This window comes from Tasmannia lanceolata, unplaced genomic scaffold, assembly GCF_043159265.1.
Source record: "Tasmannia lanceolata isolate RefF3 unplaced genomic scaffold, GAP_Taslan_0.1 ptg000023l, whole genome shotgun sequence".
Lineage (NCBI taxonomy): Eukaryota > Viridiplantae > Streptophyta > Magnoliopsida > Canellales > Winteraceae > Tasmannia > Tasmannia lanceolata.
This window is the reverse complement of record NW_027518700.1, coordinates 16,511,143-16,583,231: the sequence shown is the minus strand read 5'-3', so window position 1 is coordinate 16,583,231 and position 72,089 is coordinate 16,511,143. Positions and strand designations below refer to the sequence as shown.

At 38.9% G+C, this 72,089-nt stretch overlaps 3 protein-coding genes across 3 annotated transcripts; 1 reads left to right on the top strand and 2 right to left on the bottom strand.

Annotated features, from left to right (window-relative positions):
• Window positions 1-35,510: 35,510 nt before the first annotated feature.
• Window positions 35,511-36,146, bottom strand: LOC143855879 (agamous-like MADS-box protein AGL29). The gene has a single exon (XM_077365934.1). It carries the CDS (start codon window positions 36,144-36,146, stop codon window positions 35,511-35,513), a length of 636 nt encoding a protein of 211 aa, XP_077222049.1.
• Window positions 36,147-41,312: 5,166 nt separating this feature from the next.
• LOC143855878 (uncharacterized) lies at window positions 41,313-41,999 on the top strand. Its single transcript, XM_077365933.1, has one exon. The coding sequence runs from the start codon at window positions 41,313-41,315 to the stop codon at window positions 41,997-41,999; it is 687 nt and encodes a 228-aa protein (XP_077222048.1).
• A 15,601-nt stretch (window positions 42,000-57,600) lies between these two features.
• Window positions 57,601-58,218, bottom strand: LOC143855876 (agamous-like MADS-box protein AGL62). The gene has a single exon (XM_077365931.1). It carries the CDS (start codon window positions 58,216-58,218, stop codon window positions 57,601-57,603), a length of 618 nt encoding a protein of 205 aa, XP_077222046.1.
• Window positions 58,219-72,089: the final 13,871 nt, after the last annotated feature.

Below are 72,089 nucleotides of genomic sequence, written 5' to 3'. Positions count from 1 at the left end.
GTGGGGTGTATTAGTGGAATAGAGTCAATATGGAGGAATTGGGAGAACTACCCATTGAAGATAGGGGCGCAAGCCTCCATCGGGTCCTTAGGTGCAACGGCCTTCACCTAGAGGTCTTGCTGTCAGGTCCTTAAGCAGAAATCTCTCACTGACAGGTTTAAGTTTTTGTAAATGTACAAGTGCTAAGCAAGTCTTGGGCGGACATTGTGTTAACAGCCGGGGGGACCAATGAGGGGGCAGGTTATTACTTGTTGGGGAGGGACATTTGAGGGGACTCCTTTTAGGCAACTGGTGCAAGTTTGAATTCAATTTTAAGGGGATTGCTTTGTTGGTATCTGATGTTTGCTGAAAGGTGGATGCCGTTTGCTAATGGGCTAAGAGCTTCCCGAAAAGGAAGGTTTAGAGTTTGTCAGCGTGCTGATGAACTTGAAGGTTTTGCCAAAAGGTGGACGCTGTTTAGAGTTTGTCTAGTGCTGACGGACTTAAAGATTTTGCTAAAAAGGTGGGCGCCATTAGGATTTTTCCGTGTGCTGACGTACTTAAACATTTTGCGAAAAGCCGAGCGCCGTGTCCAAACAGGCTTGGAGTTTGCCTTGTGCTGACGGTCTTAAAAGATTTGCCAAAAAGCAGGTGCTGTGTTTAGAGGAGCTCAGAGTTTGCCGTGTGCCGACGGTCTTAAAAGATTTTCCAAAAGGCAGGTGCCGTGTTTTGACGGGCTTAGAGTTTGTCGTGTGCTGATGGTCTTAAAAGATTTGCCGAAAGGCAGGTGCCGTGTTCTGACAAGCTTAGAGCTTGCCAAAAAGGCAGGTATAGCGTTTGTCGTGTGCTGACGGTCTTAAGAGACTTGCCAAAAGGCAGGTGCCGTGTTCTGACGGGCTTTAGAGGTTGCCATGTTCTGACGGGCTTTAGAGTTTCCCAAAAGGAAGGTGTAATGTTTTGACCATGGTTTAAAATTTCGGTTTTGGTAACTGTTTCGGACCCCACCGAAAACCGAAATTTCGGCGAAATCCGAAATTTTGTAATTTGGTTCGAAATTCGTGACCGAAATTCTGAAATTTCGGCCAAAATTTTGTAACACCTTTTTTTTAATAAATAATGGCATTTAATTGAAATTTCGGACTTCATTCGAAATTTAAAACCATGGTTTTGACGGCCTCGGAGTTGATGACTTGGGTGATCATTCAGAGGTTGGCTTGAGTGACCGATGTATTTAAAAGTTTGATTTTGATTGGGGTTTGATTAAAATTGGCTAATGCATTTGGAAGATTGAATTGATCGAGAATGCCTCGACCAGAATTGACTGATTCGGAGAATTGCTCGGTTTGGATGCCAAATGAGGCAATTGGAGATGCCACTAAAGGAAATTAGAGATGCCATTAAATGATAATTGTAAAAGACCACTTGTGTTTTTAAAATTTGTAAACAACCACTCCCTACTTCCCTAGATTTTAGAATACACAACTTGCCATCAATTTCTATTGGGAAACGGTGATGTGAGTTTTATATGACTCTTGAACGGATGAACATAGCCCTTAGTATTGAAGGGACAAAAAATATTGCTATTAAAAGCTTATGTTAATTTATAGGGATTTGCTAGGCAATAGCAGAAAGCCATTTCTGGGCTCACTTTTGTGGGAGAGAAAATAAGAGTGTTCTAAGAGTTTTTCCAAATACTTTTTTAATTATTTTTTTATTTTTTCTACTTTTTCTCTTATTTGTTATGGATATAAACAAACTTATTGTGGATATACAAAATTTACGTAAGGGTATTTTTGTCATTTTCCATGAGATATGAGTTTTTAGTCATTTTTCTGAAGTCAGCAGTATTTTTGTCCTTTTAACAGGAAAGAAATATTTTCATTATTTTCTATGAAATAGAGGTATTTTGGTCATTTTTATGGTATAAAAATATTTGTCATTTTCTAAGAGAAAGGGATATTTAGGTCATTTCTTGTAAAATAGGGATGTTGTGGGATTTTTAAAAAATTTCTGCTTTATCATTTTTTTCTCAAAACATAATGTGCACACACAAGTAAGTGTTCTAAAAGATGAGATTTTATATGGTGTGTGCCTCTATAGCTATTACCATCGCTATACATTTCTCTCAGGATCATAGATCTAATAACTCATGTAGCTTATCTTTGTTGGTTCCATGGGTGGTCTCTTCCCTTCCTATCACCTACATTGGTTTTACTTTTAATTTAATCACTAGCCTTTGAGAAACATTAATGTGTCTCAATTTACTTTTAAATTTTGTTATTGGTTTATTTTTACACTTTTCATCGGATGTTTATTTAATCCCTAGTATAGAAAGAGGGATTTCACGACACTGAGAAATCCTCTTCTCAAATAGTTAAACCAAAGTTTACACTAGCCCAAGATAAACAACCAAAGTAGAAGAAGAACAATGCCCAAAAGGGATGTGCTTCAATATATGAAAGAAGAACACAACATACAAGACAAGAACAAAAAGAGAGAAGAAAGCTTCAACAAGAAAGCTTCAAAACATAGAGAAAATATGGGCAAGTTGGCCTTTTCTTCAAATCTTAAGCTTGCACACATGAGAGCTTCAATGGAGGCCTAGGTAGATAGTGGAGAATTTCTGTAAAAATGAGTAAAATGAGAACAGGCTTAGTCAAAGGAAAGTAGAGAGTGAATGGCTTAGGTAAGTGGTAGTGGGTATGGGAAAGTGGGGACTTTAATGCTTAGGGAAGTGTTTGTGGGTTTAGAGTTTCAAGCAGGGTTTGAATTTGAAATAGGATGTAGTTGGAAAAGATGGAGCAAACAAATGTGGCTCACACTTGTGGAAGTTTGGCAAAATGACCAACATGCCCATGGACACATAAGTACAATTTTGCTCTCACTACCACTCTCAAAATAAAAATAAAATAAAAGCTATCCAAAAAATACACTTTAAAATTTAACATTTTCTCTTAAAGTGACTTTTTGGAAACTACTCCAAGCTTACCCCTAAGTAGCTTAAACGGTCATTTGGAAAGTGACTTGGTAAAGATGTCGGCAATGTTCTCTTTGCTTCTCACTTCTACTACACCAATTGTACCATCCACCACCTTTTTACGAATGAAATGATGCTCGATCTCAATATGTTTGTTCTTGCATGAGAAACTAGATTTGTGGTAAGTTTGAGTGCACTTTAGTTGTCACCAAGAATAGTGGTTGCCTTGTGAATTGGTAAATGAAAATCTTTAATCAACCACCGCAACCGAACACATTCTTGAGAAGCAAGAGCGGCGGCCCTATATTCCGCTTCCGTTGTTGAAAGAGACACCAAGTCTTGTTTCTTACTACACCAAGAACCACCCGTCAATCCACACAAAAACACATAATCAGAAGTAGATCTTCGATCATCCAAGTCCCCTCCATAATCGGCATCGGTAAATCCATTCAACTCAAAATCAAGTCCTCTCCTGTAAAGCAACCCAAAGTCAAGGATAGAATTCACATACTTCAAAATTCTCTTTGCCACTTCCAAGTGTGGTTTCTGTGGCGCTTCCATATAGAGACTAACAAGCCCAACGGAAAAAGAAATGTTCGATCTTGTGATAGTCAAGTAGATAAGACTAACCACAAGAGCACGATATAGTCGCGAATTCGGAAGAAGCTTGCCTTCTTCGCACCTTATCTTTATGTTGGGATCAAGAGGAGTAGATCTTTTACTTTGATTCATCCCAAATCTTCCAACTAATTTATCCGCATAAGCTTTTTGAGAAACAAACATACCACCCTTCAGGGTTTCCACCTCCGAGCTAAGAAAGTGACTTAGCTCTCACAAGTTCTTCATCTCAAAACAAATAGATAGCTCCACCCTTAGCTTTGCAACCTCCACCTCATTGTTGCAAGTAACTATCATGTCATCGACATAAAGGAGCACAATGACAAGCAAGCCCTTCTCTTTCTTCACAAATAAACTCGAATCGAAGTTAGAAGCAAAATAACCACAAAATTGTAAATATTCAGCAATCTTACCATACCACGCCCTTGGAGCTTGCTTCAACCCATAAAGAGTTCTTGAGATTGCAAACATAGGTTGGATGATCACTAGAATTGTAACCCGTCGGATCCTCCATGTAGATGTCTTTGTCAATCTCACCATACAAAAATACATTTTAACATCAAAATGAAACAATTTCCAACCATGACAAGCGACCAATGAGATAACGACTCAAACGAAAGTCACTTTGCAATGGGACTAAATGTCTTCTCATAATTCTCTCCATACTTTTGAAATAATTCTCTAGCCACCAACCTTCCTTTGAACATATCCACACTCCCATCCGCTTTCCGCTTCAATTTGTACATTTACATGTAACCGGGTTCACATCATTAGGCTTAGAAAAAAGATCCCAAGTCTCACTTTTCACAAGTGCATTCATCTCTTCATCCATGGCGTCCTTCCATTCTCTTACCCCTTTTGCTTCGTCAAAGTAAGAAGGCCCATTATCATCAAATGGACCGGAAAAGAAATAATAATAAGTGCTCACCATGTTTTCATCCCGATACCGTGCCGGCTTGACAATATTTCTTTTCGATCTTCTAAGATGTGATGTGCTACACTCTCCTTCATTAGTTTCTTCATTTTTTTGAGGCGTACAAGCACAAGTGAGATCCCTTTGTATACCATGATCACGGCAAAATGTAGAAAATTCATCAGAAGTAAACTCCCCACCATTATCGGTTCTCAACCGCTTGATCTTCTTGTGAAGTACACCTTCAACGGTCTTCTTGAACTCTATAAACTTAGAGAATGCATCGGATTTCTCCTTTATAAAATATACTCAAGTGAATCTAGTAAAATCATCAACAGATAACAACATATAGCGGAAGCCGTAAAATGATGATGTCCTACATGGTCCCATTACATCACTATGGATAAGCTCTAATGGGGCCTTTCACCTTGAAAAAGACTTACCAAATGGAAGACAATGTACCTTACCATATTGACAACCTTCACACACCTTTCCACCACCAAAAGAATTTAAATTTGGTAGCCCATTCACTATATTCTTAATCACCATGACCTTCAATTTATCCATGCTAATATGACCCAATCTAGCATGCCAAATTGAAGCGCCATTATTTGTACTCATTTTATCAACATATAAGGTAGAAGTCGATATAAAAAACAAATCTTTAAGTTTCTTACAGGTATAGACAACATCTGCCTTCAAGCTTGAAATATTCCGAAGAAATTTCCCCTCCTTAGGCTTAAACAAGATATAATTTCTCGCATCCACCACATTTGCCACCGAAAAAAGATTATTCTTCATGCCGGGAACATGAAACACACTCTTAAGTGTAATAGGATCCTCATTCGCTCCACCAATAGTAATGACCCCTTCTTTCTCTACTGGATGTATGGTGTTGTCCGTCGTGGTGATCGCATATCATTGCTTCATATTTTTGAAACTTTGAGAACTTGGAATCGTCACCGGTTAGATGATGCCCATGAATCAACAATCCAATCATCCTCAAAATTGATAGATGCCAAAGCACCCACCGTAGTAGTTTCCGCCACGAAACATTTATCCTAATTTTCTTCATTTTTTTGACCATCAACTTTTTCAGCTACAATGCTATCCTTCAATTTCACAAGGCAATTCTTTTGTATATTCTCAAGTTTACTACATCGGTAACACTTGATACCCTTTCGGTTTCCATTACTCGTAACGGAAGATCCTCCTTCATCTCTAACTTTACTTAGAACATTTTTCTTCTCTTTGTATTTGTTGAAAGGCTTCGTGTTACTTGAAAACAATGCTTCTCCTTCACTCCTAGATATTGAACACCGGCCATTTGTCTAGCTAAAGACTCGTGCGAAGCAAGAAGATTCTCAAACTCCACCAAAGATGGTTTCCAATCCCATCCTTGAATCGATGTGACATAAGGAGTATACTCTCTTTTTAACCCACAAATAATATGCCGCTTCATTCGTCCCTCCGAAATAGGCTCTTTCGGATCCAATAGGGAAATCTCCGAACAAAGATTCTTGATCTTAAAAAAGAATTGGGAAATAAAGAGCTTACCTTGTATAGTATTTGCCAAATCATTTTTCAACATTTGTAGAAGGGCTATATTTTCTTGTTAAGCAATCCATCAAGGGTAATCCAAACCTCACTCACCGATTTACACATAATGATATGCTCAAACAAGTAATCTGAAATAGACCTCTTCAAGATAAATAAGGCCTTAGCATTATTCATCCTCCACGCTTTCAATTCATCAGCATTTTCTTATGTATCTTCCAGAGCTACAAAGGCATTACCACAAACAACCTCCCATAAATCTTCCCCCATAAGATAAGATTCCATACATGATCTCCATATCTTGTAATTTGATTGATTTGGCAGCTCAATGCCGAGTCCACTAACCCTTACACTCATATCCATCTTCAAAGCACCGATTGAACTTCTTCACCAAGGAAATATTTACAAACACCAACTATTACCTTTGCAGCTCTAATACCATATAGAGAAAGACGGCTTTCACAACACCGGAAAATCCTCTTCTCAAATAGTGAAACCAAAGTTTACACTAGCCCAAGATCAAGAAACAAAGTAAAGAAGAACAATGCCCAAAAGAGATGTGCTTCAATATATGAAAGAAGAACACAACATACAAGATAAGAACAAAAAGAGAGAAGAAAGCTTCAACAAGAAATCTTCAAAACATAGAGAAAATATGGGCAAGCTGGCCTTTTCTTAAACTCTCAAGCTTGCACACAAGAAAGTTTCAATGGATGTCTAGGTAGATAGTGGAGAATCTCTACCAAAGTGGGAAAAATGAGAATAGGCTTAGTCAAAGGAAAGTAGAGAGTGGATGGCTTAGGTAATTGGTAGTGGGTATGAGAAAGTGGGGACTTTAATGCTTAGGGAAGTGGTGGTGGGTTTAGAGTTTCAAGTAGGGTTTGAATTTGAAACAGGAGGTAGCGGAAAAAGATGGAGCAAACATGTGTGGCTCACACATGTGCAATGTTATGTGAATGCATTTATTGCATTCATTCTTATTATGCCATGACCACGTCACCTATGAATATTCAACAAACTTATCAAATCCATTTCTATTGCATTGAATGCAAATGGACAGAATATTCATCATGCGTGATAGGCCGGTGCAACGTTTTCTTATTTTCTCTTATTTGCGGCGATTTGCTATGTTTCTCTATTAATGACAATTGGACTTTGCTCTTCAACCTTGCTTATAAATTATAGCTGTTGCAGAACGTTTTTGGTAGAGAAAAGACACACACACACACATACACAGATCCCTAGTTCAGAGAGTTTGATAGAAATCTGTATATACTCAATTTTGTGTAAATCATCTGTGAGGATAATTGGGTGTATTTCGCACTTGGGTTTGAGCGGCTACCACTTGCATTCCTATTTTTCCATAGTGAATACTTTTAATCCGTCTTCACCTGTGGAGTAGGCTTTTCGCTGAACCACGTTAAATACTTGTCTTCTTTGTGTGTGCAATTTTCATTTATTTACCTTTACCATAAAATATCTCATGATCATTTAACTCCAATATACGGAAAATGCCGTTTTACAATTAACGGTCCAATTCACAACAATATTTTATGGAAAATACACCATTAGTATGGAGGATGTTAAATCATCGTTAAATTCTCAAGAGTTGAGAAAAAAGGTGTCTGGCAATAATTTTGATGAAAATGGTGAAGGTCTTATTGCGAGGGGGAGGAGTCAGTATAAAGGTTCTGGAAGTAAAGGCCGATCGAGATCAAAGTCTATATCCAGTCAAAATGTTAAATGCTACTATTGTCACAAAAAAGAGCACACCAAGTGAAATTGTCCAAAACTTAAGAAAAAGGATAAATCCACTGAAAATTCTTCTTTTGTTGCTGGAGTTGTGGAGAATAATTCTTCAGATGCTAAAAATGTCCTCTCTATCACCGACGGTGATTCTCACTCAAATAATGAGTGGATTCTTGATTCGGCTTGTTCTTATCATATGTGTCCCAATAAAGACTGGTTTACCACATATCAATCAGTTAATGATGGTACAATCTTGATGGGAAATAATATGGTTTGGGATTGGCACAATCCAAATCACGATGGTATTCTGGGGACTTTGACTAAGGTAAGGCATGTTCCAGATTTGAAGAAGAATTTAATTTCCTTGGGTACTCTTGATTCTAATGGTTGTAAATTTTCCAGTGATGATGGAATTTTTAGAGTTTCAAAAGGTGCTCTAACTGTGATGAAAGGGAAAAAGATGAATGGTCTTTATTTTTTGCAGGGTGAAACGGTGTTTGGCTCTGCATTAGTATCTTGATCAGCTGACTCAGATTCAGAGACTACTCGATTGTGGCATATGCGCTTGGGGCATATGAGTGAGGGGTATGGCAGACTTGAACAAACGAGGTTTGCTTTGTGGACAGAACACATCTAAACTTGACTTAAGTGAGAATTGTGTTTTTGGTAAACAGACTAGAGTTAAGTTTGCTATTGCAGTGCACAGAACCAAAGGTACGGTGGATTATATCCATTCGGATCTTTGAGGATCTTCACAAGTTCCCTCTCTTAGTGGTCAATACTTTAAAAAATTTGTAAACAGACAAGTTCCCTCTCTTAGTATTCTTGGAAGTTTGGATTTATACCTTGAAAAATTAAAGTGATGTGTTCCTTAAATTTAAGTAGTGGAAGGTAATGATTGAAAAGAAGACTAGTAAAAAAGTGAAGCGTTTCTGGACTAATAATGGTTTAGAATTCTGTTCTGGAGAATTTGATGAGTTTTGCAAGAACGAAGGCATCGTAAGACACCGTATGGTTAGAGGTACTCCACAACAAAATGGAGTTGTAGAACGCATGAACAAAACTCTTTTGGAGAGTGCACGTTGTATACTCATTAGTGAAGGTCTGCCTAAGAAATTTTGGGCTGAAGCAGTCATTACCGCTTGCTATCTGGTGAACAGGTCTCCATCAACTGCTATTGAGTGTAAAACTCCTGAGGAGGATGGTCCAATTCTCCTATTGATTATTCTGGTTTAAAAATTTTTTGGATGTCTAGCTTATGCTCGTGTCAACGAAGGAAAATTAGAGCCTAGAGCAAAGAAGTGTATTTTCCTTGGAAATGGACAAGTAGTAAAAGGATACAGGTTGTGGTGTCCTGATCCTAAATCTCCTAAGTTTATAGTCAGCAGAGATGTTAATTCTGTTGACACGGGTGATTCTCAAAGTGATTCACAACAGGTGGAACTGGAATTTGAAGCTTAAAAACGATGTATAAAGCTACTTTGGATCAGCTTAGTGAGGAGGAGGTGCAACACAATGATGCACCGCAACCACAACAGTACAGTATTGCTACAGGGAGACAACACAGGCAAATTAAGCCGCTTGAAAGGTATTCTTATGCATATTTAGTTGCTCATGCTTTGTCTATGGTAGAAATTATTGAAGACGTACAAGAACCTTCAACTTATGATGATGCCATTGCAAGCAAAGAATCTGCTAAATGGACTGTTGTTATGACCGAAGAGATCAAGTCTCTTCACAAGAATTAGACATGGGAGTTGGTGAAACCGCCTAATGGCCAACAGATTGTTAGCTGCAAATGGGTTTTTAAAAAGAAAAGAAGGAATTCCTGGGATCAAAGAGAAGGTATAAACTTCAATGAAGTTTTCTCACTTGTGGTAAAACACAATTCGATTCATGTGCTACTTGCTATGGTTGCTTTGTTTGACTTAGAGCTTGAACAGCTCAATGTCAAAATTGCTTTTCTTCATGGTGAACTTGAAGAATAGATTTGCATGCACCAACCCAAGGGTTTTGTTGTCCAGGGAAAAGAAGATCGTGTTTGCCTGTTAAAGAAATCACTATATGGTTTGAAGCAGTCCCCAAGACAATGGTACAAATGGTTTGACACATTTATGATTGATCATGGTTATTCTAGAAATAACAATGATAATTGTGTATATTTCAGGAAGCTCTCAAATGATTCAGATGAATATTTGTTACTATACGTTGAAGACATGCTTATTGTTGCTAGGCACATGTCAGAAATTCTGAAGCTAAAATCTCAACTCAGTGCTGAGTATGAAATGAAAGATTTGGGTGCAGCTAGGAAAATTTTGGACATGGAAATTCAAAGAGACCGTCAAGAAGGCAAACTACGTTCGTCTCAGAAAAGTTATGTTGAAAAAGTGCTTGAACAATTTGGCATGGAAGATTCCAAGCCGGATAGTACACCACTTGCTGCTCATTTTCGCTTATCTGCAAAATTGACTCCAAAGACTGATGAGGAGAGGAGCACATGTCACGTTTTCCATATGCTAGCGCAGTTGGCAGTCTGATGTATGCTATGGTATGTGCCCATCCTGATATTTCACATGTTGTTAGTGTTGTTAGCGAGAATATAGAAAATCCAGGAAATGAACATTGACAAGCAATGAAATGGATTCTTCGGTATTTGAAGGGTACAACATATGTTAGCTTGATTTATGAAAAGAGCAGTGACACTCATGGGAGTGTTGTTGGTTTTGTTGACTTTGACTATGCAGGTGATTAGGAAAGAAGGAGATCTTCTTTTTTTTTTAAATTAACATTTATTATTCCAAAAAGTGCCAAATAAGGGACACGTTGTCTCCTAAATGGCTACAACAGGATTGCCCCTACATACAGTAGAAGTAGTTTACATATCCATTATATGCTACCCATTCCCCTTTACATTGCCCATGTTGTCCGTTAAGGGACAAGTTGTCCCAACGATACATATCCGTTAAGGGACAAGTTGTCCCCTAATTGGTTTTGTTGACTTTTACAGGATCGCCCCCTACATACAGGACAGAAGGATATCTTTGACGGGTTATATTTTCACTTTCTCAGGTTGTGCAATTAGTTGGAAAGCGACTTTATAGTCTATCGTTGCTCTTTCAACTATTGAAGCAGAATATATGGTAGTGACCGAGGCAGTGAAAGAAGCCATTTAGCTTAGAGGTTTGGTTTCTGATTTGGGCTTACAATAGAATTTAACTGTTGTTTATTGTGATAGCCAAAGTGCGATACATTTGACAAAAAAATCAGATGTATCATGAAAGGACTAAACACATTGATGTCAGGTATTACTTCATTCGGGATATTATATTTGAAAGATCTATCAACATGAAAAAAATTTTGGTACAACAAATAATCCAGCAGATATGATGACAATGCCCGTTCCTACTCTCAAGTTCAAGAATTGCTAGAACTTGGTTGGTGTTAGCAGTAGGTAGTTCCCTTCGGGGTTATTTTGTGGAGAAGATTGGATTAAAGTTTTTCTTTGGTTTCATTTACAGGGGAGTTGGTCTGTAGCTTTATCCCCATACATGATGGAGGGGGAGATTTGTTATGTGAATGCATGTATTGCATTCATTCTTGTTATTGCATGACCACGTCACCTATGAATATTCAACTAACCTATCAAATCCATCGCTATTGCATTGAATGCAAATGGACAAAAGATTCATCATGCATGACAGGCCAGTGCAACTTTTTATTCTTTTCTCTTATTTGCGGCGATTTGCTCCGATTCTCCATTAATGACAATTGGAGTTTTCTCTTCAATCTCGCTTATAAATTAATGCAGTTGCAGAACGTTTTGGGCAGAGAGAGAGAGAGAGATCCCTAGTTCAGAGAATTTGACATAAATTTGTATTTACTCAATTTTGTGTAAATCATCCGTGAGGATAATTGGGTGTATTTCACACTTGGGTTTCAGTGTTTGAGTTGCTACCACTTGTATTCCTATTTTTCCATAGTGAAACTTTTGATCCGTCTTCGCCCATGGAGTAGGCTATACACCGAACCACGTTAAATACGTGTCTCCATTTGTGTGTTTAATTTACATTCATTTACTTTTACCATAAATTATCTTGTGATCATTTAACTCCAATATCCGATCCGGGCGGTACCGTTTTACAATTAAGGATCCTCATTTTTGCTTGACTGCATTGGCATCAGGCTGAACATTGCAAACCCTAATAAGTTCATCCACATCTCTTCACTTTCCCGATGTGGGTTGTGTGGAACCCCCGACAAGGTCCTTTTTGTTTTGGATTTTGAGAACCGATTGTAACAGTTTGGACTCAAAATTAAGGCTCTGTTCGTTTGAGATTGTGACAACCAATTGAGAGCCCCAAACTGATTTTTGAGTCCAATAATTGGTTCGGGGCTCTCAATCAGTTGTCACAATCTAAAACGAACAGGGCCTAAACATAAATTTGAGTCCAGTAGTGAATTTTAGACTCACCATCAGTTTTTCAAATCCAAAACTAACATGACCTTAATTTTAAAATTCAATAATTTGGAATCAAAATCCAAAGCAAGTTCTCCATTTGTAAATTGTTTTTTTTTTTTTTTTAACCCGGAAAGATAACGACCCCGGGGTGGATCAGCAAATTTATATATAAAAAGTTGAGACCATACAAGAGGAGGGAAAACCTCCTAGCCATCAATACAGGAAGCCGTAGCCCTAGAAAGAGAGAAAGGAGGAGGGGAAGCCTCTAACTCGACAAAATAGCAAGCTAAAGCCATAGGAAAAAGACAACAATCAATGCTTATAAGGGAGAGTGCCCTTAGTTGATCTTGCTTCTGATGTTGGGAAGGCCAAGTGCATCACATCTTGCTGCCCCTCTTACCAGGCGAGGCATGGAGGCCCAGGAGGGATAGAACAAATTGGATCTTGATGAGCAGCCGAAGTTTGCAAGGGCATCTGCAACTGAGTTTCCCTCTCTGAATTGGTGTTTGCAAGTGGGAGACAAAATGCAAAGAAGTGGTTGAATCTCCTTCCAGAGATATTGGATTGCCCAAGGGATTTGCCCTTTCCCGTCGATGAGATCGATCAGAACTTTGCCATCTGATTCCACGATTATCTTGCTCATATTAAAGGCCTTGCAACATCGGAGCCCGTCCAAGAGTGCACGAGTTTCCGCAACCATGTTAGAGCCTTTCTCGTAGTAAAGAGAGAAAGCTAAGATAACCGTAGATTTTTCATTTCGAATAACTCCTCCTCCACCTGCTTCTCCAGGGTTCCCCTTCGAAGCTCCATCTATGTTGAGCTTAAGAGTTCCTTTAGGGGGTCTCTTCCATAGAATCCAGCAATCCTTTTGAATCCTTGGACGGCAAGGAGAAATGCCAAGCTGGGACAGAGAAAGAACCTCTAACAAGTTTGGTTCCTTGAGAGGAGAATGGCTACAATCCAGGTTTCTGATATCCTCTGAAATGGTGCTGATGATTCTATTGGTGGAATTAGATTTTCCATCCATTCGTCTGCTACACCACTCTTTCCAAATTTCCCAAGCTATGATGGGAGCTGTGAGGCTGAATAGATGGGCTGCTTGAGTTTTTCTTTTAGTTCCTGCTTTCCACCAACTTATAATTCTAGTCTTGATAGACTGAAATTGGATCAGATTGAAGTTCCAAAGGTTGGCAAACTCTGACCAAATAGATCGAGCTAACTCTCCTTCTATGAATAGGTGGTTCATGGTTTCCTCTTTATGGATCGAGCAACAAACACATTTGGATGGCGCCTGAATGTGCTTGCTTTTTATTCTTTCATCTGTGGCAATGGCATCCTGGAAAACTTTCCAGAGGAAACAGCTGATTTTTGGAGGGATAGATCCCCAGGTTGGTGCGGCCCAGTTCACATTACTATTTCTAGTCCTGTTGACGATCCATGCTGAATTGGTACTAAAGGTGCCTGATGGGGTGGGACACCAAATCAAAATATCTGGAGATTCATTCAATTGGAGCCTGGTGTTGAACAACACCTCAATCCAGACTGTCGAGAGGTGTGGCTCAATGATCTCCATGTTCCAGCCCCCTGATGGAAGGAGCATGTCTTTGATAGTAGCAGTGATGTTTATGTCTTCTCTATTTTCAGCCAAGAAGAATAATGGGGTGCTACCCATCCAGAGATCAGCCCAAAAAGAGATGGATCCATTTCCAACAATCCATCTCGAATTTTGAATCCAAGTAGCTCGAACACATAAGATTTCTTTCCACATTTTTGAGCAACCACGAGTTGGTTGAATTAAATTCAAGTGATGGGGGTAATTAGAAGGTATACTTGTGATAACTAACAAGGGCAGGCTTGTTGCTCATTGTTTTCTTAATTCTCCATTTGTAAATTGTTGATGCGGGTAATTAGAATCGCATACTGAACACATAAAAGCTTGATATGAATCCCTGTTTGGATTGCAAGAAAAACATTTCTGATGGAAAAAAAAAATCTTTTCCATGGGAAATAATGTGATTGTGATTAGTGGGAAATTATCATAAATTAATAAATGTCCCCTCTAAATAAAAATTGAATAGGGTTGGCTCAAGTTATCACTTATCTTTTTCATTAGTTGAAAAAGTACAGAGTTCTAGAAATAGTTTTCCTTTCCAAACTTTTCCAAAAATTCAAGCAATTTAAACGAACGGAGCCTAAAGGAAAATAATATTTGTCCCCTCTTTTACCCGGGCCACCTCCTTGTAGTGCAAAAAGAGTAGTAAAAATTAAACTAGAGTGGGTGGCCCAAGGAAGTAAAGGGGTGAATATCACTTCCTTCAGTAATACGAATTAACGGTTCGCGCGGTCATATTTGATATCGACACGCTTACTAGCTTCGGCGGGACACGGTTTCTCGTTGGGGAGGAGTTACATAGGCACTTGTAAAAGGAAAGTAATTTGAAAAGAAGGGAATTTGGGCAACGGTCTAATTTGTAAAACCCATGTGAAAAAGGAAACAGAGGGCTTAACATAGAAACCCATCTCTCTCCAGAAATCAGATACTGCATTCTGGGTTATTTCCATTACAGGTTTGTATTGTTCTTGGGTTTTTCTTCTTCTTCCCATTTTCTTCTTGGGTTTTTCTTCTACTTCCCATGTTCTTCTTGGGTTTTTCTTCTTCTCCCATTTTCTAGCTGCACTTTTTGCTAAATTTTATCCCCTTGTTTCTAACAAACATTTGCAATACTCAGGTGAAAAAAAATATCCAAATTCTCAAAGGTTTCTGTAAATTGAGCGCAATTGTTCCTTCCGCCGTTCCAGGTTAGTCAATTTTTATCTTGGGTTTTTGTCCTTCTTCCCTTTTTCACCTCTTTCTAAGTAGCTGAATTTTTTCTCCTTCTCTTTCTGACAAATTTTGTATTACCCAGGAGAAAAACAAGATACCCATTTGATTGAATTTCTGCTAAGAAGTCCAAGATTCCGAATCTTCAATTTCTATATTTCCTTTCCACAAATCAGAAACTTCCTTCAGGGTTTTTTCCATTTCAGGTTAGTCTGGTTCTTAATTGTTTTTTTTTTGTTATGGGTTCTTCTTCTTCTTCTTCCAATTTTCAATTTTATCCCATTCCCTCTCTGACAAACATTTACATTACCCAGGACAAAAAAGAGAACAAAGTGGCATCATGGATTCCAAGTCCAAGGAAGAACAGCCCGATTTCAGTCATTTATTAATGTTGATAAATGCCTTTGAAACTGAGCTATCCTCCATCTCTCCTGCTCACTTTCCTCCGCCTATTTCATCTTCTTCCAAGTTTTACCGTCACCCATACAAGAAGCTCCGTTCATCAAATTCACCACCCGACGGATGGCTCGTGTCACACCTACGGATGAGAGGAACTCCACCACTTTATTTTGGACATAAGGTCCTTACTCTGACAGATACAGGACCTAACCATTATCGGTTCTTGCTATCCAAGGACATGGCAGGAAGAATCTTGTCAGAGAGCAACACTGCGATGACTGAAGCAGAGAAGGAGACAGCAAGATCACCCAACGGCGGTTTGAATGTGGTGGTGCTGGACCTGGCAGGTCGTGAATGGGAGCTCGAATTCAAGTATTGGAATAGCAACAAAGCCCAAGTCTTCTCTGGAAGAAAGTGGAGGGAACTGGTTGAGGCAAATGGATTGGTAGAAAAGGTCGACCGTATACATGTATTCGTCTTTCGTGCAGCTGGAATTGGTCCCGGAAATTCTCTGTTACGGTTCGCCTTGATACATGAAACAAAAGAGTGATACAGTCATTGGAACCCAATTGTAGATGCCTAGCAGTTCAATCCCTCTTATGGGTTTTACATTTTCTTTTCGATTTTTTGTTTCTCAATTGTTGTTTTTTTGTCAACAAGTTGGTACAGAAATTCTTTGTTGCGGTTAGCCTTGATACGGGAAAAAAGAGTCATAGAGTCATCAGAAGCCAGTTGTAGATGCCTAGCAGTTCAATACCTATTATGGATTTTACAATTCCTTTTCAATTTTTTGTTTCTCAAATTGTTATTTTTTGTCAACATTGTTGTTACAGAAATTCAATAACAATATGTCCCACTATTACAGGATGAGTGTATTTGAAAATAACCTCTCATAGATATGTTTTAAGCAGCATTCATTACATGTTATTTCAAAAACTGAAAGCACAGTTCAGAATTTTGAACATGATGCAATTTCTCTTATGTTGGAATAACATGTAAGCCTACTTTGCTTCACATCTTGGATTGGAATAATCCATGTTTCACTGCTGGTTTTATATGATGCTCAGAAGTTATATCTAACGGTGGTTACTCGTGAGGCTTGTTGAAAAATCTCCAGATTAAAGACTTGACTATTTTCATAAAATTTCGGCATGGTTAGTGACAGACATTACGATTCCATATATTTTAAGCAATCCATATAAAGCAATCAGTTTTATTTTGGACTCATTTATAAGTTAATGATTTATATTTAGAGCTTACTCTTGAAATTTTCAGCATGGCTATTTAGTGGCTTTATTGAAATAGTAAACTACAGATTATTGGAAGTACTATTACTGAATGACTGATGCTGTTTTGGAGTACAAAACTATCAGAGAGTTGCTAATAAAATTTCTAACATGCATAGCACTTGCTTGAAAGGTTATTGGTTTCATTTATTCCCAGTGGCATTCCCTGATAATTTGTAAATCTATAGTTTGGGACATTGAGTGTTCTTATTTATTCATCCCATTTTAATTGGGTAAGATGTAGTGATGGACCAACAGACAAACCCTGTTATTGTTGTGTGGATTGATCCTGGATCTCAGCTTCAACAATTCGTGGCAAGAAGAGTATCCTAACTGCAGTACCCCTAACATGTGGAAATCAGGCTTTCCATAAAGGTGTATTTTTTGGATTTATGTTTCTGTTGTATTAGGTGTCTGGTTATGGAGAGTTTTCATATTTGAAATGGTGTAAAGTCACATTGTTATATCTTCTAAAAGAAAAAACTCACCTTAATTGGTTAATGCTTTTTGGGGTAGCAGAAACTTTGTAACCATTACAAAACAGAATGCATTAGTCCCTGTGTGCTTCTTTAATTTTTCAATCTTTCCCTTTTCTTTCTACCTATTTCTCTTTTTGGTAGGTAAGCTGGCATCAAACCTCAACCTCAGGGTTGAAGAACATAGTCCTCACTGATTGAGCTAGTGACTCAACCCCATTTTGAAAGTTGCTTCCATCCGACCTCGCATGATGTTAGACAAAGGGAAGTCTTCGGGATTTATTGAAGTGTTCAAGGTAGGAAATCAAGGGGTGGTGTCACATCTTAAATTTGCAGATAACACATTGATCTTTAGCACTCCAGAAGAAGAAAAGGTGGTAAACCTTAATGCTATCCTCGAAATGAGCTGATGGAAAGATCTAGTCTCGAAAACACAACCTATGCGCTTTTGATGAATACGGGTACAATAGATGAATTTCTTTCGGAAGATACTGATGTTGAAGATCTGGAGACAAAGGCCAGAAGCCTTAGGCCAGAAGATGATGGAAAGACTAGGCTCCCTCTGTAGCCCATAAACACCCAGCTCCTTCGAGCTCTTCCTCAGTAGAAGGAACCCATCAAAGCTCCCATCTAGAGCAGGTTTGCTAGAGCGGTGGGACCTTTTTGAGGAAAAAGTAAATGTCTTGTCTGAAAAGGTCAGAGAAGATTCGTCCAGGCGTTCTATGCTAAATGATAAAGACAGTCTTGAATCAATCTCAGACGTAGTCATTGAAGGATCATCTCCTTCACGAATGCATCCCAGAAGCAACAGAGAAAAACAGAAATCTTTGGTAAAAAACCGGTCAGGGAGAATCTCAAAACCAACTGTCCGCCATGATTAAAGGTCAAATATGAAATGCGTGGGGTGGCATAGCTCAAGGAGGACTCCTAAAACCCACCATTGGTTGTTTCTTTCCTCTTAATGCTTTTTGGATTTTCCTCTCTTTTTTTTTGCTTTCGAGGCTATGAGGCCTGTCCTCTGAGTGTATATTCTTTATTATATATAAACGCCTTCCGCCATGATTAAAGGTCAAATATGAAATGCGTGGGGTGGCATAGCTCAAGGACTCCTAAAACCCACCGTTGGTTGTTTCTTTCCTCTTAATGCTTTTTGGATTTTCCTCTTTTTTGGATTTCGAGTAGGCTAGGAGGCCTGTCCTCTCATTGTATATTCTTTATTATATCTAAACATTTTGGAAGTCTGCCCCAGGGCCGCATTCCTTTCTGGGTTAAAAAGAGAGAGAAAAAGAATACGTTAAGGGTATCCTGCGATGCTACGAGATAGCGATAGGGCAAAGGTCAAATTTTTGCAAGTCCAGGATCTTGGGTACTCATATTTCTTTTGAGGAGTTAGATGGGCTAGCGAGTGTATTGGGATGCACGATGGATCATCTTCCTATAACATACCTTGGACTGCCACTTGGTAGGGGGTAGGCTATCTAAGAAGCAATGGAATCAGGTAGTAGAGATGGTGGAAAAGAGGCTTGACACATGGAAGAGAAACTAGGTTTCCTTGGGAGGTAGAATAACCTTAATTAAAGCAGTCCTTGCAAATATGCCGATATATCAATTAGTACTATTTAAATTCCAAATGAGTGTGATCAATAGGATAGAGCAACTGAAAAGAAGATTCCTTTGGGGAGATTGGATGAGAAGCAAATATTTCACCTTGTATGTTGGAATGAAGTCTTGAATGAGGTCTGCAAACTTATCACAGGAGGTTGGAAATTAGGAGGTTAAAGGGGGTTAATAAGGACTTACTTGGGAAGTGGCTACGGAAGTTTATGGAAAAAAGCAGAAATCTATTGGTAAAGGTAATCGAAGAAAATTATTGTGCCCTTCCAAGCAAATGGTTATCAGACTACAGATTTAACGAGGGAGGCATTAGATTTAGAGTGTACTTGGGGAGCGAATCATATTATGGGAGGATGAGTGGTGTGGTGAGACTCCTCTTAAAGAGGCCTTCCCAGACTTGTTTGCGTTGGTGGTTGATAATGAGGCATGGGTTAAGGATTGTTTGGAGCGAGAGGAGGATGAGAGTCATGAAAGATTGCATTTAAGAGGAACCTTTATGATTGAGAGCATGAGAGGGTAGCGAAACTATTAGAAATGTTATGGGCCTACTACTTCAAGAAGTAGGGTGACAACAAAAAGGTTTGGATCCGGTGTCCTTTTGGGACCTTCATCGCCGACTCATTCTACCACAACCATATTGCACTTAAACCTTTAGCTTCGCTAGTGGCTAGAGTGTGGAGCATACCGACCCCTCCTGGAGTTCTCGCTATTGCTTGTACGGCGGTGCTAGACAAAATCCAAATGATGGATCACCTTCGGAATTGGAACATGTGGATTATTGACCATCGTGTGCTATGTGTGGAGGCGGGAGAGTCGTGGACGGCATGTTCATTCATTGCAAGACAACTAGGCATGTATGGAGCAAAATTCTTAGAAGATTTGGGATCTCAGGGTGTACCCATCCAATCTTCTAGATCTTTTGGAAAGTTGGCCATATGCTCCTTGACGGCAAAAAGGTAAAATTCTATGGAATGTAGTTCTGCTCACCATCTCATGGGTCAAGGCTCTTCCCAGCTTTAGGTTTGTCTCAGCGCATGACTTACGGAGCGATTGGTCAGAGATTTGTTTTAGTAGGGAGCACAAGGTAACCGTAGCACATGTTTCGGACCCTCCTAGCTTGGGAGTGTTCAAGTTGAACTTTGATGGTTTGAGCATGGGAAATCCAGAGCCTATGGGAATAGGGGGTCTCATTCATGACCACGAGGGCGTTTCAAGGTGGGTGTTTTCAGGGCCCATTGGAATCACAGAATATGTCGGTCAGATCGTGTAGGTGATTTCTTATCTAAGGACTTTGATCACTTTTGCAGTGAAAAGGGAATTCTACATTAATTTACTACATCCTTCACTCCAATGAGGCGGAGATCAGAGCAGTGCATCAATGAATATGTTGCAAAATATCAATATCCTTGATCGGGTAATTGTGGAAGGTGACACCCTTAATGTTATAATATGGCTAAGCGAAAGTCTTGCTCATTCATGGAGGTTTGCACAGTGGGTTGAGGAGATTTTAGATCAAGTGGTGGGATCATCCATCTCATTTCTCACCATCAGAGAAGGTCGGTAAATAGGGAGGCAGATCAGCTTGCTAGGGAAGGAGTGGCTAGAACAACCTTGTAAACTTTTGACTTTCTCACCCCTTGATAGTTGTTGTTTGGGTTTGGTTTTTTCGTCCTTGTTATAATGTGATACCATGTTGAAATGACTCATTATTAGACTTAAATCTCATATTTAGCATTGAATTCCTTAACATTTAGTCCCTGTTCATTTAAGCTTACAATAACCGATTGTGAGTGCTGAACCAATTATTGGACTAAAATTTAAACATAATTTTGAGTCCAATAATCGGTTTGGGACTCTCAATCGGATTTCATAATCTTAAACGAACATGGCCTTAATCAAATTCTCCTCTCAACCCCATATGAAAGGATCAAAATCTACGTGAAAAACTTAGTTGCAATTTTAGAGACATTATTTACTTCATTGCCAACTGGTTTTGGAGACACCTGTTTCGTCGCCAACTGATCCTGGAGAGGAATATAAAATTGCACATCTGATCCTGTTTCTAGACTCTGCATTTGAAAGGGGTAATTTGTCAATTCTTACCATATCAGTTATTTAGCTTCCATTCCCCCAGTTCCTGATTGCACAGAATATGTTGATATTTGAAGGTTCTATAATTCTATCTAACTTTGGTCTCTTTAATTTCATTGCAAGAAGTCATTTAAAGATTTTTCAGCATAACAACTTTGATTACTGCATTGTCCATTCTTTAATGTGCGAAGACATGATTCTATAGACTTAGAGGTGCAAACCATTTGGTTTCAATTCATGGCAAGAGGAGTATCCTTACTAAAGACCAGGAATACAATCCAGAGACTGAACTAGATTGGCAAATGTCGAGTGATAACCCAGGGTCAACAGAGAAACAAAAGAGCAGTTACAGAGGACCATAATTCAGTTAAGATGGGGATTTTAGGCTCTCTAGAAGGTGTATTTTTAGATTAACGTTTTTGTTGTATTAGGTGTGTTGGGATAAGGATTGGTTTACCTGCAAGCCAAAGAAACACCAACTTAGGTGGTGGGCCCCCCAACAAGCTAAATGGATAAATCCAATTAGTTATCATGAGATATTAGAACTCTCGTTTTGGCTTATCTTGATAAGCAATTAGAGTTGGACTTGGGTGGGATTTCTAGACTCCTATCTTGAGAAGGAGCCCTATAATCCCGGACTACTATTATTATATAAGTACTCGGTATCTCTAGAAAAGATCATAACATGAGACGTCCAATCTCTCCTTCTCTCTCCCAAGTTTCGTTCTCTCTCCCTACTCTCCCTAGAGCCATCATCTGTAGGCTCTCGGATTTGTAATCGTGAAGAACCAAGGAGCGACTCTAGTAGCCTCTCCTATGACAAACAACGAGATCGTTATTGGATCGATTGCGATATCAACGGCCTCGTAACATCAAGCCAAGATCCTCACTTCCGCGTTTGGGTTGTGCAAATAAGGTATGACTCGATAACCCTCTGTGTACAAGATGGTTAGTGATTGCTTATTTTTTATAACATTGGTATCAGAGCAATCGTCACACTTGATGATTCGCCATGATATCGCATGTTTGATAATTAAAATACATCTAAGGTACGTTTTTTTTAAGGGACCGACCCTTGAAGATGTATTTTTCAACAGTAACTGTGATCGTTGTTGGTAATAGCCGAACAACTCATTGTAAATCGGAACTTGTTTTTCCAGTTAAGGATTGATAGGTGAACAAACCGTCGAATCTGCGTGTTGATCCAATGGTTTAACGACTGGAAAAGACAAGCCGAAATAATCATGTTTTACTGTAAACAATCTCTATTTGCAAGACCATACGAACCACTCCCTTTGGGGTTGAATGAGGTCGGACCATCCATTTTTAGCCCTTTTGTTCTTGTTGTGTGCAAGCATGTTAGATTAAAAAAAAAATGGATAGGTGGTTTTTTTGTTCTTTTAATTGGCACTCGAAAAAGAACTCATGTTGTTTGGTGTATGTTCTAAGATGGTTCCACTAGGCATAATGTGAAGCGCGGCATTCCCATGTTGAAGGTTTGTTCCAAAGTTGTAATTTTTTATTTAGGGGTTGTAATTATTATTTGGAAGCCTTGTAAGGGAATGTGTTTCGCGCCAAACATTATGCATGCAGGATCATCTTACCATGAGTTCTAAGACTGCCATTTGGGCTCTACGAACTGAGCCCATGCGCACTTGTTGTATGGCACAATTCTTTTGGATGTATGATTGTATGTTGTTAATTAATAATCAAGGATTGTGGATAGTATTAGGGAGATGTTTGTTCCTCCCAATATATACATTTTGTTCAAAATCAATTGGAAACCCATATTCCTTAACTACACCCATAAGAGATGATTACGAGTTTATTACAAATTTTTGATCTCGTGGTGTAGGGAAAGATAATGTTTTGCAATTGGATTTTTGGAACAAATGAAAAAGATATGTAAATAATGTCATTCCTTGCGTATTCTGAATGTAGTTAATCAATGGCCACCAAGAATGTGGTTGCAGACCTTACTAAGCGTGAAAAACTAGTAGGAACCAATTATGACATTTGGCATAGGAAGATCCAATATTTGCTTAATGAGCAAGATCTTATGGAACACTTGATCATTACCATGGACCCACCTCCTGAAGGAACTACGGCCCAACACCGTCGTGATCTTGAAGCTTACCAGGCTTGGTTCAAGAAAGATCGTAGCGCGCGCTTTACTATGTTAAGTAGCATGCATGATGATCTTATTGGGGAATATGAGAACCACCCTACTGCAAGGGCCATGTGGGACGAGCTGAAATTTGACATTGGTGGTACCTCAACTACTAGGCTTAGAAGCCTCACCCTGAAATTTGAGGGTTACAGTAAGAATCCCAACCACACTATGTCTGAGCACGTTAGAGTGATGTCAGCTATGATAAGTGATCTTAGGAGTGCTGGAAATGTTCTTACTGATGAGCAGCAGGTCCAGGCTGTGATTAGCTCCCTGCCCGACTTGTGGACCCACATGAAGCAAATTATGAACCACAATGACAACATTACGAATTTTGCGGAAATCTCACGACATGTAGAATTAGAAACAGAACGCCAAGAGGCGGCCCGTACGACTGCTTTTGTCGCCCAAGGTGGCAAGCGTCAGGATTCTGGGCCTAAGCGCAAAGGACATAGCAATAAGGGTGGGTAGAACAACACAATGAATCTTGCACCTAAGGCAGGAAAGATAGCCAAGCGCCGTAGAGGCAAGTGTGGGGGAAAGAAAGACAAGTCCAAGATGAACCGCTACAATTGTGGCAAGCTGGGTCACTTCGCTCTCGTGAGTGCACTAAGCCGAAGGAGGTACGATCTTCCCCTAACTCTCTCTCCATTTATGTATGTTCTCATGTTTTAGTTGCTCACACTCTCCCTGAATGGATTGTAGACACAGGAGCAACAAAACATGTAGCTCGAGATCGAGGAGGCTTTGTAGATTATGGGCGTATTTCAGTAGGCACCCAGAAAGTCTACATGGGTAATGGCACTAGTGAAGAAGTAATTGGAGTTGGTACCTATCAGCTCCCATTACGATTTGGACGCATACTACTACACGATGTGCTCTATGCTCCTGGAATTCAGCATAATCTACTTTCAATGATAGCACTTCTTGCTTTAGGATTTTCTTTCTGTTTCGTTGGCGATAGGTTGGACATCTTTTTAGATGACGTAGTTTATGGACATGGTTTGCTTGTGGATGATTTCTTTAAATTAGATTTAACTGATTCAGTTTTCTCTATATCTTGTGTGGTTGATGGTAATAATAAACAAAATGATTCTATTATTTGGCATGCTAGACTAGGACATATAGGACAGGATAGAATGACCCGATTGGCCAGAGAAGGCCTATTAGGCCCACTCGCTAAGGTCACTCTACCTATATGTGAGCCTTGTTTAACTGGTAAAGCATGTAGAAAGCCTTTTGGAAAGGTAAAAATAGCTACTCAACCTTTAGAACTAGTTGATTCAGATATATGCAGACCTATGAATGTAAAGGCACACCATGGCGCCTCTTACTTCCTTACTTTGATAGATGATTACACGCGATATGATTATGTCTATCTGATAGCTCACCGCTATGAAGCTTTGGATTGTTTCAAATGCTCTATAGCAGAGGTTGAGAATCAGAAAGACAAGAGCTTAAAGTCTCTCCGTACTGACCGTGGACACTAAGGCTGCAACTTGAGCCGGGTTTTACCTGACCCGCATCGACCGGACCCGAAAATAGCCTGGGTTGGGTTCAGGTTTCATGGGTTTTGGGGTCGAGCCGGGTTGAGCATCCAAAAGGCCGCATGAATCTCGGGTCGAGTTGGGTTTGAAGGGGCCCGACCCGACCCGACCCGAGTTACATAAGTTATAGTATGTACTTTTTTTCTATTGTTAGTTAAAAGTTAAAAGTGAAAACCCACTCACCCACTGTTGTAGTATGTGAGTGTAATTTCTGCTTCTATGAGTTGAGTCGATTCAAGTGTTTGATTCAGCATTGTTTGATTGTAATTATAACATTGTTTGATTACAGCATTGTTTGATTCAAGTGTAATGTGAGTGTAATTACATCATTGATTGATTTAAGTGTAATGTGAGTGTAATTTCTGCTTTTATGAGTTGAGTTGCCTTGCCAAACAAGAGTTTTCCTTAAAAAATTGCGTCAACGTGAAAAAACCCGACCCGACCCGAGATTTATCATAGGTAGGGCTGGGTTTGGGAATCGTGGGTTTTCCGAAAAAAAACCCGACCCGACCCGAGATATTTCTCGGGTAGGGTTGGGTTCTCCAAAAACCCGACCCGTCCGACCCGAGTTGCAGCCCTAGTGGACGCGAGTATTTATCGGATCCGTTTAAGGAACTATGTGAGGAGAAGAGGATACGCAGACAACTTACTATTCCTCGCACTCCGCAACAAAATGGTGTAGCGTAAAGGAGAAATAGAACCTTATTGGATATGGTGAGGTCCATGATGGCGCAAGCCAACCTCCCAATATCATTTTGGAGGGATGCTATCTTGACTGCTACCTACATACTTAATAGAGTGCCTTCCCAATCAGTTCGTTCCACCCCATATGAACTTTGGAATGGTGAAAAGCCCAATCTTGAGCATTTGTGCCCATGGGGATCGTCAGGCTATGTTCACAACCCTTCCCATAAGAATGGGAAACTTGGACCTAGAGCTCGAAAGAATATCTTTATAAGATATTCGGAGAACTCCAAGGGCTATGTGATGTTTGGTGAACATCCCGTTCGTGGAATGACTGAAGTAGAGTCGTGCGATATTAATTTCATTGAGAATGATTTTCCTAGCATAGGCCACACTAACAAGGATCTTGACCTCTATGAGTTGGAGGAGGAAGACACCTTACCATTTTCAGGCCAGGGTGGGGAATTACTTTCTCATCCCGTAATTGTTGAAGAAAGTAAGAGTGATCTTCAACCTAGTGGGAGTGTACCACTAAATCCCCAAGATCCTATAGTACGTAGGAGTAAACGTGGAAACATTCCTCGTCGTCATTTTGAAATTGAAGAAGATAGTGTTTTCATGTGCACTCCGATTGATGATGATGAGCCTACTTCTATTAGGGAAGCACTCTCATCAGCTGCTAGTAGTGAATGGATGGTTGCTATGAAAGATGAGTTGAGCTCCATGGCTAAGAATCGGGTTTGGGAATTAGTTGACCTTCCGCCTGGGCGAAAGGCCATTGGAAACAAATGGGTCTTTAAAATTAAACGCAAGGCAGATGGTTCAATTGACAAATATAAGTCGTGTCTTGTGGCGAAAGGTTATACCCAACGAGAGGGTGTAGATTATGGAGGCACATTCTCCCCAGTGGTGAGGTTTGCCTCTATATACCTTATCCTAGCTATTGTCACGCAACATGATTTGGAACTTTTTTCATATGGATGTTAAAACTGCATTTCTCAATGGAGAACTAGACGAAAAGATTTACATGGCTCAACCAGTGGGTTTTGAAGTCAAGGGAAGAGAGCGCAAAGTATGTCGTCCTAAATGTTCCATTTATGGTCTCAAGCAATCATCTAGGCAATGGTAATGTAGGTTTCACAATTTCATTACCTCTGCTGGTTTTGAAATGGTTGAAGAAGACCATTGGGTGTACATAAAACGATCCAAGAAGAGTGTTCTTATCCTATCTTTGTATGTTGACGACATTCTCCTAGCTGGGAATGATATGGATTCCATTGTCGCCACTAAGAAGTGGCTATCCTTTACTTTTGAGATGAAGGATATGGGTCAAGCAGATTATGTGCTTGGAGTTAAGGTCATAAGAGACCGCTCAAAGAAGCTTCTAGGTTTGTCTCAAGAGACTTACATTAAGAAGATCATTGAGCGCTTCCGCATGCATAACTCTAAACCTATTGACACTCCAATGGAGAAGGGATGCATATTAAGCCTAGACCAATGCCTAAAGACTGATGAGGAAAGTTATCAAATGTCTAAAGTGCCTTATGCAGCTGTGGTAGGAAGTCTTATGTACGCTATGTTGTGTACACATCCAGACATTTGCTACGTAGTTGGCATGGTTAGTCGTTACCAAAGCAATCCAGGATTTGCTCATTGGAAGGCAGTGAAAAGAATCCTTCGTTACCTTCATGGGACCGCTAACCTCGTCTTATGTTATCATGGTGGAAACTTGAGACCAAGAGGTTACAGCGATGCTGCTTGGGAAAATGATAGAGATGGGCATAAGTCCACAATGGGTTAAACATTTCTACTAGCAGGAGGAGCTGTCTCTTAGTGTAGTAAGAAGCAGACTTACGTTGCCCTGTCCACGATGGAGGCGGAGTACGTAGCATGTTCAGCAGCGGTTCAAGAAGCTGTTTTTTCTGTGAAGGTTCTTATAACTACTGGATTTTACAGCGTATACTGATGAAGCTGTACTGATTTACTGTGATAGCACAACTGTTCTAGCATATGCTAAGGATCCCAAGTACCATGGGAAGACTACGCATATTGATGTTCGTTATCACTTCATTCGAGATAAAGTTGTGCAAGGAGAAGTAGTCCGAAAGCACATCTCCACTAGTAATATGGTTACTGATCCCTTGACTAAGCCCATAACCAGAGATTTGTTCCTTTCTCATGTCAGGAGTATGGGACTTAGTAGGATTTGATGTGTTTATTATTTTATGGACATTTTTTTGTGATCGACATTATTATCATTCATTCTATTTAGATTTGCATTTTCTTTATGGAATGTTTTTCTTTGTGTTTGACTACATGTCTTTAGTATAATGTCATCGGGCTTGAATCGACCCACTCGCACGGGTGATTCACCTTGGCGCTTAGATAGCAAGCAAGATGAGACATAAATATCTTTGGCACCTGAATTGTGAGCAAACAAAGCTTATATGCTATCTGTCGCCTTAGTTGGAGCTAAGGTGAGACCATCAATTGGTCGATCATAGAGGATTTTCACGATTCTATGTAGCCTGTATGTAGCCGAATGTGAGATTTCAGGCAGGCACTGTGAGAGTGACTATGCTGAAACTCAGGTTAGGCACTTGTATTTAGTGTCTAGACTAAGATTTGTATGGCGTTCTGAAAGTCACATACATGGGAATCACGCCATAACATACATATCATACTGTATGTGCTTAACGACGATTGATTGTGGGAGTGATGAATGAATCCCTGATTCGTCATTGTGTGAGCCACATGGACCATAGCTAATACTTTGATCCTATTTGTGCCCTTTATTTGACCTAAGACTATGTCATGAAGAAGAAACTCAATGACGCTACTTTAGCATGTACCTTAGGATCATGATTGATACGATCTTGCGGGGCATGTCTAGGAAATCTATTGAGCTTATTTGAACTGGCATGAGGGATAAGGGAAGATTGTTTGTTACTATACCATGTTGTGTAACTCATAGCCATGGCGACTATGTTGGAATTGTATTTTTCGATATGAGTCATGAGTACATTACATATCTTGGGGTATTGCACTGCTTATTTTTTGAGGGATTAAAAGTGTTGAATCTGGTGTAATCAAACTGTCTGGGGGCATAGACGAGATATTTCTGAGTGATGTGCTGTGTTAGTTGGATGATGACTTAACACAGGACTCCTATTGTTATCTTTCCCTTCTCGTTAGGTCGCACATTCCATTTCCGGTATCAGGAGATGAGTACATGAGATTTTTGATGAGAGAGATCGCTTGCCCTATGTGTGCGAGTGGCAGATGTTGGGATAAGGATTGGTTTACCCGTAACCCAAAGAAACACCCACATAGGTGGTGGGACCCCCAACAAGTTAAATGGATAAATCCAATTAGTTATCATGAGATATTAGAACTCTCGTTTTGGCTTATCTTAATAAGCAATTAGAGTTGGGCTTGGGTGGGATTCCTAGACTTCTATCTTGAGAAGGAGCCTTATAATCCCAGAATATTATTATTATATAAGTAGTCAATATCTCTAGAAAAGATCATATCATGAGACGTCCAATCTCTCCTCCTTCTTTCTCCCAAGTTTCTTTCTCTCTCCCTACTCTCTCTAGAGTCATCATCCATAGGCTCTCCGATTTGTGATCGTGAAGAACAAATGAGCGACACTAGTAGCCTCTCCTACGACAAACAATGAGATCGTTACTGGATCGATTGCGATATCAACGGGCTCATAACATCGAGCCAAGATCCTCACTTCCGCGTTTGGGTTGCGCAAATAAGGTATGACTTGCTAACCCTCTGTGTACAAGATGGTTAGTGATTGCTTATTTTTTATAACAAGGTGTCTTGATATGGAGAGTTTTTGTATATGCAATGGCATAAAGTCACATTGTCTATCTTCTAAAAGAGAAGATTGCCTTAATCTGTTTGTGCTCGTTGGCATGGTGGAAACTTTGTAACCATTACAGCACAGATTTAAAAGAAAAACCTTGATGGCCTTAGTCCCAGTACACTTCATTGATTTCCGACTTAATATATGTGGAAAAACCAATTGCTCAAAAAGCTTAAGCTGTTGGAGAAGGCATTATTTAATCCTTATACTTCCCTCACGTGTGGCCCTTCTTCTTTTTTTGGGTTGGCCTACACGTGGCACATGTGGCCCCACTTCTGGGTTGGCCATTGCATGTGGATTTTTTAATATCAAGGAGTTTTAAATAGAGGACCTTTGCTATGATACCATGTCAAACAACCAATTACTCCAAAAGCTTCAGATTTTGAAGCAATTGGTTGTTCCACAATATATAGCGGATTTTTATCAATATCTCCCTTTCCTTTTTACTTATTTCTTGTATCATTTAACTCCTACACCCAAATATCAAGAATAAAAAAGGTTACTAAAATTGATTAGTGTAGCCATTACCAATGAACTTAATCTCTATACAATAATAACATCTTATTGAAGAAAAAATGATTATGTAAGAGGTTCCATCTATCTTCAAGGGGAATGATGATTTAATGTTTTGGTGCATCATCTCAAAGTCTTGAATTTTTGTTGCAATTGGCTTCGTATGATAAATAATTTTCTCTGCTGGGGCTTGAAGGAAAGAATAGGCTGTAAAATGAATTTCTTATTTGAATTTATGATGTTGGGACCAAGAAGATCTAAAACTGGGATAAATGAATAACTTAAACTGTGGCAGTATAAATCTGGACTTTCCATTTTAAGATTGGATCTAGATATTGCAAGAGCAGAAATTAAGTTGCAAGGCAAAACAGTGTTGAAGTGTCTCTTCATTAGTTTTCTCTCTCATATTTAGCATTGGCTTCTTTAATATTTAATCAAATTCTGCACCAACGCTTAGGTGGGATCAAAATCAGCATTACTTCAGAAATTTAGTTGCGACTTTGGAGACATTGTTGATTTCATTGGTTTACATGGAGTTTAATGAAAGGAATATCAAATTGAAGATCTGATCCTCTTTCTAGACTGCATTTGGAAGGTGTAATCTTGTCAATTTTTGAAATTTCTTTTTAAATACAGGTGTGAAGACAGTTAGGATCCGAGGTCCCAGATATGGAGATGCAAATGGAGGCTTGGGAAGCATTAAGAAAATTAAATCCAACTCAAGATTAATAGGGAAAAGGATGTGAAAAAATTCCTTCCCTGTAGTGAAACTCTGTTGACATCATAGTATGCCGGCATCTTTTTATTTTATTTATTTATTTATTTTTGAATGCTTCTTTTTTAGTGCATTTTCCTCATGATCCTATTTCTGAACCCCGCATTTGGAAGGTGAAATTTTGTCAATTCTTGAAATTTCTTTTTAACTACAAGCATGAAAGACAGTTAGGATCCATGGTCCCAGATATGGAGATACAAATGAAGGCTTGGGAAGCATTAAGAAAACTAAAACCAACTCAAGATCAATAGGGAAAAGGATAGATAAATTTTTTGTCACTGCAGTGTATCTCTATTGACATCATAGTGTGCTTACCTCTTTTCTTTTTTTTTGAATGGTTCTATGCCAACCACTTTTTAAGTGCATTTTCCTCATGATCCTATAGTGTGTCTATAATATGTGTGTCAGTATGTGCGCGTGTTGTTGGGGGGGGGGGGGGGGGGTGTTGGGGGGGGGGAGGGGCTGTCATAAGCTAGGATTGGAACTCCCCTAGCACTTCTATTAGTATTTATTTGCATGCTACTGTATTTTTATCTCTTATTTTTCATAATTGCTTAGGATTGGAACTCCCCTAGCACTTCTATTAGTATTTATTTGCATGTTACTGTATTTTTTCTTTTATTTTTCATAATTGCTGGAGAATGGTAGTTAGCCCCCAACCAAGTACTTAAAACTCACAAGTTCTCCTGTGAATTTTACAAAATATACCCCAATTTTCATACTTGGGCAAAGAGATGGTCCTTGGAGTGCCTTACTGGTGAAGCTTTTGAGTTCTTTTGCGAAGATAAGTGGAGAGATAGGGCTTAAATATGGTAGTAAGTGATGTAGACCCAAATATATGAGAGATAGGTCTCACTAGGTTTCTGATTCCCTCGTACTTCTTATTCTTCTCCTTTCTTCTTCTTCTTGCTTGCTTTGGCTTGTGTGCTGAGAATACTAAGAGTGTTAGCAATAAGTACGTTTCTTGAGAGAAAATAACAAGCTCATATGCTTGTTGTGCGCACTCATATTTTTGCTTGGGCTCAAGGCTTATGTGTTTATTGGTATTCGCTGCGTATGACTGAATATATTTGTTGAATAAACGATTGATCTCAAGTGAGGATCTAAAACCAGTCTCTGAGGTCGCATTAGAGCCTTTTGAAGCAAACCAGCCTGTCACCTTAGTTCCTTCACAATAAATGTGAGAATTTTTGCATTGAAAGAAGTTGAAAGCTTCTTGGATCTAGCCACCAATGTCGAAATAGACAAAGTGACTGAGTAGTCTTTCTAAAATCTATAAACAGCAGAACTCTAGTCCGATTAATTCTAGATAGGGATTTGAGGAAAGATTTCTCTAGGCATGGCAATCTCATAGTAAAAGTGGTGTAGGCCCGAGAAGAGAAGTAGAAGAAATGGGAGAAAAAGAGAAGAAGAAGAGAAGAGACTAGAATAGGAGAAAAAGGAGAAGAAGAGAAGAGAAGAATAAAGGAGGAAGAAGAAGAAATTTTGGGGAGAAGAAGAGAGGAAATTAGAGGGGAGAATCACAATCGATATCAATTCATCAAAACTTAAAATCTCTAGTACATGAAGCCTATATATAGGCAAATAAATTCCATGAAAAATAAAAGCCCTAAAACTAAAAACATAGAAATAAAATCCTAGAAACTAAATAACATGGCAATAAATCCTAATGGGCAAATATGCCTCTTATTTGGCTTACATTCTGCATAAAAAAGACTTGAAGCTATGCACTCGAGTTTCTGACTAAGCATAGATTGAAACTAAAGCCAAGCCTGAAAGGAGCAATGTTATCTCTAAAATTCATCCACAACAGATGACAACGGTTTTACCTTGGAGTCTTCATCTGTATTTAAATTTGGCCAGCCTAGAGGGGGAGACATCCAAGTGATTGGGATGATGGTAAGAACAGTTACTAAACAAATCAGATTCTGTTTTGAATGAACGAATGAAGAGGATGAACTATATATCCTTCACCCAAAGCTGCTTATGCAATTGAAGAAAGCCCTTCCAGCGGAATTCAACATTGTGAATAATTTTGTATCAAGAAATCTCGGTTCCATTGAATTTAGTTACATTATGAGATGATCGGATGTGACAAATCACAAAGCAAAATGAAGATATCACATACTTCTTACACTTGATGCCAAAAATAAAAAATGTTTCCAATTCTCCAATACGAAATAGCTCCAAAATGGAGGGCCAGAATCCAGGGATGTTAATCCATAGTTCAAAGAAAGGCACAGAAAACTTACAAAAATGGGCAAGAAAAAAGAATATGTTCTTTGATGCTAAGCCGAATTTTATCAACCAAATACAAACTTGAGAATACTCCTGTATTGTTATAGTTATGTTCCATATTTTACCTCATGTATATTCCTCTATACCCCTAAAATTATAATGTGGGCCCGAAGGATCCCTGTTTAATGTCGGTCGTGCTGGGGGTTTTCATACTTCAATGCACTACCGAGAAACTTTATTTTTGGGTCCTCTCTTCTTCTCTTCGGACTTTATCTCGTACATTTTTTAACTTAATTTAAGATCGGTTTCGATGTGAACCTACCAGCATTTTGGGTGCAAATTGTTTCAATTGCACCTAAAAGGTGTGTGTAAAGCACAATAAGTACAGGCTTTTTAAACTGCAGTTTACACACAAACTTGTGCCCAAAATGTTATTGTTTCTGACATGCAAACTTAGCCAAAGACTTCTCCACAAATAGAAATTAGTAACCTCCGCATAAGACCATCATTATTAACAGAGTTTTTATATGGTGGCCGACCGTCCACCAACAAAGGCAGAGAGAGAAAAAACTCTCCCCTTTGATTTTTGATCGAAGTCAAACCCCCTTTTTTGACTTCCCCCTTGATAAAAAATCAAGGGGGTTGATGTTTTCTCTCTCCGCCCTTTATTTGTAAAGGGCGGCCACCATATAATTTCTCTTATTAACAAATCCGACATAAGGAGCTGACATCCAAAGCACCTTTTTAGATTAAACTTCTCTGATTGGTAAATAGCTTCTTAGTAATCATAACAATCAAGGAGAGAATTTAAAATAAATATCAAAATTTTGGGATCATAATCTTAGCTTCCTCATCAATCACATGAAGGCTGGAGGAACATGCACTCAAAATCTCCATATTTTTAAATCATCTTTTATTTTTATTTTTTTCTACTTGCAAAACCAGTGTTTCAAATTGTAAATGCGAGCCAAAATGCTGTCAAAGTGAATTCTAGTCGATTCGGCACAGTAAGACCGAGTACCCGATTGATGCAACGACTACACGGTTGACGCAGTCATAACAAGGTAGAGTAAAAGGAGTTTTGATTGACTTTGTAGGTAAAAACGTGGACTCAAACATTGAGCAAGCATCTATAAATGTGATGAAGTAACCATTTTCTGTTCTGACATTTAACATGAAATTTATGTCTAATTTTGAGTTCAATAATCAGTTTTGGACTCACAATCGGTTCCCAAAATCCAAAACAAACAGGACCTATGCAGTTAATTTCTACTAAGAATGTGTATCTTGATGAATAAATATTTGCACTCATACAATCAGCATTTAAGGAGGGTTGCAAAGTTCACACCACCTCCATGTAGAAAAAAACAGTTTTGGCGAGCCTCTCTCTTATGCCCTGTTCGTTTTAGAATATGAAAACAGACTGTGAGTCCAAAACCAATTATTTGGTTTTAGACTCACAATTAGTTGTCATATCTAAAATGAACAGGGCCTTAGCATTTAAGGAGGGTTGCAAAGTTCACACCACCTCCATGTAGAAAAAAACAGTTTTGGCGAGCCTCTCTCTTATGCCCTGTTCGTTTTAGAATATGAAAACAGACTGTGAGTCCAAAACGAATTATTTGGTTTTGGACTCACAATTAGTTGTCATATCTAAAATGAACAGGGCCTTAGAAGATAGATAATGTGACTTCATGCGGCTGCAATTACAAAAACTTTCCATACCTAGGACACCTAACATAACTGAAAAATCAATCCAGAATACAACATTTATGGAGAGCCTGAATTCCCAATTTTAAAGGTTTTCTGTTTAGCTGAATCAGGACCATTTGGGACTGCTCCATTGTTTCTCCACTGACCCTGACTAACCCATTTGTTCTCCATGGGCCTTTCCCAATCTAGTTCATTATGTGGATTGCTAAAGTTGAGTTCCTAGATCCCCCACACAACAATAATAGGCTTTGTCCATTTGTCCACCTTACTCAAACAAAATGGGATGACAAAAGAAGAATAACCATGATTCCAATCTATAGCTTTAACACTTACCAGGAAACACTAGCGCAAATAAATGAAGTCAGTAACCTTGCAGGGACAAGTAATGTACATTAGAAAATTTATTAAACTCCAGATATAAATAAGTAATTTATCAGACTAATAGAATGGGAATAATTTGCTATCTTTATAGGCAAGGATCTCAAAATTAGTGCCCAACGAATCCTTATCAAAGAGCACAAACTAAACTTATTTGGGTTTCCTATAATACATTGAATCATAAGAGTTAATCAATAGCCATGCTGAACCCTTGATAGAAACACATTCAAACATCATATAAAACCAGTACTCAAACATGGATTAGACCTACTCAAGATATGAACAAATTGGGCTTGATTGTTAACCCAACTTAAGAGAAATTGCACCAACTTCATAAATTCTGAACTCTGTTTTCCTTTGTTAAAATAGCATCTAATAAATGATTATTAAAACCGATCAATGAGAGGTTATTTTCAAGTGTAAGATTATCATGAAATAATGGGAAATGTTTCATTGAATTTTTGTACAAATAATGTTGACAAAAATGATAGCAGCTTGAAGAACAGAAAAGGTAAAACCCATTAAAGGGCTTGAACTGTATGTCTCTACAAGAAATGAAAAGTAAAACCCATTAAAGGGTGAATAGAAAAGGTAAAACCCATTAAGGGTCTAGAACTGTATGTACCAAAAAGATTAAGATTGTTCGAAGGAGAATGTGAAAATAGAAAAAAAATCAGAATTCAGCCCAAAAATATGGGAAATGAATTGGCTCCAGCTGACTAAAAATATCGTTTTCCGAAGGCACCGAAACTGGCACCGCAGTTCCTTCCTGGGCACATGTGAGATGAAGAGGGGGATTGGCAAGTGGTACAGGATTCTCAACCTTGGCATGTGCTGAAGCAAGCTCGTCCACACGTCTTACCATATTTTCTCTGACTTGTTCCATCTTCCTTATCAATGCCGTCTGATCTTCAATGGGTAGTTCTCCCAATTCCTCCATATTGATTCTATCCCACCAGTAGTCCCTACCATCACCACTGTCATCATTCCCGCCCATCTTGATTTTCTTTTGCTCTTTCTCTAGCTGGTGTTCGAGTTGCGAGACCTGATTGGAGAGTATGGGAACTCTAACAAGGGCATGTGAAGGAGTAGGGCCGCCAAGGTAGTAGTCGAGGACGGCATCAACGGAGGGGTGGGCGAAGACATAGGGCTTCCCACCGGGGGAGAAGGTTATAATGGCAATCTGGGAGTCGCAGAGGATGCAAAGCTCGGATGCTTTCTTGAAAAGGCCTGTGCGCCTCTTTGAGAAACACACCTGCCTCACATTCTTGTTCTCAATCTTCTTAATTTCTATCTTCCTCTTTCCCATCCTTCTTTCTCTCTCTTTTAGTACAGAATTCATCAGAGATGGGTTTCTTCTTCTAGTAGCTCTCTTTCTTTGAACCAAATTCCAGCGATAAAAGATGGGTTTCTTCAAGTAATCGCTCTCTTTCTTTTTCTTGACCTCGATTCAAGATGAAGGAGATGATCTGCAGAGATGGGTCTCTTCTTTCAACAGAGATGGGTTTCTTCTTCTAATAGTTCTCTTTATTTGAACCGATTTCCAGCAATCAAAGATGGGTTTCTTCAAGTAATCGCTCTCTTTCTTTTTGTTGAACCCAATTCAAGTTGAAGGGGAAAGGGGATGATCGGCTGAGAAGGGTCTCTACTTTCACTCTCTTTTCTTCTCTTGAAGCAAATCCGAAATGAAGGAGATGATCGGTACAGAAGGATTTTAATCCCTATGTTTCCTTTTACATTTCCCTGCATTGGTTTTCAAATATATGACCGTTGCTATGCTTACCAGGGTTCTAAAATATATGACCGTTGGTAACTCCTCGCCAACGAGAAACGGTATCCCGCATCAGCTAGTGAGAGTGTCTATATCAAATATGACCGTTGCTACGTTTCCTTTGCAGTAAACCGCCAACGACCAACAGAAAAGTCTAAAATGCAGATTTTGATTCCATAGGTGGGCCACATCTAAACTGATATAATTAGAAGGCAATGATAAATTCGCACCCCCTGTAGGATGATTCACACCCCTGTAACGTGATTTGAGGTTGGATACGCTGATTTTAGAATCCAGGTTTTTAGTTTGAAAACAGTGTAAAAGAGGGTTCATGATCAGGCTGCTATGTGCTGTCCTGGCAGCGTTTCTTGGATTTTAAGAAAGAAAATCAGGTTTTAAAAATCTGTCCTGCAACCTGAGATTTCTAAAACCTGGAAAATGGGAGGATCTTCTACTCTCTTGCTGATGGAAAGAAGGGAGAGAAGCAGTGGCGATGGCACTTGAAACGTAACCCCCCTTATTTTTTTTGAAAAAATATATACTTCTATATTTTAATTTTTTTTTTTTATACTTAATTATTTTCACTTATAACTTACCCCCTTTTATTTTCATTTCTCAGAAACCTCTTCACGAGTTCACCATTCAAGCGACTCTTTTAGGCAAAAAAAAACCCTAGCTGCCTCTTCTCACCATCTGTTCATGCCGCTCATCGGCGGCCGGCGGCTTCATTTTTCCGGCAAAAATGTAAGCTTTTCAGCCAGGTACTCTCTCTCTCTCTCTCTCTCTCTCTCTCTCTCTCTCTCATTTTTTATTTTTTGCCCTTTTTTTTGTTGAAACTTCAAAGCAAACATTTCTGCTAATCTGCTATTGTAGACTTTCTAGTCTTTTGGTTAGGTGGAAGATGATTAGATGAACCATGAAATTAAATATCATCTCTTTGGGTCTGATTTGGGGGTTTTTGGTTTCGGGTTTCATCTATATGACTATATGCTCTCATTTTTTGATTTTTTTGCAGCTGATTTCATGGTAGGGTTCTGAATTTCTGATTTGGGGGTTTTTGGTTCATCGGTTTTTAGTTTTTCATCCATATATTGCTTTATGTGGCTGTGATTTCATCTTCTATTTAGTTGTAAACTAGATTTCGTACTTTTTATAAGGGTTTTGGGTTCTTTTTGTTCATAGAAAATTTCTAATTTTGGGTTTTTTTTTGTTGGGGTGTGATTTACTGGTACTTGTGAAATTACAGAAGTTGGATGCAGTCCCATAACTGAATTGTTTTTTGTTACGGTATAATTCAGTGTCACTCCACTTGTATGTGACATGGTCCAGGGTGAACGTCAATTATTGGGTCCAGGTTTGAGCATTCAAGTGATACTTGGTGAAGTTTTTTTTTTTTTTGGAATGGCAGAAAATTTCATTAAGAAAGACCGCGATGGTCCAAAAGAGATACAAAAATAAGAGTAAAAAGAACAACAGAAAGAATATATAAAGATTCAAGGGGGCAAGAAATTTCATTAAAGTGATCCTTGGTGAAGATACAAATTGAGAAGCTTACTTCTCTTACAAAGGATCAAAGGCCATGGACTGACTTGAAGTCCCAATCACATAGGGTTCTTAGATGTCAGAACCAGGATGAGCGTTTTTTTTTTCAAATAATAGATAGCTTCATTGGAAAAAAACCTATGCTACAATACAGAAAAAAGCACGACCGAGATCAATTATCCGTAGTCTATGTGAAAGCTCTACCTGAGGCATTGATTTTTCGATAGCATTGTCATCTTTCTTCAGTCTTCTTCCTTTCCATTTCATATCACATTTCTTCCAATTTTCTATGTATATATAGGTTCTAGTTTGCGCTTTGTCTTTTCATCTTCCGAGTTCAATCTTTTTAATTTTGTGCTACTGTGTTTTTCTCTATTTTAAAACTGGAAAGTGATAACTGAAAATTGGAAATGGAAGATGGAATGTGCATATCCGACTTCCTTTTGTTTGACTTCTTATATTGTCTGAAAAATTGAAATTTGAATTGTGCATTGCGATATGATATAACGGAATGGTCAGTTTAGGTTTCCATATATCTGCAAGACTGCAACCTATTGCTGCTGGACTATGTGTCTAAGAGACTGAGAGTATGAGACCCTTGATTCTTTTAAGTTGTCAAGTGTGGGTTTGTAACTGACACTTTTAGTTAACCTTGTCTTTTAACATATAGTATTTTCAGGAAACTTTAGCTTATTTGGAAAAATATTGGAAATCTCTACCGACTTGATCAGTTACTAGAATGAGTCTTGAGCACTCATTGTCTATGACTTCTTTTTTTTTGAATGGTTCATTGTGTATGGCTTATTCATTAAGTTATATAGGACCCTTGGAGAAAAAGAGCAAGGGTGTTCCTTGATCCAGGCTATCAAGGTTGTGTGTCTTTTGGTCTTGTGTTTTTGTTGTCCTCATGGATGTTGTAGAGAAAATTTGGGGACATTCAAGCGAGTTGATTTACTGCAGGTACCTTTTCCTATGTAGGAATAAAATATTCCCATGGCCATTTTTTTTTAATTGCTGCATGTCCCCCTTTTCTTATAGGTTCTGTTTGTCTTTGTAATTCTTCTTCTTCTTAATTAAATTTTGTTATCTTCATAAATACAAAGAGTATATCCCAATGTTCCCTTCTACAATTCTACTAGTGTCATGTGGCAAATTGATGACATTTCCTTGGCGTAAGTGCATGCGAATGGATTTTCTTATAGCTTCAATCACTTTCGTGCTCTATTAGTTGGAGCATTTTCAACTTTGGGTTTGAATTCTTTCGAGTGACTTGGACCCCATAGTTTTGGATCCTCCTCTCTGAGTTTTATTGCAGACACCTTTCCAAAGTTTGGAATAGAATATCCCTATTACCATATCTCTTTGATTACTACGTTTCTTTTTCATTTTTCTTATTCTAGCTTCTGTAGGATAACTTTACTGTTATATAATTCATCTATTTCTTCTTTTGGCTTCTTTTTCATGGGTGTTGAGAACACCACCCCATGACTTAATGCTTTTATAAATAGTCTGTTGTAAATGTTTACATCCAATGCCATTAAGGTCATCCTAGATGGGCCCTATCTTAGTACATGAACTAAGGAGAAGAGTAGAGGAAGAAGAGAGCAAAAGAGGGGAAGATAGATGAGAATTTTTGTGGAGATTGAGAACACAACCCATAACTTGATGCTTTTGTAAATAGCATGTTGTACATGCAACTAATGCCAGTAGAGCCATCCTAGATGGCCCCTACCTTAATAACATGAAATAAGCCTACTATAACATAAAATAAGAAAACCCAACTTCAATATAACTCAAATATAAACCATCTAACTCTTAACAGGGTGAAAGATCTATTCAGAATTCCTTTTATATTTTTTTCTTCTTTCCTGATTTATGGATGAATACTGAGAAATCTGAGGGAAATGTTCCTTGGAAAAATTGTCACTTGACATGTTACAGTTATTTGATTATTGGAATCTACAAAACACAGTGTTTCTGAGACATATTATGCATTGATGGGATGGAATCTTAGTATCCTTTAGACTATAATTATCTCAATGCGTCGATGCTTCTTTTGAGTAAATAATTACCAGGATGTCTTGGTGCACCCACCATATTTCCTGTAACTAGAAATGTTGAGCTTGATACAGTATGTTTAATGTTTAGGGAGGCATTGAAGATGTGATTTCTATGTTTAGTGTTCGGATCTCCATCTCATACTATGGTTATTGCCTTATTGCCTTATTGCTTATTGGTTAAGTTTTGTAGTTTTTTTTTGTTGGGTTTTCAATCTATTGGGTTCTGATCTATGGAAGCTTTTTATTTAAGGTAAGTCATTACTAATTGTTATTGAATCAATAGTTAGTGAATAATTTTTTTAGCATTCTTTTACATTGATATAGTGATTGATAATTAAATATTTTTGTGATATAATGATAGAAGTTCTTTGTCTTTCTTGTTTGTTTTTTTAGGTATGGAAAAATATTTTTCGAGAGTACCGTCGTTAAGATCGACAACCCCTCCTACAACTTCAATTATCCCCACCAAAGAACGAGAAATTTTAAAAGAATTCGATTGGAACTTGATCCTAAAAATCCTCCTGCTGATCCCGGATTAAGAAGGCCAATAATTGATTATCATCATAATGATAGGGCAAAAGTTCGAATGATATACTTAGGAATGGGTCCAATTCAACCACGTAATCATGATTTTCCTCAAATTATGCAAGGAAAAGAGAATAGGCGGTTTAATCAAAAGTAGTTTGATGATTATCCTACTTGGTTGGAGTATAGCAATGCAAAAGACGCGGCTTATTGTTTGTGTTGCTATCTTTTTAAATCGGATAGTAAGGAGCATGTGGGAAGTTGTGATGCTTTTGTTGTTAAGGAGTTCTCTAATTGGAAGAAAGTAGAAAGATTTGGAAAACATTTAGGGGGTCCTAGTAGTGCTCATAATCAAGCTTTGAGTAAATGTGAAGCTCTTAGGAATCAAGAGCAACATATTGAAGCGTTGGTAAATAAGCAAACAGAGCAACAACAAAGTGACTATCGAATTCGCTTGCATGCTTCAGTTTTGAATGTTTGATTCCTTTTAGAACAAGGTTTACCTTTTCGCGGGCATGATGAATCTTGTGACTCGCTTAACCAAGGAAACTTTCGTCAGCATTTGAAGTTCATGACCATGATTAATGCAGATATGAAGAGGGTTTGTGTGGAGAAGTGTCCTGGGAATCTCAAACTAGTGACTTCAGATATCCAAAAGGATATAGTGAGTGCATGTGCAATTGAAACCACTAACTCAATCATTAAAGATCTCGGGGATTCATTGTTTTCTATTTTGGTTGATGAAGCTCGTGATGTTTCTAGCAAGGAGCAAATGGCCGTAGTTATACGTTATGTAGATAAGCTTGGGCATGTGGTTGAGCGTTTGTTAGGTATTACTCACGTTCCCAACACCACTGCTACATCCCTTAAGGAAGAAATTGAAGCAATATTGGCCAAGCATAAATTGAGCATCTCGAGACTTCGTGGTCAAGGATATGATGGGGCAAGTAACATGCAAGGGGAGTTTAATGGTCTTAAAGCACTAATCTTGAAGGAGAATGAATATGCTTACTATGTTCATTGTTTTGCTCATCAATTACAGTTGGCATTAGTTGGTGTTGCAAAGAAAAATATGAACATCTCCGATCTCTTTTTTTTAGTTACAAATGTAGTAAATGTGGTTGGGGGTTCTTGTAAGCGCCATGATATTCTTCAGGAGATTCAACTTGCAAAAATTAAGGAAGCACTTGAAAATGGTGAGCTTTCAAATGGACAAGGACTTGATCAAGAGACCACACTCAAACGTGCGGGGGATACACGTTGAAGCTCACACTATAGAACACTTGTTAGTTTGGAATATATGTTTTCCTCTATTCTTGATGTGCTTGATCTTATTGTCAAAGATATGAAGTTAAGTTCGGATCAAAGGGATGAAGCACATAATCTCTTGAAATCATTGCAAACTTTTGAATTCACATTTTCCCTCCATATGATGATAAGTTTATTGGGAATTACAAATGAATTGTCGCAAGCATCACAAAGGAAGGATCAAGATATTGTGAATGCCATGACATTAGTGAGAATATCAAAACAACGACTACAATTGATGCGAGACAATGGATGGAATTCTTTGTTAGATGACATTTCTTCATTTTGTGCCAAACATGACATAGAAGTCCCTAACATGGTTGATACTTATGTTGTTCCCGGAAGAGTGCGACGGCATGTAGATAAAAGAACGGTCTTGCACCATTTTCAAGTTGAGTTGTTTTTTCAAGTTATAGACTTGTAACTTCAAGAGCTCAATAGTCCTTTCAATGAAGCAAATACAGAGTTGCTTCTATGTGTAGCATGTTTGAATCCAAGTGATTCACTTTATGCATTTGATAAAGAGAAGTTGATTCGACTCTCTAAGTTTTATCTAAAAGAATTTCCAGAAGTTCAATATTCTACAAAAGAATTAGACAACCAACTTGAAACATATATTCTTGATATGAGGTCTAATACTCACTTTGTAAATTTGAAAGGAATTGGAGATCTTGCTGAAAAAATGGTTGAGAAGGGAAAGCATGCCTTGTATCCACTTCTTTACAAGCTCATCACATTGGTACTAATTTTACCAGTCGCAACTGCAACCGTTGAGAGGGCCTTTTCTGCCATGAAGATCTTGAAGAATCGATTACGCAATAAAATGTTGGATCAATTTATGGCCGATTGCTTGATTCCATATGTTGAGAAGGATATTTTTGGTAACATCGATGATGAGACAATCATGTGTCGTTTCCAAATAATGAGACCGCGTCGAGGAAGCCTATAAAATTTTCTTATGGTCATGTTATTAGGTTTTGCACTCTAAAATTGTAAGATGTCATTTTTGTTTACCTCAATGTATGTTGGTGATGGAATATATATGAGGGTTTTTTTTGGAAACTATATGTAGACACCCCATTTTGACAGGGCCCTAAACCCGCGTATTCGAATGAAATCCCGAGGTTGAACAAGGTCTCGAAGTGCAAAACCAACCCGAAAAACCTGGAAAATACTGTCGTTGCCAGGCCCTTTGATCGATGTTCATAACCCGAGAAACCCCCTTTAATTTGAAGCCCTGATCTCCACTCTCATGTCCCCGGAATTGGTAAAATTACCAATGTAACCTTCACCTATGATATCGGCCCCCTTTTTATTTAAACCCTGAATTGTTGGTATTGATATCTGACGCTCAGGTCTATAGATTGGGTTGAGTCAGGCCAAGGTCAGGCGGAAAATGAATGGAATCAATCCGAACCTAACCCGATTGCAAGTTGAAAATCTCAACCCGAATTTCATGAATCGACCTAAGTCGCATCCCAACCCATGTCTCGAGCTTGAGCTGGGCATAGTATAAAGAAATATGAAAAGGGAGGGTGAATTAGCAGGGCATGGGCGTGCCAATACTAGCTTACCATAGGCAAATCAAAGAAGAAGAAACTTTATTCCGCCCCCTTTTCCTACCCGAGCCACCCCCTGTAAAAATAAGAGTAGTTAAAATACACTAGATGGGGCTGTCTAGAGCAAAAAGGGGGGGGGTCAGGTATATCATTCTTCTTTAATAAAAATCAAAATAGGGGTTTGGGCAAGAAGGAAATCAACCCATCTTTAAGGGTATTCTTGGATGTTCTCATTGCTTACTTGGGAAGTAATCATTCTAAGCCATAGGATCAACAAGGAAAGTGTGTGGGTAGGATGAGAGAGAGAAAGAGATTTTTATTAGGGTGTAAAGACAATGGAAGAAGTCAAGGGTTGAAATTACACAAGGCACATGGGCTTTGCAATGAATGGCTAGGATCATACCCATAAAAATATCTAGGTTATAAAAAGCAACCAGAGAGAGAAAGGGATATTATTTTTTCGTTTGAGAAAACAAAGAGAGAAAGAAGCAGAGAAGAGGGAAATCCACAGCAGCCCATCTTCTTCCACCTCCGGCCACTCCTCCGGCCAAGCCTCCTCCACAGCCGCCCACTTTCTTCCCTAAGCCTCCACCTTCCTCTTCATTTTCGCCCCAACCACCTACCTCCACCATTTTTTTTTCTTTTTCTTTATTCCCTTCACCCATCTTCTCCGGCCGGATTGCCGGAATCCGGCCAACCTCCATTAATTCCGCCCACCACAGCCCATTATTAGACCTCTCCTCCATTGCCTTAAACCCTTGTATACCCATCCACAACCCCATTTCTTCCCCATCCACCACCTCTGCTATTTTCGCCAAAACCCACTTCGGTTTTCTCCACCAAAACCCATCTCCGGCCAGCCACCTCCACTCCCACCCGATCTCCGATCCAACCTTCCCACCGGCAAGCCACCATCTCCATCATCTACATCACCTCCATCAAACCCTCTCTCAGCCACCCTCAAAACCCACCTCATTTTCTCCATTTTTTTTCTTCCACCTCCGGCCAGTCCACCCTCACCACCATTTCCCAACCACTATTTCCATTTTTTCAAACCATCTTCTCCATCTCAATCGTTTTCCCCAAAACCCACTTCAAAAACCCATATCCAGAAACCCACCTCATTCCCACCTCTTCTTCCTCCATTTTCTCCATCACCTCCCTCATCTTCATCCTCTTCACCACCACCGCCAGCCGGAATCCGGCAAGGCCAAACCCATCTCCATTAATCAAGCCACAACCTCCACCACCACCTCTCCCAACTTCGGCCGGCACCACCGGACCCCATTAAACCCATTATCTCTGTCGGAACCCCATCTCCACCACCATCCGAACCCCGTCTCTACCCAATCTCTCCACCTTTTCCGACAGATTTTGCCGGAATCCGGCAGCACCGCTTCATCTTCATCTCTTTCCTCACAACCCACCTCTGTTGAAAACCCCCCATTTTCGTTTAGTAAAATACACAGAGGATTGAGAGAGAGAGAGAGAGAGAGAGAGAGAGAGAGAGAGATAGTGAAAGGTTTGGGGAGAAATCCAGCTCCATTTCTTTTTTCTTTCTTCTTTTTTCTTCTCCGGTGGCTTCCCCGGTGCCGGCTTTCTATAAGATCCGATCCTGTTTCATCACCAAGACTGCGTTTCTTGCAATTCGGCCCTAGATCAGAAGGTTCTTCACCAAAATCCGAGCATCTCCTCTTCGGTAACTTCAACTCAGGTAGCATCTATTGCCCCTTTGCATGGTTGAAATTCATATGGTTATTCGCCATGTTTCTGGTTATGGCTTTGATTCATGGGTTTGCTGTGTTAATGCGATCCTTGTATCCAATCTAATTTTCTATGTAAAAATAAAAAATAAAAATAAATGGTGGAGTTATGTGTGCTTAATTGCTGTAGGAAATCAGATGATTACCTTACTCGACGTGTGGGTACAAGTCTCATCTGATTTCACAGGAGACCCCAGGTCGAGGGTTCAAGTGTGTGAATCATAGGATGGCATAATCTTTTTTCTTTGTAATGCCCAGATGATAGTGTTTGGATATGATTTTCTTGAAGATTGTAGCAATTCTCCGATGAATTATGATGCAATTACTTTTGATAGAAATGTTATGATGTCTGATAATAGGCTTGTTTGTGAATATATTTGGAATCATATAAGGATTAATGGGTCTGTCCAGTTGGGTTCACTTGATGCTTAAGGTTTCAGAATATTAATTGTAGCAAAAATGGAAATGATTTCTATGAGTATTTGTTCTAGGCCTTAGAACTTGGTAGATGGGGGTTCAAATTGGAGTGCGATAGCAGTTGAAGTTCTAGGAATTGCAGTCCTTTTGATATGAATGTAGGGTCTTTGCCAACCTTTATGTCAATGGGTGGAATTCAATGAGGGGATAAGGGGAGGCTGCATATGTATTCAGGGTTTTCTAATTTTAGCTATCATGGGTGTTGCCTTCCTTTGGCTCCAGAAGCGGCATTGATTGATAAAGGAAAGGATTTGGTGAGAGGGTTCTGATGGGATGAACCCTTACACAGAATCGGAATTAATACTGATTTTTCTTGTGTGTTGGGTTTCTAGGCATCAATGATAGCATCTAAGATGGCTCCATGTTCAAGCTGTTCCATCCGCCATCCCTTGCTACAATTGCAAGACCTGCTATTGCCGCGTGTGGTGATAGTCTTGTAGTTGAGTTCATAAAATGGAAAAGGCAGAGCAACTGGTTAGTTCATCATCGAAGTTCACGAAAGGTAAAGATACCAACTCAATCTTTGGAAAATGCATGTAACCCCTTCCCGTCCTGCCTTAGAGTTTTCATAGGTTAAGGGATTTCTTCCTCTTTAGAGTCTGTCATAGAGAGTTTAGGAGTCTGTCCTACCACCCTAGAGTTTAGGAGTCTGTCCTACCCTTTTAAAGTTTAGGAGTCTGTCCTCCCATTTTAAAATTCATCAGTTTGTCCTACCTCTATAGAATATAGGATTCTGTCCAACCTTCATAGAGTTTAGGATTCCGTCCTTCCATCTTTGAGGGTCACTCTTTCAGGAGTCTGTCCTATCATCATAGGGGTTAGGATTCTGTCCATCCTCTCATCAAGTCATGTGATTTTTATCCACTCTTGCAACGTATAGGATGCTGTCCAACCCTTGCAGAGTCGTGATTCTGTCCAATTCCCCCGCAAAGCATAGGATGCTGTCCAACCTTTGCGGGATATTAGGAGTCTGTCCTACCCTTATGATGATAGGATTCTGTCATCGTGCATCAAAAATCTCAAAAATCTTGAGTCATTAAGAGTGTAGTTAGGAAAGTCTAGTCCGAACTACGGATGGCTTGATCCCTAGCTGAGGGGTACGTAGGCAGCTCAGGCGTGCAGCTGGCATCCTGAGTTCAGTCACAACTTTCACAACTTCAAAAACTTCTATAAACTTCAAAACCTTTCAAACCTTCCAAAACTATAAAAAATTTTCAAAATAACCTTACCAACAATTTTCAAAAGATCTTCCCATAGAGTTAGGAGTCTGTCCTAGGCGTTTGGGGTGTCTTAGAGTTAGGAGTCTGTCCTGTTTGTGTTGATATGCTGAGTCTTGTCGTGTGAGGGTCCTCAGAGTTAGGAGGCCTCGAGTCGTGGTCGGTTAGACATTTAGTCGAGCCGATGGCTAGACTAGAATGCGCTTAGATAGCCCATGGTTTTCCTTAGGCTCACAGCCTAGTCACACATAGGGTGTAGGGTCCACTTGCATTAGTTATGGCATATAGGGAGTCCTAAAATTACCATTCACTTGAACTTAAGTAATGGCGCAAGAAGCTTTAAAAAACTAGTCAAGTCTAGTTGATCGAGTCTAGGATAGCAGTCCTAGAGGGTTAGGCATTGTAGTTTAGCATAGGTCGCCGATTTACGTTGATTCTGATTCTTCCCGAGGCCGGGATACGTAATGCAGCCAGGATGGATGGCCATCTTGGTGCGAGTCAAGTATCGCATTAGAGTCTAGGGTTTGTCATATTGTATGTTTTGCTGTGTTTTCTTACTTTCCTACACAAACCTTATACCTTTAGTTGTAGTGTGAATGTGTTTGCCCATCGGAACTTAGACACCAATTAGGCATGACATTCATAACCTAGCTATTCTTAGGTGGCATGTCTTTCATTTTCTTTTGTGTGTGCTTCTTATTCATCTTCGAGACATGCATGATTAGCTAGACGTTATCTCGGGGATATTCGTTCCCATTTCTCATGATTTTCGTCCAAAACTCTTCAAAGTTAATAATAAATGGCATAAGAGACCAGGTGCTTGCACTTGGGCGAATTGGGGGCGCCCAACCCCTTCCCCATTCGTCATCAGGCACGGACCTTTTGTATCTCTGGTTATCTGTTGCGACAGAGCACAGCATGGGATCCGGGGCCTGCTTCCTTGGATGGCGACTCTTTCTTTGTTTAAGGTACGCCTCGAATCCGGGCTAGTCCCCGAATCGAGAGGTATCTCACTTTACATCGCCACTCATGCTGTGAGGGGCACTCTTTCGAGAGTTCCTTGGCGGAGCTCTCCTTCACGTGGATGATCTAGAGACTTTCTGGGGGCTCGTCCCCCCGCCTCTCTCAGATCGAGGTCCACACTATAATATTGCTTTCATTTGTTTGGAGAAAAAAAATTACTATAATTTTTGCCCCCCTTGTTCAAAATTTCTGGCATCGCCCCTAGAGAGAAGTAAAAAATGAGTCAAGAACGACAGCTGGTCCGCTTCTTCTCTTGTCTCTAACCCTCTTTTACACTTTTTCAAACTAAAAACCTGGATTCTAAAATCCCCGTATAAAAACGGAGTAGGCTTTTTAACGTGAATTCATGTTAACACGTGGCGAATATATCATCACCCGGGAACTGATAAATTTGCCCCCTTTTCTTCCTCGGGCACCCCATTTATGGTAAATACACTAGCCGAGGGGGAGGGGTGTCATATATTTGAAAAGAGGAAGCATAGCAACGGTCATATATTTGAAAAACCCTTGTAGAGATATGAAAAAGGAAACAGAGGGGATTAAAAGAAGAAACCCTTGTGTAACGATCATCTCCTTCATCTGAAATTTTGTTCAACATAAGGAAAGAGAGCAATTGAAAGAAGAAACCCATCTCTGGTGATATCTCCTTCATCTTGAATTCGGTTCAAAAGTGAGTGATTAATTGAAGAAATGATGTTGTGTCTCTCGCTTTGGAATTCATGTGCTAAAGCACTCTCTACGAAAGAGGGGCCTTTGCTGACACCCCATTTTGTTAAGAGAGGACTAATGATAGGTTGTTGCGATGATGAATCCTATGATGAGTCCTGAAGTTTCATTGGTCTTTCTCTCGATATCTCTCTCAATATTTCTCTAAGGTTTTCAAGAACACAAAGTTACACGAACCACCCGAACAACCCAGACACCCAATACCCGAGACAACCAACAACTAAGCCTACATCCCGAACCATTTGAGTTCACCAAAACCTTCCAAAAGAGCCCTGACTTGGTCAAACAAAGGGCTCAAGGATAAAGCCCGCTAGCTCGACACCCTCTTTTTACAACAAACACAACATCCTGAAAATCCAAACACTAAAACTTAGAGAAAGCTATATCGGAAGCCATATCTAGGAACCAGAACCACCTTTCGGTCACCAAAAAACACTTTTTGAGAATCGGAAACCACTTTGGCTACCAAGAACAACCTTCCTAGAGCCAAAAAAATCACTTTTCAAGCAACCCACAAGCCAATACAAAAAAAAAAAGTGGACCCAGGACCAATTTCTGGTGACTCGGAAACCACGTTTGGTCACAATAAACCACTTTTCGGGAACCATAAACCACCCTCGGTTACCAAGAAAAACTCCTTAGGAACCAAAGATCACATTTGGCTGCTAGAGAAATTTCATTGGAAACCTGAAACCATTTACCAATGACCCAAAGTAATTGACCGTGTTTCGATCACCAGAAACCATAAAGTAACTACCAAAAGTTGTTTTTCATTGCTCCGAACCATTTTTCGGCAACCAGAGATCAGTTTGGGATACCAAAAAAACTTTTTTGGAACCGGCAAGCATCCCTATAGCCAGAAAACCACTCTCGAAGTCCCAAAACCCATTCCCGGTGCCCCTTTCTGGTGGTGGGACCCACGTCCCAAAATCGCAGGGGAGAGTCCCTTCAATTTTGGTGATTCCCTAGGACTCTAAAATCGAATGGGATTCCTCCCTGCATTTTTATTTTGAAAATCTATAAAGGAGGCTCACCCCTCCCTCATTTCTTATATCTTTCCCATCCCTTTCCCATACCATCTTCACTTTGCTCTGGTTTTCCCACACCATTTTAGCATTAGTACCCCCACTTATTTGATAACCATACCCCCTTTAGCCTTTAGCACCCGTCCCTCTTTGGTACTCACACCCATTTCCCCTTTGGCTTTAGAAAGCACTAAAGAGAGAAAGAGAGAAAGAGAGAAAAAGAGAGAAGCTTGGGGAGATTTCCAGAACCAGTTTCTACTGAAATCTCTTCCGCTATATCACCGGGTATCGGAATTCTGCCAAAATTTTCTCTGATATACCACCAGACGTCGGAGTGCTGCCAAATTTCTGAGGATTTGAAGCAGCACCAACTCCTTTAACTAGGTATGTTTAAAGCTTTCTGAACTTTCCTTTACAAGACCGGTAGCGGGTAGGTATAGGGTTTGGGGATCCTCTGACTCCAAACCCTTAGCATAAATCCCTTCCTTGTCCCCCTTTTTAACATTAAAGGAGTTTTCTTAATTCTAGGGTTATTTGTATTCAGCAATCAAGCTGATTAGAGATTGGCCATGCATCTAGGTGCCTAACAGTGGTTAGAGCCACATGGTCTATCTCAATTTTTCTAATATTGTTGTCTATGAACATACTAGATTAAAGAGATTCCTTTATTATCTGTAAAGTCTAAACGAAGGCAATTTCCTTAATTCTTGTTATTTGTATTCAACAATCAATCTGATTAGAGATTGACCATGCATCTTGGTGCCTAGAAGGGGCTAGATTCAAGTGTTGTGTGGTCTATCTCAATCTTTTTAATATTGTTGTCTATAAACATACTAGATTAAAGAGATTTCTTTACTGTCAATAAGTTTAATTAAAGAAATTTCTTTATTTACTTCTGTATTGTTTTTTTATTTCCCCAAAGTCTTGAAAAATTCTATTTTTCCTCTGTATTTGAAAGCAAAAGACCCACTTTCCTTATCCTTATTCTCTTTCCTTTATGTTTAAAACCAACTCAAGAATAAGCTTAATCGTACAAAAGAGTTTAAAATCAATTTTGCTAAAGTTTTCCAACATCCAACAATTCAAGTCAAGAGACCGGGTTTTCCCGGGCATGAGGGGTGCCTAACAGCTTCCCCTCCTGTGACCATATCCTTTACTCAGATTTCTGACAAGACCATGCCGAAAACAAAGTTAATCAGAGGTTTAGGGCCCAAACTAGACGGAAACTTTGGTTATCGCCTTTCTATTGAAATTCGGCTCCTTGTCCCAAATTCAATAGAAATGCAGATCATGGGTCCTAGGCCCTAACCAAGGTGGAGACTCTAAGACCTTCTCTTTTCCCGTGAAGTTCGGATCTTTATCCCAAATTCACAAGAAACGTAGACACAAACACACCCCTAACCAAAAAGGGAACAAGAGGACAATCAACAAACGAAGCACACCCACCACCACGAGTGTGGGGAGATGCGTGGAGAGACGTGGCGACGCCCCCCCCCCCCCCCCCCCCCCCGGCCTATCCATGATCCACACCTTATAACAATCTTAGAAAGCCCAAAGCATCCAGAGGTCTAGTAGCTTCATTCATCTGCAGGCATAAGTCGATCAACACATGAAAAAAAATCAATTTATTTTATGATTTCCATTATTTGACACTTTAATAAGGCATAGAGACTAGAACAACACAAATAACCTTCGAATCACACCACTCCATGACAGAAAAAGTCCTCTATATGAAGAGTATTCTTATCAATTCAAGCAGATTTCCATCTATAAACTCATATGACTTATCGAAATGATCTGCTTGTACCATTCGTTAGATCATAAAGCCATTGTATATGATTTAAGATCAAGAAACAAAAAATGGAAAAAATCGCATACAGTTACATGTTTCTAGAGCTACAACTTGATGTTGAAGTAATCTAGATCGCAGTGATGTAACCTCACGTAGCCATCTTTGCCACCACTCAAGAAACTATCTCCGAAATAAATGTGATACAAAATCACTACATGATCATGGAATTAGTCAAATTTATGAAAAAAAATAAAGACTATCCCCTTGCTGTCACAGTCAAGCAAGAACTACTCTATTTTTTTTTTGAAATAGGTAATTGAAGAACTATTCTATGAGTAAGTATCTGGTCTATATAGTAAATCCCTTACTATAGATATCCAATAACTTATCTGTACTCGTATCGACAAAATAAGGATTTATGTGTGTGTGTGTATTGTTCTGAAGGTGCTAGTAGTCAAGTGTGAGTTTGGGTTCCTCTGCCGTTCGTAAGAAGCATATTACCTGTTTTGTTCTGATAACTCATTCGGAAGAAGCAACTTCTAATTCATATTTACTATTGCTTGCAATTTGTGAGGTAGACTATTGGTACAATTTCTTATTGACCTTGTTCGATGAGCATTGTTGGAGTGACAAAGGGGTGTCAAATATCAAGGGGGGTTGGCATGCAAAAGAAATGTATTGACCTCTCCACGGAGAAGGAGCCTGATACGTTTAACGCCATCAAGTCCGGGGCATATGCTAACCTGTAACTTGTTACCCCTTTAATTTGTTACTTTATACTAACCTGTAACTTGTTACCCCTTTAATTTGTTACTTTATATCTAATAGTGATAATGCCCATCAAAATCTAATAGTGGAAATGTCATCCTAACCAACTAGTTAAAAACCCATCTCTATGGAAGTTTGAGTGTCTCATATATTCATTCACTAGAAACCCATTGTAATTTGTCTTCTACACTGAGCTAAGTTTCCATGAAATGCACCTAGTTGTTCTCTTTGGTTTTCTTCATTTGATTGTATTGTTTCTTCCCTTTTACAGAGGGAAGATTTCATAATCATATAAAACAAAAGCATGGTCATGCACAACCACCAATTTCAGCGCCACCAAGCTCAATTGCAGCAGCACCTACTTCAATAAGTTCTCCTGCTCTAAGTCCCAGCACTGATGGAATTCACGGAGAATTCGGACATCTTAGGAATATATAATTCTGTCATCTGAAATGGTAAGTCATAAAGCTTCCAAATCCTCTTATTTACTCCATTTAACAACCCCTCTGCTAATAATCTGCCATTATAACTGTTTCTTGGTGTAGGGGACCTTTATATCTATCAGAGCACGTTCTTCGAACGTCAACATACAAAACGTCATGAAATCCCAATGGGCAACACACAAGAGGGGGTGAATTGGGTATTTTAAAAAATTTCTATTCCAAAAGTTAGGGCTTATGAAATTAACCTAGTTCGTTCTAACCCTTGTTCAAAATTATATTCAAATAGAAAATGGAAAGAGATTACCAATCACATCACAAGACAGATGAGAGAGGGCAAGGAGACTACACGGCGATTTTATAGTGGTTTGATCACAACTTGACCTACTCCACTACCCAAGTTTTCTCCACTACGGTAAGGCTCCTCAACACCGCCTCACAAAGCGTTACAAGCACACTTCACCTCCACAAGGGGACACACCCTTGTATTACAACCCGCCTCCGAGGTCGTTCTTCTTCGTTTCACCACCGCCTTGAAGAAGGAAACTCCTCTTTGCAACTCCAAATACAATAAGGAAGGAAAAAGAAGAAATGAAAAACTCTCAAGCCTCTTTAAGGCATATACAACTCCCAGTGATTGAAACTAAATGCTTTGGGGAGTTCCTCTTGACAAGAAATGAATGCAAGTATTGAATACACAAGAGCTTTAAAGAATGATCCTTTTGATTTTCAGAGAAGAAAGGTCTAGGGTTTGGTACTTGCTCAAAAGGTGTAAATGAGGGTCTTTGATAGGGTTTAAATAGCCCTAGTTCATTTTAGAAGAATCAAGGGCAAAACTGTAATAAAACTGGGTGGTTGCACCTACCTTCTGCAGACCCCCAACGGCTCTTTGGAGAGACCGGCGCGGTCGACCGAGCCACCGCGGTCGCCCGCCCTTATCGGGCGCCTCTTTTTTATTTTTAAATTCTAAACTGCCGCGGTCGACCGGGGTCACTGCGGTCGCCCTCCGAGGGCTACCTGTTCGAAAAATATTTTGGGTCAAAAACACTACCCTCACGGTCGTCCGCCCTGGGCTAATTCAAGATTTGAAAGTTTAAGTTCGAAAACATTAAACGATGGACCAAGGGGGTAGCGGTCGACCTCCGAGACCAACCTGGATGATTTCTCAAAATTGAGAAATCATTCTGCGATCGACCGGTACTGTCACGGTCGACTTGCCCTATAAAATTCGAGATGCCCAGGCATTCCAGATAGCATCCCACGGTCGCCCGACCCTGCTTTAAATTCTTTTTTTTTAAATAATTGTTCAAGGGACTTTTGGGCCTTGGTCTTTGGACTTTAAACATATGTTTTCAAATACATTAATGCACATAGAAAAATGGTTTTAAAGATGATTTGAAAACATCAAAACCTGCAAACATTTAATGCCAAGAGGACTCCCATGCATTATAAGATATATGACCTTCCTTTGTCTTGAGATAGTCTTTGAACATGTTATTGCGCTTGTTGTTCATTTGATTCTTCAAGACACCATATGGCTTGATGGTTGACCACCAAGACTTAACTTTCTCCAAGACTAACCCTTGTTCTTCTAGCTTCAAGTGTTGACATGAATGAAACATGTCTAAATCACAACACTAGAGAAGCCATTAGCAAACTACCATCAATTTGGGTTTGTTGATCATCAAAACCAGAGAGGGATGCACCCTTGGACTTACACTTCACTTATGTTCCCAACCATGGAATCAAGTATACTGTTTTATTTGTTACAAAAAAATGAAAAATGAAGTTATTTTCACCGTACTTCTAATCTGTTTTTTGTTTCTCTATTTTCTGATCAGCATTGAAAGCTTAGGCAACTACAACTCTCGTTCTTGTGTCTCGAATATATCAGTGAGTCACAACCACACACACACAACAGTCAATTACCAATGTTTATATTCAACAACATTCATCTAACAGATGCAGTTCACCAATGTCAAGATCTTTGGGCCATGTGTTGAGACCCGGGTAGAACTCACCCATAAAAGCCATTGCAGGGAGGGTGCACGAACAGGTCAAGTGTTTACAAGGTCAGCAGGTGCTTGGCAATGAAGTCCCCCCATTTTTCATGTTCCAACTAAGTCATCATGTCAATTTAATTTGGAACCCACAGAACGGTTTCAGAAACTGAGTTCAGTGAATAGTAAAGATCTCGAAGCTGACTAATGAAGAATCAGTTTTAATTGGTATTTCCTAATTTCTTAATTTGCACTATTTCAATATCAAGATCCATACTCAATAAAGTAGCAAGGAATGGTTTATCTGGGAGTGAAGACCAGTGTTTAAAAACTCTTTGACTCGACAAGGAACTCGCCCGAGTCGACTCCTTTTTACCTCGGCCGCGTTCTGCATTGCACCACATCTGCATTCCGCATTTTGCCCTACAGAGTCAATAAACTCCTTTGACTCTCTCGAGTTATGACCGCGTCAACCGTGTCAACCACGTTCTTGGCCGCTTCCGCCCCGAGTCGACAAGGATTTTTCTTGGCCACGTTCCGCGTCAAATCCGTATTTTTAAACACTAGTGAAGACTGTATTCACTTTTCTCAGTTTTCAGATCTTCTTGGTCTATCAGGAATTGAACTAAGAAATTCATTTAAAGCCCATGTTTCTTTACATCGAGCTCCACTAGACAAGATGATTTCTTTACTTCAATCCAATTTTTTTTTACTTCAAATTTTTAATGAAACACATCAGTAGGTACAAACTAGATCAATGAATTCTCTCAAAGGAAACAATACACGTTGAAGTCGCTTCAATCTTATTTGCTATGATACAGATATAGTGGGTTCTCTCGTCTTCTCTTCAAACTCCGTTTCATAGATTTTGGAACATAATTTAGAATTGGTTTGTATGTGAACCTACTTGCATTCTGGGTGCAAATTGTGTCAACTGCATCTAAACATTGTATAAACTGCATTTCGGGAACAGTTTGTACATAAACTGCAATTCAAAAAGCCTTTCCTTGTTGCAGTTTTTGTACAAACTGTTCACGAAATGCAATTAGTTCTCACACACAAATTGAGCAGCAGACTTATAGACTGATAGAAATTTGTAACCTCCATATAAGACCAACATTATACATTGCATATCATATCAGGTACCACTCCAAGTACATGAGTCCTTCACGTCTATTTTCGTGCTAAACTAATTGCCAAGATTAATTTCCAATGGCCACCTACCTCTGAAACACACGCAAATCATCTTTTTCATTATGTTTTTAAATCTTCTTGGGGATGGAATTTCAGATTTTCTACTTACAAAACCAGTGCTTCAAAATGTAGATGCGGACCAAAGTGTGGCCAAAGCAAATCCTATTTGACTCGACACGGTGAGATCGAGCACCATTGACGAAACCAAATATTCTGTCGATGCTGTCATAACTAAAGAGTCAAAGAAGTTTTGATTGACTTTGTAGGGCAAAACGAGATCTCGAGCAAGAATGTAGCCAATGTAAAAGGGAATCGATTAGGGCTAGACAATGATGATGTGGGGGAGTTTATAAATAATTGTACTTTGAATCTATAAATGTGATGAAGTACCCATTGTTATGAGTCCCGAGTCCTCCTGACAGTATCCTGACATTCAACATGGCATAGATAGGGTGGACAATATTCATTGTTTTCATAACTTTCAAGCTTAGTAAGGACTGTCTAGTTAGTTTTCCAAATAGATAAATAAACTCCAGCAAATGCTTTGGTGAATGCTAAACAGTTCAGTTCTACTGAGAATATGTATCTCGATGATTGAAGTATTTGCACTCATACAGTTAAAGGGAGATTTGCAAAGGTCACACCACCTCTACAAAGAACAAACCAGTTTAGGCGAGGTTTGCTCTTAGATGATAGACAATGTGGCTTCATGCCATTGCAAATACAAAAACTTTTCATAGGCAAGACACCTAGTATAACAGAAAAATCAATCCAAATTACACCTTTCTGGAGACCCTGTGTTCCCCATTTTAAAGGTTTCTTTCCCCAGAATTAGGACCCATTGGGAATGCTCCTTTGTTTCTCTACTGACCCTGAGTTACCAATGTGGTCTCCTTATTGGACTTTTTCCAATCTAGTTCATTCTCTGGATTGTACTCCTTCTCTACACTTAGGATACTGTCAAACAAAATAGACTTTCTCCAACTATCCACCTTACTATCTAATGAAAATGGGATAAGTAAAGAATAGTAACCATGGATTCTAATAATCTATTGAATATATGAATAAATTGGGCTTGTTATTCCAACTTAAGAGAAATTTCCCATTTAGTACATAAAATCTGAATTTCTGTACTAAATGGGAAATATTCTCATTGAATTTCTGTACAAATAATATCAACAAAAATTATAATAGTTGAAGAAGCAGAGAATTGAATAGAAAAGTTAAAACCCATTAAAAGGCTTGAACTGGATGCATCTAAAAGAAACAGAAGGTCAAGACGGGGAAAAACACAGAATTCCATACACGAAGGAGAATGAGAAGAAAGGAAAAAATAATCAAAATTCACACAAAAAACATGGGAAATATTTTCATTGAATTTCTGTACAAACAATGTTGATAAAAATGATAATAACAGTTGGAGAAACAGAAAATTGAATATAAGTGGTAAAACCCATAAAACGTATGTATGAAAAAGAAACAGAAGGTGAAGATTGGAAGAAAAAGAAACTAAGAACTCCATATCAGCAACGAGCAATTATCCAAAGGAGAATGTGAAAATGGAAAATAATAATCAGAATTCACCCAAATAATATGGGAAATAAATTGGCTCGGGCTGACTAAAAATATCGTCCGAAGGCTCTGAAAAAGGCACCATCCTTCCTTCCTCAAGATGAAGAGGCAGATCGGCAATGGGTATGGGATCCTCAACCTCGGCTTCTGCTGAAGCAAGCTCTTCCGCACATCTTACCATATTCTCTCTAACTTGCTCCATCTTCCTTATCAATGCCTTGTGATCTTCAATGGGTAGTTCTCCCAATTCCTCCATATTGACTCTATTCCACCAGCAGTCCCCATCACTCTCATCATTCCCTCCCATCTTGCTTTTCTTTTCATCTTTCTCTAGCTGGTGTTCAAGTTGAGAGACCTGGTTGGAGAGTATGGGAACTATGGCAAGGGCGTGTGAAGGAGTGGGGCCACCAAGGTAGTAGTTGAGGACGGCATCAATGGAGGGGTGGGCGAAGACGTAGGGGTTACCACCGGGGGAGAAGGTTATAATGGCGATCTGAGAATCGCAGAGGATGCAAAGGTCGTGAGCTTTCTTGAAGAGACCTTTTCGCCTCTTTGAGAAACACACCTGCCTAGCTTTCTTGTTTTCGATCTTCTTTATTTCTATCTTCCTCTTTCCCATCTTTCTCTTTGTGAAAGAAAACCTTAGAGCAGAATTCAACAAAGATGGGTTTCTTCAATTAATCACTCTCTTTTGAACCGAATTCAAGATGAAGGAGATATCAACAGAGATGGGTTTCTTCTTTCAATTGCAAAACTTTCTTCTGTTGAACAAATTTCAGATGAAGGAGATGATCGTTACACAAGGGTTTCTTCTTTTAATCCCCTTTGTTTCCTTTTTATACCCCTGCAAGGGTTTTTCAAACATATGACCGTTGCTATGCTTACTATTTTTTGAATTCTATTACCAGGGTTTTCAAATATATGACCGTTAGTATTTCCCTCTGTTTTCTATTTCATGTCGCCAACGAGAAACTGTATCTCGCGTCTCCTAGAGAGGGTGTCCATATCAAATATTACCGTTGACGACTTTCCTTTTCCTACTCATTTTCCTAGTCTTTCTAATTCAGTAACCCCCCAAGTCCCCAACAACCAACCGAAACGCATATTTGATTCCATATGTGGGCCCCATCAGAATAATTAGGGAAATGATATATTTGCCCCCTTTTCTTCCCTGGGCACTCCCTTATCGTAAATAGAGCCGTCAAAAATACAGTAGAGCGGATGGGCTGGGGAAGAAAGGGGAAGAATATATCACTTCCAAACTATTAATACACTAGATGGAGTACATTTGTTATTGAATCATCTCAACCGTTAATTCAGTAGGCCCTATTATATAGATGAAATGACCACAAAATCACATTGGTCGTTTGTGATCCGAATTGTCCCATCAACAACTTACAAATGAACAAGCCTGGTAAGGGTGCATTTGGATTGCTGGAATCAGGCATGGGAATTGGGATCTATTTCCTATTCTCCCCGATTTTGATGCGTGGTTCAAAAAAAAAAAACACAGATTAAAGGCAACAGAATTTGAGGAGTGCCCTCGTCAAAATACAGTATTGCTGATAACATTTCCCTTAAATTTTTAGTGTCATCTTTTACCACATAAATGACATATAATTGAAGATGTGGAAGGACTAACATGGTCATTAAGAAATATTTTTATAATGATTTTCTGCATTCCAGATCACAATGGAATGGTAGAGAAAACGATGGACATGGAAGTGGAAACTGAAGAAAAATCATTGGGACCAATGGTAATGGAGAAAATAGGAAAATTGCAGGAAAAAGTAGGAAAAACCCTAGATCATAAAAGAAGACACGAATTCTAGTTGAGTTGTAATCGAACTACACTCCATGAATGTAATTTTTAGCTTAAAGAAGGTTTTCTCAATGCCAAACTCGTGGAAAAAGCTTGCAATTTCGTGGAGAAGGTGAAAATGACAACAATAGCAACTAACGAAGGAGAGAACAAAAAACAAATCGTGGAGGATACACTTATGGGATCAGTTATCTATTAAGATAGCTAGAAAAAAATACAATATGGATGGGAAGGTTAAAGAAGGTGAAAAGAAAAAAATTGTGGAGATCAAAAAGGCTGAAAGGGCGAGGGAAAAACGGAAAATGAAGATGAAAATGACAGAAATTGTGGTATTCAATTCGTGTGGCAATTGGGAAACTTCCAGACCAATTAGAAACACAAATGAAAGAAGATAAAAACTCAAGATTCACTCAAAACAATGACCCAGACCCGACCGAATGCAAAGGAAAACAAGAATGTAGAAATTCCGTCTAGAATCATAGAAAAGAATGAGAATTCTTCTCAAATTGGGCTCTAATACCAAATTTGATGTAGACCTGGTGTTGGTCTTGTTGGATATATGTTCTAATATAAGCCCATAGATAATGGACCAGGTGTTTGGGCCCATATGGGCTGAAGCCCATAACCTCTTATTCCCTCATCCTTATCCCTTAATAGGGGCTGGAGGCAACGTGTCTGGCATTCCACTTAGATGCCTTAGGCGTAATGCTTCAAGCATCAATCTCCCACCGCCTCAACATTTCCGGAAGCATGTCGGCACCGCCTCTTGTTCCTCTCTGATTCCATCGCAAATTTCTTTTGTGATATCGCCTGATTTATAGGTTTTGACGTGATCTCCAAGTGGTTTTTTTTACAATATCTATTTTGTGTAAGATATCTGGAAACCCACTTCTCAGCGTCAATTTTAGAGGGTATTTCTGCGCCTATTTTGTAGGAGATTACAATATCTGTGTGCGATTTTGTTCCTACAACTTAGCTGTTTGGAGATTTGGTGAAAATCTACTGATATCTGGCGAAATTTCAGTTGATTTTCAGCGCCTACTTTATAGGGATTTCACAATTTTGGCAGAATTTGCGATATCTGCTTTTGGGGGAGAGTTTTGACTCCCTGTTTTTCATAGTTTGGAAACCCTGTTTTGTGCAATATGTAAAAGGTGCGATTTTTGGAGAAAATCATGAGAACAAAATCGCCATAATTGTAGGGGTTGGATACCCTTGTGCGATATCTGTTACCAATTGGGTTTGCCATATCTTTTGTAGATATCTTTTCTGCTTTGTGTATGTGATATCTTCTGTGATATCAGACAGAAATCAAAGGACCGACAAAGATAAAAGGGCGAGAAATTGCAGATTTTTAAGGGATTTTCAGTGCCACTTTTGGGATTTATGTGATCTCCCTATTGCGATATCTTCTTGTGATATCTGAGAATTAAAGGTTGCTTTGTGCGATATATATGTCTTGGTGAGAATTCAGGAATTAATCGCTGAATTTTTTGGGCAAACTGGTTACCTCCGTACCACTTGTGGTCGGTTCTTGGCACTAGTTTTTCTCAGACAAATTATCACAACTGGGTTTTGTAAAAGGCAAGCCACTGGTTTGGGATAGTGTAGCCAACTGGTTTTTCACAGTTCTCAACTATTTTCTCTACCATCGGTTAGGCAAGTGAAACTGGTTCATGTTATTAAATCGGTTTTGTACTGGTTCATACAAACTTTGTGATCTTGCAATTGGTTTGTCGCCCACTTGGAAAGGAAGAGTGAGAACTCAGACAAGTTTTGTTCTTAGCAAATAGTTCCCAAAAGCTAGGTTCTTTCTGCTGGTTGGCTTTACCTCGTCTCAGGTTTCGCCTTGGATGGTACTTTGTTCTTGGTTCACCCCCTGTAAACCCCAATAGCTGTCAATTGGGTTTGGATTATTACCTTGGTGGTAATCTTTTGCTGAAGGGTGTCGCCTTGGCTATTGGATTTGCATATCGCAATCACCTCGCCTTGAGTTTCGTCTTGGCTGGTTCGCTACTATCTCGGAATCGGGTATTGGATTTGGTTTGTAGTTTCTTGGCTTTGCTTTTGTGATTCGCAAATCAAGTGCACTCTTTCCAATTTGTGTTTTAATTTGAAAATAAAATAGAAAAGACTGCAATTCCCTTTGAGATGGTCAAACTTCAATCGTTTGAAGGTTCGAAATTTTATTCTTGGAAGTGAAAGACTCAATTCGGTTTGAAGTACTTGAATGTTTTCTACACCATCTTGAGTACCTTTGCTGATACGATTGAACGTGTTGAGGAATCTCAATGGATTTGATATAAGGATTTCTGCAAAGACTATTTGTTAAATTGTCTGTCAGACCGTCTTGTAGAAACCTAACAAGTTTGACACTACTAAAGATATTTGGGATAATTTAGATGCTCAATTCCAAAGGAGGAGGAATTGTCCAAGACTCATTTAGTGGACTAATTCATGGATTTCAAGTTCTGAGAGGACATGGAAATCACTCTCCAAGTTACTAATTTAGAGAATTTGAGATCTAAATTAACAATGAGAAAATAGTAGTGTATGATCTGTTTCTTGTGGGTGCAATCATTTACAAGTTACCATCTACATGGCACTCTTTCAAGATAGAAATGTATAGAAAGAACGTGCAAATGGGACTGGATGATCTCAAACGTTTCATTCGAATCGAAGATGAGAACAGAGCTAGGAATAACTTGGAGATGGTTAGACAGCAACAGACAGCTGCTAACACGGTGATGTATCCCAAGAAATTTCCTAAGAAGTCCAAGTCATTTAAAGGTGATGTCCCCAAGTTGGAAGCCAAAAAGACTGTCTTTAAGAAAAAGAAGAGCAAGTGCTACAACTGTGGGAGATATGGTCACTTTGCTGCAGATTGTAGGCTACCTAAGATGGTTAAATCTGACAACCCACAGAAGAAAGCTACTATGTTTGTAGAAAAAATTGAGCCTAAAAGCTTTTCTGTCATGTTGGGCAAGGATAAGGCCAGTACTTCTTCAGATTGGTGGTTAGATAGAGGTGCCACATGCCATGCTTGCAAATTAAAGAAACTTATCACTGGTGTTGCCGAAGTAAAGGAGACTGGTACAGTGGCTAGTGGAGCAGACATGGAGGTCACTCACACTGGTACTGAGAAATTGGCCCTTTCTTCAGGTAAACAGCTATCTTTATAAGATGTTAAAGTAGTAACTACTATTTTGGTGTATGCACTTCATGTTTGTATAGTAGAGTAACTTTTGATTATTAACTCATACTATTTAGGTTGTGCATACTTGTTAAATGGTATGTATGGATAGAGTTTAGCAAATGAGACTGTTAGACAAGTTAGTTCACTGCTAATTGATCCTGAGTTGTTACACAACCGATTAGGACATGTGAACTATCAGAAAATGGTCCAATCTACTAACACTCATAATATACCATAAGTTATGTCAATTAAGTTTGACAAGTGATGTTTAGGAGTGATAAAAGAGAAGGAGGATACACATTGACAGGGTTCAAGGAATTCTGTGCTTCTTATAGCGTAATTCTTGAAACCACTGCTCCTCACTCGCCTCAATCATGTGACATAGCTAAGTGTGAAAACATGAAGTTAACTTAAGTGTTAAACTCCATGTTATTGCCAGCTAGCATGCCTGATTGCATTTGGGGAGAAATTGCTTTAGTTGCAAGTCACATCCTAAATAGAGTGCCAAACTCAATTGCTCCTCCATTCCTTATGAGTTATGGCTTATGTGGTAGAGTACCCAAGGGTTATGGTGAGGACTATGTGACCTACCATATGGAGAATGTAAAATCATCCTATAAGAAGTGATGAGATATGGGGATTCTTTATTGTGGGCAGAAGCCATTCATGATGGAATGACCTCTCTGTTGGTTATCTAACTTGGCAGCCAGTTGATTTGCCAAATGGGGCTAATACTATGGGCTGTAAGATATTTGTATGTGATTATACAAAGTTTGTATGGATGTTATGACATAACAATCCTTGTATTGGTCTTAGATAAGCACCTAAATTGTGACGTCAGAAATTTGACAAAGTAGTAAAGAGCTTTGAGTTTTCTGATCAATTACTCAGGTAAATGCATATACTATCATTCTGTGTTAAATAGGTCATGATTATTTGCTTATATGAAGATGTTGATTCTTGTTTCCAAACTCTCTTTGTGGTGAGTGACGTGAAACAAACCTTGGGTAAAGAATTCGACATGAAAAGACCTGGGTGTTATTAACATCATTCTTGGTATGAAAGTAAGTTTTTGAAAGGCAAGGAATCACCCTTGGTCGATCCCATTATATGAAAAACTACTTTTCATCAGGGGATGCAGTAAGTGCAAACCGATTGAGACACCAGTTGATTATACCAAGAAGCTGATCTCTATGGAAGAGACAGTGTATGAATCAATTAGATTATTCTAAACTAATTAGTAGTCTCATGTATGTTATGTGTTTCACTAGACCAAACATAGCCTTTACAGTTGGCGTGTTGAGTCATTAGACTAGCAATCCTGGCCATGAGCATAGGGATGCCCTTATAAGGTTGATGAGAAAGAAAGAATACTCAAGAGTATGCTCAAAACTAATGTGGCCATCCACTTATTGTGGAAGATTATTCTGATGCATCTTGGGGATCAGAATTTAGGGGACAACAAATTTACTGTTGTTGTGTGGAAGTCGAATTGGAACTTTATGCTCTAGCTTTAGTTGCAAATGAAAACTAAGGGATAAAGAATCTTATTATGGTTATGACATTCCACGGACCCAGTTAAAGACTAAGCTCTTTAGTGGGTTAAGGATTAGTTCCTTATGTGTGTTCTGTGATAATCAAGCCATAACTATAGTTGTGAAGAAATAGGCCATATGTTGAATTATCTCAAGAACACGGGATTATCACTTTGATTAATATGAAATCGAAGGATAATCAGGCCAAAAGCTCTCACAAAAGGGATTGTACATGGATCGAATAATTCAAAACTGTAAGTAAATGGATTAAAGTCTGTAAAGACAGATGGAGATGATGTTAAAGTCTGTGTAAACAAGATTTAATTTATAGGTTAAAGTCTATGTGAGCAGGACTTAACTTGGTTAAAGTCTATGCAGACAGGACTTAATTTATAAGTTAAAATGTATGTGGACAAGACTTAATCTACATTATCCATGTTATGGACTTAATCTATATTATCCATGTTAGTTTGAGTTTTCGAATCTCCCGTATGGCCTAAAGATAAGACTTGATATGTTTTCCTTGATGTTTAAAGTTGTTGTATATCATTCCATACTTGATGATATACCCTCTTTTGAGATAGGTTGTACATTCCACATTTGACGATACAACTTAACTCAAACTTGGTTATCCTGTTTGGTGATTTCAACTTGACTCAAATATGGAAAAGATGACTTAACATTTTATGGAAACATGAAATGGTTTTTTGCAAAAGAAACCTACTTTTGGTCTTATTCTTTATTGAAACTTGACAATTATGGTGTAATGGTTCTTTGCAAAACAAGCTATTTTGGTCTTGTTCTTTATTGAAACTTGATAATGATGCTTATGGTGAGAGTGATACTGATACCTTTTTCAGCCATTTTTGGAAGGAATTGGCGAAAAATGAGGAGCGCATCTTGATTTTGACTTTGATGAAGATGACTACTTGATGAGTAAATCTTCTAAAGTTGTAAAGACTGAGTGCCTTTATTCAGTATGTGTATAGAGTTCACTTATATGTGAAACTTTATTTTGGATCTTGTTGAGAATCATACCCCATGAATGAATTCTTCTGAGATCAGTGGGGTTCATGTATATATGAAACTACCTTTTGGTTGAGTTTATTGTATATAAAACTCTTGTTCATAAAAGTATTCGTGTTTTCAGTTGGATTACAGATCTTTTATGATATTGTGATGTGGATAGTTCAATATTTCGTTTGAACTTCACACTATCTGTCTATGGATCGTGCTATATGTAGAACATAAGGAGGAGATTGTTGGATATATGTTCTAATATAAGCCCATAGATAATGGACCAGGTGTTTGGGCCCATCTGGGCTGAAGCCCATAACCTCTTATTCCCTCATCCTTATCCCTTTATTATTTATACATAGTATAAATAGGGGCTGGAGGCAACGTGTCTGGCATTCCACTTAGATGCCTTAGGCGTAATGCTTCAAGCATCAATCTCCCACCGCCTCAACAGGTCTTCTACTGAATTACAAGATTTAATCAAAACACAAGCTAGAACAGAAATTAACGGTAAACGAGGACAAAAACTGTTCAAAAATAGTTTAAAAATACCAAGCGTGATCCAAACATAATTCGAGCAGTAAAGTGATCTAATGGAATTGCAAAATATGATAAAAACAAGTAAAGATGATCAATGAAAGAAATGAATGGAAAGAAAATAGAATTTTATTGAATTTTTAATGAAAATAACAGCAAGAAGTGGACTTAGCTCAGCTGAAACTTCCAACTGAGAAGAAGAATAAGTAGAAGGCCTCCAAGATCCTAGAATTTCCTTCTAATTTCATACAAAGCTCTTCTTACAATCCAAGCTAGGGTTGAAAGATTTTCTCAGCACTTTCCTTTTCAAAATTAGCCAAAAGTCCCTAAACCTCAAATGAAAATACCCCTTGCAGTGATCGTCCAAGCCCTTTTCCCTCCAATTACATTCGTAGCTCACTAGAAGGCCCCTCAATCACACATTTATTGCAAATTTTTCCATATCTACAACTACACCCTAATAAAGCAAGGAATTACAAATAGTGCAATTTAGGCTTTATTTCACCCGTATGGTTGTGTCACCCTTTCACGACGCTTTATCTTCATTTCCTTTTGTCTATTGTTATGGCCTCAAACCCAGTTCACATCATCCACCTTCAATGCAATTGAACAAGTCCAAGGTCACTATAATAATGAACTGAGCTCACATTTAATGAACAAATATCAAGAGATTGACTAGAAAGAATGACACGATTAAGGACCAGCATAACCCATGATTGGCCTGATCCATTTAGGTTGCATTTGAAATCATCATCATTTTTCGATTCCTATTCTGATTCTCCCTAAAACAGATTGAGAAAAAAATTAAAATAAAAACTTTAATTCAAAAAATTCTAATAAAACCTCTATTCCGAAATTTTTTCCATCTGTGGGAGCCGGTCTTTTCTCTCATTGAGCAGGACGGCAAGAGATCACCACAATCGGGTTTTACGTAGGGGGTGTTATTTGATCTACACTACTTGCGGACTCGGGACCGTAGTCCTAACCAAGGTTTAAAATTTCGGTTTCGGTAACCGTTTCGGACCCCACAAAAAATCGTCCGAAATTTGGTAATTTGGTTCCAAATTCCGGACTTAAATTTTGAAATTTTGGACGAAATTTTGTAACACTTTTTAAAAAATAAATAAATAATGTCATTAAACTGAAATTTCGGACCGAAATTACCGAAATTTCGGACCGAAAAATGGCGAAAAATTGAATTTCATAAATTTTCGGTTTCGGTCCCCTCCGGTATTCGAAATTTCAGATTTCGGTCGAAATTTTAAACCATGGTCCTAACTTCATAAGTTTAGAGAAACTCAGAGTCGTCACCTAGGTTGGGGCCTAGGACTCGTGTCTATTCTTCAAGGAAATGAGTAACGACTCGAATTTCGTTGGAAGAATAATAATCAGGGGTTCCTTTGCTCTGGGCTAAAACCTTATATTTTACTCTGTTTGCTTAAGGCACGGTCCTTACAGACATCCAGGTAAGGGTTGTGGTTACAAATGGGGAAGGCATTAAGCACCCCTCTCATCCGGCTTAATCCGGTCTCGTAACTTAAATTGGCATTTTGGAAGGATTTGATCTTATTTCCCTGGTTAGATTATGCTTAATTCCGAATGTAAATGGAGTGAATTTACAAAAGAAAACAAAAATACTCAATATAATTAACCTGATAGGTGTTGTAAGTTGTTTACGGCTCCAGAAGGAACTTGCAACTACTCACGATCAGGTTAACTTAAATCAAACGAAAAATGACTATACAGAAACTAAAACAAAAGAAAGATAGCGGGGTTTATATAAGTTCGTCGTGGGCCGAGAAACTTATTCACCACCACATACCTTACTTTCGTAAAGCAGTAAAGTACATAAAGTAAAAGCAAGTCGAAGGGAATAATGTCTCAAGGGCTCGGCCATAGCGGAACAAGTCTCTTTTACACATCAACCTCGTACCTTACTGTGCAGAAAGCTGTAAATTACAGGAAGTAAAAGTACATAAAGCAGTAAAGTGCTAGAATTGGTAAAAGGCAGACAGAGGGGATTAACACCAAAAACCTGGGGCCTAAGTGAGCCGAAGGTCTTGTAATGAAATCCACCCTATCAGTTTTGTAAACACACTGCAGAAAGTAAAGCGGTAAAAACGCAAGAAAAGATGAAAAGAAGAGGTGGTTTCTCCGATCTTGATTGTCTGCTATCATCGGAATATCGTAAATATCTCTAAGCTGACAACGATTGGAGTAGCCCGCTTCATATCTTTTTGAAATCCAAGTAGTGACTTGGTTTAGCAACCTAGAGCGGGGTGAATAGGTTGTTTACAAAAACTTTTTTTCTAAAATCACCCTGTAGACACCCCATTTTGACCGGGCACTATCCCCCCTGTTTAAGTACCAACCCCACCAAATCAGAGTTTTAAAGCCCCAAATTTCATCCTAAGCTAGGTTAGGGTCTCACCAAGGTCCCAGCAAAATTTCGTTGAAATCCGAGTTGATTTGCCTAGTGAACGAGCTGAGAGAAAACCATAGTGCAAACCAGAAAGGGGGTTGAATTATCCTGGAGGAGGCCAACCTAGAGCCATATGGGGCACGCAAGATCATGCGCTTATCAAAAGTTCTGCCAAATCTGCGCCCATCAAGTGGTAGTGGCAATATCAATCAACCCATAAGCCTATAAATAACCATTTAAACTTTATTTTTCACGACGGAGGGTTTCCAAAACTGATTTTGAGAGAGAGAGAGAGAGAGAGAGAGAGGGGGTTCTCATTTTTCATGAAATTTTTTTAGAGGGAGTTGAGAGAGAGCAAGAGAGAGGAAAGAAGAAAAATCCCCTTCAAGCCCTAACCCTTTCTCCGACCGTTTTCTACAGAATCCGGCGAGAATTGTTTTCTCCGGTCATCTTCCTTAGCGAGAAGGTCCTTTATTTTCAAGTCACTGTAATTCTGCCGGAATCCAGCCACATCTTGCCGGAATTCTACAAGATCTGCCGGAATCCGTTCGTCACTAACCAATGATCACTTTCCCCTAGCATTTCCTGTTCTTCAAGAGACTCACCGGAAGTTGGCGGATCCTCCATTGATTCCGGCAACTTTGCTGGGATCAGATGACCTCGTTGAAAGCAAGATTTGGATAAATCAAATGGTTGTGGTTCAATTTCACAACTCTTGGTCTGTTGTGGTTACTTCTAGCTATTGTTCGCATGGATTCAACTCCATCTCTGCAACTTGATGTCGTCATTTGTAAAGTTGAAAGCCTCATGTGGCAATCTGAAAAGAGGAGAAAAGCAGTGCTCGTGATCTAAATTGGGTCAAGAAAAGAAAAAGTAAAACAAGTAAATCGGTAAGTATATTTTCTAACTTAACCCTTCATTTTTTATGACAAGTATTTAATTTAGGTTTAAAAATTTAGAATCAGTGTGAATTTTGTTAAATTTCCATGGTATTGCCTCCTCATCCTTTAGTTTATGTCATTCTGTTTTGTTTCTTTCATATATTATATAGCTGAGTGCAAATATTTTATACAGTTGAGTGTAAATGTTTATAAATTTTCATGTTTCCTTAATCACTTCATGTCTTGTTTGGTAGTTGTTATAAAAAAATTAGGTGTTATGTATTATAATTTGAAAAAGCATCATCTTGTTTGATCTGTGATTGTAACATAACCTGAGAGTTGAAGGTATATAGACACCCATAGAGTTGTTTAGAATTGCATTTGCCTTTCTCATCATTTAAGCCGAGTTGAAGCGAAGAGTTTCTAAGAGCTTGTCTATTGATATTGTAAAAAAAAAACTCATGATTTGTTGGGAATAGTCAATATTAGTTGTTTTGTATTCTAAACATAGGATTTCAATTGGAGATTTGATCCTTAACAAGTTCTAGAATAGCATAGTTCCTTTATTCATTTCCATGGGAACCATATCAGTACAATTATGATATTGCAAGTACAAGTTAGGATGGTTTTCTCTACCCCGTTTCATGTTTTTGGGCTTGTAGGTTTGTAACCCTCTGAATTTCTCACTCTTTTATATAGTTGTAGCTGTTTTATTTCAATGTGTTTGCCTTACTACAACTCATAGTATTAGTAGAGTTACGTATTTTGATGTTCTATTTAGCTTCATTTTTTTTAGAGATTTTGTATCTTTTAAAAGACATACTTGTATTGTTTTTTAAGAATTTTTTGTAGAGGGCAATGAAGGCATTAGCCCGAGCTCATCCTTAGGGGACCTACCTAGTCTTGATAGCATTCTCCTCTTTCTTTTAGAAGACTCTAAGAGTCTTTTAGACATGTATCTCAGATATTTGATCTTATCTTTCATAGCAAGGGCAATGGAAGAGTCATCTAGAGCCCTCTTTTAGGAGACAAGTTATGTCTCACGTATAAAAGTCATACCCTTTGGAGATAGGCTTTGTCTCACTAGTGAATCAACCCATAGGAGACTACCCAAGTCTCATTATTAGCACACCCTCATTAGAAGACCAACTTAGTCAGTTACTTGCTTATACCCATATTCTATATATCATTGAAAGGGCAATGATAAGGTTACTTGGAGCCCTCTATAAGAGACACTCAGTATCTCATTAGATGGTCATTCTCATTTAGGGAGACTCGTCCAATCTCATCTTTTTCATTTAGAGAGACTCGCCCAGTCTCATCATTTTCTTTCAGGAGACTCGCCCAGTCTCATTCTCTAATCGATTCTCCTCTTTTAGGAGACAGGCTATGTCTCATTGATCCTAAAGGTCATTTTCATTTGAGTGACATGCCTTTTCTCATCTGCACGCTCTTTCAGAAAAGAGCAGTGCAAGACTTCATTTCTAATTTAGTTCTTCTCCTTTCTCTTAGGGTTTAACTCAGTCTTCTTAGGTTTTCACACCTTCTTGGGATTCCTTCCATTCTATCATCTATTTGAGACGCCGATTTGCTTGTTTAGGACAACCCTTAGGCTAAAAGGGTTCCGTCTTTTCATCTGACATTTCTCCAGGCTATGAATTACATGAGTGTTCTTCTCTTTCTGATTGTCTCTTTGTTTTCCCTTTGGCTAGAAGGGATCAAAAAATGTTGAAACATTTCAAAACACCAAAAACACATCAAAACATCAGAAAATTTTAAAATATCTGAAAAGTCTTTAGTCATTAGGAGTAGTTAGGAAAGTCTATTTTGAACTACGTTGGCTTGATCCTCTTTCACAAGGTACGTAGTGCAGCTCGGGATCTTTATCCCAAGTCCAGCCAAATTTTGTAAATAAATCTTTTAACTCTTTTAAAAACACAAAAATTCTTTAAAACCTTTTCAAAAAGATCTTCCCCGAGAGTTAGGAGTCAGTCTTAGAAGTTTGGGGTGTCTTAGAGTTAGGAGTCTGTCCTGGTTATGTGGATGATTTGTGTGTCTTGTCGTGTGAGTGTCCCTAGAGTTAGGAGGCCTCGAGTCGTGGTCGGTTAGACACTTAGTCGAGCGATGGCTAGACTAGGAAACACTTAGTTAGCCTATGATTTTTCTTAGGACACACAGCCTAATTACACATAGGATATAGGAATCACCTGCATTAGATTAAGGCTAACCAACTTGCATTAGTTATGGCATATAGAGAGTCCTAAAAAGGTACAATTCACTTGAACTTAAGCAATCGTACAAAAATCTTTAAAATCTAGTCGGGTCTGGTTAATCGAGTCTAGGATAGCGGTCTTAGATGGTTACGCATCGTAGTTTAGAATAGGTCACCAAACTACGTCGACTCTGATTCTTTCCGAGGCCGGGATACATAAAGCAGCCGGGATGAATGACCATCTTGGTCCGAGTCAAGTATCAGATTAGAGTCTAGGGTTTGTCGTGTCGAGTCGTGTGTGGAGTCAAGTTGTGATGTGTGTTTTGTTGTGTTTTCTTACTTTCATGTACGGACCTTATACCTTTAGCTGTAGCATGCATGTGTTTGCCCGTCAGAACTTAAACACCAATTAGGCATGACATTCATAACCTAGCTATTCTTAGGTGGCATTCCTTTCATTTCTTTTGTTTGTGCTTATTATTCATCTCCGAGACATGCATGATTAGATAGACGTCTTCTCGGAGATATATGTTCTCATTTCACATGATTTTCGCCCAAAACGCTTCAAAATCAATAAATAAATGGCATAAGAGACCAGGTGCTTGCACTTGGGCGGATGAGGTGCTCTTCGAACCTTCCAAATTCGTAACCAGGCATGAACCTTTTATATCTCTGGTTATCCATTGCAACAGAGTATAGTATGGGATCTAGGGCCTACTTCCTTGGATGACGACTCTTCTTTGTTTAAGGTACTTCTTGAATCCGGGCTAGTCCCCAAATCGAGAGGTATCTCACTTTACATCGCCACCCATGCTGTGAGGGGCATTTTTTTAGAGTTCTTTGGTAGAGCTCTCCTTCACGTGGATGA

What these genes read in the sequence shown, in the direction of transcription:
- LOC143855876 (XM_077365931.1), bottom strand. Translation starts at nt 58,218, where the DNA reads ATGGGAAAGAGGAAGATAGAAATAAAGAAGATCGAAAACAAGAAAGCT.
- LOC143855878 (XM_077365933.1), top strand. Translation starts at nt 41,313, where the DNA reads ATGATTAATGCAGATATGAAGAGGGTTTGTGTGGAGAAGTGTCCTGGG.
- LOC143855879 (XM_077365934.1), bottom strand. Translation starts at nt 36,146, where the DNA reads ATGGGAAAGAGGAAGATAGAAATTAAGAAGATTGAGAACAAGAATGTG.